Source organism: Barbus barbus (assembly GCF_936440315.1).
Source record: "Barbus barbus genome assembly, chromosome: 9".
Lineage (NCBI taxonomy): Eukaryota > Metazoa > Chordata > Actinopteri > Cypriniformes > Cyprinidae > Barbus > Barbus barbus.
In genome coordinates this window covers 5,333,263-5,404,113 of record NC_136737.1, presented here as the reverse complement: position 1 = coordinate 5,404,113, position 70,851 = coordinate 5,333,263, and the positions used below count along the sequence as shown (strand labels likewise).

General features: G+C 36.3%; 8 protein-coding genes across 8 annotated transcripts; 4 read left to right on the top strand and 4 right to left on the bottom strand.

Annotated features, from left to right (window-relative positions):
- Positions 1–2,203: 2,203 nt before the first annotated feature.
- On the bottom strand, positions 2,204–4,632 carry LOC306874942 (SLAM family member 9-like). Its single transcript, XM_079425279.1, has 4 exons — positions 4,566–4,632; positions 3,872–4,183; positions 3,476–3,790; positions 2,204–3,309 (listed from the first exon to the last, which is right to left on the bottom strand). Exons 1-4 carry the CDS (start codon positions 4,606–4,608, stop codon positions 3,167–3,169), a joined length of 813 nt encoding a protein of 270 aa, XP_079281405.1. The 5' UTR covers positions 4,609–4,632; the 3' UTR covers positions 2,204–3,166.
- A 7,863-nt stretch (positions 4,633–12,495) lies between these two features.
- On the top strand, positions 12,496–17,523 carry LOC306874924 (uncharacterized protein). The gene is made up of 6 exons (XM_079425256.1): positions 12,496–12,650; positions 13,631–13,963; positions 14,530–14,859; positions 15,068–15,178; positions 15,333–16,007; positions 16,082–17,523. The coding sequence occupies exons 1-5, from the start codon at positions 12,575–12,577 to the stop codon at positions 15,410–15,412; spliced, it is 930 nt and encodes a 309-aa protein (XP_079281382.1). The 5' UTR covers positions 12,496–12,574; the 3' UTR covers positions 15,413–16,007; positions 16,082–17,523.
- A 1,834-nt stretch (positions 17,524–19,357) lies between these two features.
- LOC306874949 (uncharacterized protein) lies at positions 19,358–20,542 on the bottom strand. Its single transcript, XM_079425287.1, has 3 exons — positions 20,214–20,542; positions 19,818–20,111; positions 19,358–19,601 (listed from the first exon to the last, which is right to left on the bottom strand). Exons 1-3 carry the CDS (start codon positions 20,500–20,502, stop codon positions 19,477–19,479), a joined length of 708 nt encoding a protein of 235 aa, XP_079281413.1. The 5' UTR covers positions 20,503–20,542; the 3' UTR covers positions 19,358–19,476.
- Positions 20,543–27,089: 6,547 nt separating this feature from the next.
- Positions 27,090–32,834, top strand: LOC306874936 (uncharacterized protein). The gene is made up of 5 exons (XM_079425272.1): positions 27,090–27,596; positions 27,909–28,682; positions 30,393–30,713; positions 31,879–32,235; positions 32,656–32,834. The coding sequence occupies exons 2-5, from the start codon at positions 28,601–28,603 to the stop codon at positions 32,745–32,747; spliced, it is 852 nt and encodes a 283-aa protein (XP_079281398.1). The 5' UTR covers positions 27,090–27,596; positions 27,909–28,600; the 3' UTR covers positions 32,748–32,834.
- A 3,861-nt stretch (positions 32,835–36,695) lies between these two features.
- Positions 36,696–59,574, top strand: cers5 (ceramide synthase 5). The gene is made up of 10 exons (XM_079425234.1): positions 36,696–37,101; positions 49,276–49,381; positions 50,780–50,910; positions 51,600–51,657; positions 51,769–51,819; positions 53,166–53,258; positions 54,586–54,714; positions 55,613–55,719; positions 57,170–57,326; positions 58,532–59,574. Exons 1-10 carry the CDS (start codon positions 36,929–36,931, stop codon positions 58,688–58,690), a joined length of 1,164 nt encoding a protein of 387 aa, XP_079281360.1. The 5' UTR covers positions 36,696–36,928; the 3' UTR covers positions 58,691–59,574.
- Positions 59,307–61,624, bottom strand: cox14 (cytochrome c oxidase assembly factor COX14). Its single transcript, XM_079425313.1, has 2 exons — positions 61,152–61,624; positions 59,307–60,291 (listed from the first exon to the last, which is right to left on the bottom strand). The coding sequence occupies exons 1-2, from the start codon at positions 61,325–61,327 to the stop codon at positions 60,102–60,104; spliced, it is 366 nt and encodes a 121-aa protein (XP_079281439.1). The 5' UTR covers positions 61,328–61,624; the 3' UTR covers positions 59,307–60,101.
- Positions 61,229–63,338, top strand: LOC306874948 (pre-miRNA 5'-monophosphate methyltransferase-like). Its single transcript, XM_079425286.1, has 2 exons — positions 61,229–61,675; positions 61,995–63,338. Exons 1-2 carry the CDS (start codon positions 61,481–61,483, stop codon positions 62,553–62,555), a joined length of 756 nt encoding a protein of 251 aa, XP_079281412.1. The 5' UTR covers positions 61,229–61,480; the 3' UTR covers positions 62,556–63,338.
- Positions 63,339–65,248: 1,910 nt separating this feature from the next.
- Positions 65,249–70,194, bottom strand: LOC306874972 (keratin, type II cytoskeletal 8; the record flags this gene model as incomplete). The annotated part of the gene is made up of 9 exons (XM_079425315.1): positions 65,249–65,763; positions 66,233–66,279; positions 66,390–66,610; positions 66,690–66,815; positions 67,190–67,354; positions 67,566–67,661; positions 68,173–68,233; positions 68,472–68,680; positions 69,907–70,194. 9 exons carry the CDS (start codon positions 70,192–70,194, stop codon positions 65,660–65,662), a joined length of 1,317 nt encoding a protein of 438 aa, XP_079281441.1. The 3' UTR covers positions 65,249–65,659.
- Between the last annotated feature and the right edge of the window lie 657 nt (positions 70,195–70,851).

Sequence of the window (70,851 nt, the reverse complement as noted above, 5' to 3'; positions counted from 1 at the left end):
TGGTGGAGGAGGCAGGAGAGGGTGGGAGGGTGGGCATTTTCGAGGAGCGGGCACTAGAGGGCATTTTCGAGGAGCAGGCACTGGAGGATCGGACGCCCCCTCTCTGTCCAGCAGTCCCAGATTTATCTTCAGCTCACCCTCAGCTGCGGTGCAGGGGGCGGAGCTCCACTCCGCGCTCACACCGTCCACGGCTTGTTGCCACGTGATGGGCACTGTTGCCGGCTCTCGCACCTGGTCTGACGGGTTGGGCTCAACTTCCGAGGCGATCATCCGCTCAGTCACTCGGCGAGGCGCTGCCTCGCAGATCGCAACAGGAAATGGCTCTCCATCATTGGTGGGCTCGGGCTGGTGCTCCGCACCGCGGGGAGATGGTGGGCTGGGCTCTGGGTCTGGAGTGGATCTGGCGAGATCAACCTCTTGGGAGACTGTGAGGGGCGATCCGTTTCTCGCCAGAGTCCACTCCACGAAGGCGGCGAATTCTGCTCAAGGACCGTCTTCGGACGACAGCGCTCTGCACGCGGTGTTGAGGCTTGCATTATAGAATGAGCAGAGCGCGTCGTCCGGGTAGCTGGGGAGTTCCGCGAGGTCCAAAAACAGTCTGGTATGGTCCTCGAGCGAACACTCCCCCTGCTCCAGCAGGAGGAGGAAGAATTCGGGGCGTAGGAAGGGATCCATCAGGGAAACACAACGGAAAGAAAAAAAAAACGAACACAAAACGGAGGGTAGACGCAGGGGTAACTGTTTGTTGGTCGGTTCTTCTGTCACGCTTGACCAGGAGGCTAGGAACGAAGGAGCGAGGAGTAGTACAAAACACAATCTTTAATAGTCCACACACACACAGGCACACAAGGAATGATGTTTAGAACCGACAAACACTAACTGAAATGACATTATTTCCACAAACTATTTCCCCGTCTAAATACTGTAAAGCTGATATAAAGCCACCCAGCTTTAAATCAAGCCGATGTAAAACTGCTTTGACACAATTTGCATTTTTAAAAGCGCTATACAAATAATATTGACTTGACTTCAATATTGACTTGACAGCACTATAGTTTAAATCCTATTTAACAGAGATATTTTTCAGTCAGGATTGGCAACTTTACCTTCTCTGCTGCTTATCTTGAATCTGGGCTTCCCCAGGGCTCTATTCTAACACCTTTACTTTTTTCTCTCTGCATGCTTCCTTTAGGTTCGATTCTGAGAAGGCATGGAGTATCTTTCCACGTAATACAGATAATATCTAGATCTATCTGTCTATTAAAAGACATGACCCTTCTGCTATACAATCTTTATTTGCATGTCTTGATGAGGTGAAGCTTTGGTTGGCAAGTAACTTTTTGACTTTAAATAACTCAAAGGCTGAGGTTATAATATTTGGCCCATCTGACAATTTTCAGTCATGTTTCTGCTGTTGTTGCTTCTAGCTTATAACCTCTCAATTGGACTATTGTAATTCTTTGTATTGTGGCTTCTCTAAGTCCCAGGTTGCTCACTTACAATTGGTCCAAAATGCTGCAGCTAAATTTCTTAAGAAAGGTTGCAATGATCCCTCCACCCCTTTTTTGCAAGCTCTTCATTGCATCTAAAACAAAACCACTTGTTTTCTACAGCTTTTAAAATTTGAGGATGTTTTGTGTGTGTTTTTACAGTTTTTTTACTATGTGACTTTGTACAGCACTTTGGTTAGTCCTGCGACTGTTTTTAAATGTGCTTTATAAATAAAAGAACCAGAACTAGACTATGCTAGAGATAGCATGTCCTGATCCAGCAGTTCACTTGAGATGAAGGGTTCTTCTCAAACAGAAGGCTGCATCCTACCGAGGTTGCGTCCTTCCTAGTTCAGTCCTTCGGAGGCTTGTAGGCTTGAGTCCTCCTCAGCAGAATGAGATGGTCTAGTAAGTACGTGTGGCTATGTCACATATGTTTCCCACCCTCACCGTCACGGTACAAAATTACTAATAAAACGTAATTTTGGAAAAATACTTTTGTATTACAAATCTTTGTTATTTGGCTTTCTATTAATGTAATACAATGAATCACAGTCGTATACAGTCTCCCAGTGGCTTACATTATTGGCAGTTTAGTGTTAAGTGAGTAATTTACATCAAAACAAAAGATAACATCTATGCTTTCATGTAACATTATTTTTGTCTTGCATTTCATAATAAATTCAGACAAGCTCAGTACTGACTAATTTTTTGTCAGTTTATTTTCGTGAATTGCAAAGTGTACAAAGGATTGTGGGTCATTGACGGTCACGAAGGATACATCGTGTGCCAGCGATAACCTTTAAGACAATCTTACCATGAGTTCTCGGGATAGTCCACTATTTATTTAGATGTCAATAGTTTTATTAATTTTATTTCAGTTTTAGTACTTCTACATACATTCTACCTTGGCAACTAACTGATAAAAATAAGTTTATTATTATTTTATTTCTGTAAACACCTTCAACACATCCACACTGAACTGCACACACTATCCATACAGTACTATTTACTTGAAGTTGCTCTGAGATTTTAAGTTAGTTACTCTAATTAAACCACGTATTCACATGATTACGGGTCTCTGATGTCCTGAATGGTCATGTGACATGCAAAACATCAACTAGGCCTATTTAGTTTCTGCATTAAATGATTGCACACACAAAAAAACAATTATATTGGATATTTTTAGTTAATTAAATGTTGAATTAAATTAGAAATTGTAAAGGAATTCTACTTACCTGATGAGATTTCTAAAAATCTTAACATACTGTGTTCATTATATCACTGTCCGTCTGTAGTTTGATCTTAGATGTTTGAAATACATTATTATTTCTCGTTGTCACATTAGACTTTCTTTTTGGGTCACATATAGCCTGCAGTACCTTAAACGTCCCGCTAGAGGTCATCAAACCATCACAGATTGCTCTATAATATTTAATATACTCAGATCAAACCTCTAAATACAACTATAAATTATAAACAAGATTCTATGACGACATTACTACGATTAATCAAAGTACAGTAAAATTTAAAATGCAGTAAATAAAATTTACATTTTATATGAATTGAATGAAATGTAACTTATTGGCACCTATCCTCTTGTTGATTTTATTGATAGCTGTATTTGAAATTAAATCCTTGTATATATTTCAATCTTTACAGAACTTGAAGATATGTCATAATATGTATGATATCTGCTTCTTGTCTCCTCCTCTTGTGGATCTGATGTCATAAACCAGAACAGCCACGGTAGCCACGCCCACCAGAGCAGAGACGACCAATCGGATCACAGCTTCAGTAGAACCACAGCAATAGACTTCTGGGGAAAAACAGAACTGTAGTTTCCAGCAAAGTCCCTGTGAGGTACTCAAAACTTAAAACATACTGTAATGTTATAAAAATGATCCCTATTTTGTGAAACAAAAAAATATGGCTGATTTAATTGGGCGTGTTTGAAAAAAATAACCGTATCAGCGCTGCTGTACCTGAACATGTGTGACAGAGTTGACTGATGTCCAGATGTTGAGTCTGGTTGCTGATGGGATTGTTGAGCACACAGCTGTAGGTGTTTTTATCCTGATATTCCACCTCCAGAGGTAGAGAGAGACTGATGCTGAGATCAGACACACTGATGCTGGACAATAAACTGTTTCCTTTGTACCAGGAGAGAGTCACATGACCCACATTCACCACTGAACACAACAATGAACAATATGATGATGATGATGATGATGATGATGATGATGATGATGAAGAACAGTGTGAAGAGTTACTGCTGATGACAGGAACAGGCAGACGAGCTGAAAACCACAAGAGAATATGGATAATAACAATGTCATTTGATTAATAATTTTTGTAATGTAATTAAAATATGATCTCACCACAGACAGAAACATTGAATTTCTTTGATGACAGTTTCAGTCCACTAATCTCTAGTTTATAGAGTCCTGCATGTTGAGTTGTGATGTTTGTGATGGTCAGAGATCCAGTTTGATTGTCCAGCTTCAGTCTGTCTCTGAATCTCCCATCGGGACCATTATATGTGGAGATTCCAGCTCGACTGATTTCAGCTATGAGAGAGTTTTCAGCTCCAAATTCCCACTGTATGTCATCGTTTTCATGTATTTCAGTAACATCAGTGTGTAGAAGAACAGAATCTCCCTCCATCACTGACACTGACTCACCAAACACACCTGTAGCATGAATAGGGCCAGATTTGACACAGATCAAGATTACTGTTGCTTTACAAAGCCTTCCATGACTTTTGTAGTTGTTCATTTTTACTGCAATTTTCTGCAGAGGATTTCCATTTGCATGTCATGTAACATCTGTTAAATTAATACATGCATTTGCATTGTAATATTTAACATTAAGATATTCATAACAGCAAAGAGAAAAAAGTGAGAAACTGAAAATCACTATATAGTCATTTAGAATATGTTCCATGTCTAGAAACATTTGAAACATAATCGAAACTGAAGTAGATTTCACAATAATGTCTGATTTATCTGTAAAAAACAGCCAATGAAAATGATCCTAGCTTATGACATTAAGCCATAAAAATATATGACTTACCAATCAGATGCCACAAACAGAACAAAACAATCATGTGAAACATTTTCTTCAGTCGTTGACGGAAGTCTGTTCTAATAAGAAAAAAAAAAACTCCCCTCGACAAAGTTAGACCCTCCTAGTTCACACACACACACACACACACACACACACGCGCGCTTTTTGAATATATTATAGTTATATACAATTTCTCATCTGGCTCTTGTGGAATCTTTAATCTTAATGTTGGAAAAATTCTCTGTTTTTATCATTTAACACTGAAAATGTTTGAAAGAAATTACTGGATATGCTAATATATGGAATATTATAGTGTAAATCTTCCTAGATTTTTAATCATTTGAAATGGCTGAAATATTTAAATCCTCTAAAATGTCGAGAATTGAAAAACAAACCAAAAAAAAGTAAAAACAGTCTATCACAATCACCAGTTTTACTTAAGTACCACTAGCAGCTCATCTGAGTCAAAGTGAAACCTGCCCGCGGTCTGTTTCCTTAGAAATGTGTTTGATTTGCTGGATGAACAGCTTGAAGGTGTGAGTGACCATGTGAGTTTAGTTCGTCGGTGAAGAGCTTCCTGTTGTTGTTGTGAATCTCACAGTCTGAAAGCATTGCTTAACAATGACATACAGTACTGAATCAGTCCATCAAAGCTGATGTTTGAAAAACAGCCAAATTAGACCCACAGGTCAGAGGTTAAACAAGATTATCACCCATTATGTATTACTGAAGACACAGATTGGCAGCTGGCACCAGCAAGGAGACTAGAATATGATATGAAGCCAAAATGGTGGACTAGAATTTTTACAGAAATGCAGCTTTGATGTGGGGGAACCTACAAATGGACATATGGTTATAAGTAAGATTGTTCATTTTAATACAAGAACATACGTATGATTTTGGCATTGGTGGGGACATAACAGCAGACAACAGACATTTAATTGTTTGATCAAAATTATTGCCAAGGACAATTTCCAAGTATGGAAACTATCCAAAGCTTTGTTAAAAGCAGTGAAAATCGTATCTCTGTATTCATTCATGTGTCCGCTTAAGGTGTAAATTTATGAGAGGGTTAACTTGACGGCATCTCTTACAAAAATGAACAATGGTTTTATTACAAAAGGTTACTATGGTTGAACGAGACGTGCAGATCCATTTGCAAGCTTTATTTCCAGACGTGGTCAAAACATCGGCAAACAGGTGTAACACAGACAAGACCAAGAGTAATGCTAGGGCAAGCGTGGGTCTTTGATTAGCAAACAATATCCAGAAGGTTTGAGAAGAGGGGTAATCCAATAACATGAGGTACAAACAGAGTCCGAACGGGGAGACAAGGGTTAATTCAAGATAAAGTTGTATCTTAACATTAGTTTATGTGCTGTGAATTAACATAAAAATGAAACAAATTAATGTTAGTATTAACTAACATTAAATAAGATTAATAAATGATTTTAAAATATATTGTTTCTTTTTAGTTCATGTTAGTTAATGCATTAACTAATGTTAACCAAAGAGAACTTAATGTAAATTGTTACCAATACTTTTTATGATATAGATAGATAGATATAGATATAGATATATTAGGGATGCACCGAAATGAAAATTCTTGGCCGAAGCTGAACAAAATGAAACACTGGGCCGAAGGCCGACTACTGAAGACGGTTTTTCGCATTTTTTTCCCCCATGTAGGCCTATTTTGCCATTTTCTTTACACCATTGCATAAATTAAATAGCCAAAATGTGCTTTTTACTGTTTTGCCCTGCATTTCAAATAAAAAAATCAATTACAAAACAACAATTTAAAAATATTTACTTAACACTGAACAGTGTATCAGTCTAACACTTACTCTATCAGACATACTAACAAAGCACAATTTAACTTGAAATTAATAAGTTACTAAAATAATATTTTTGGGCCATTTTTGAGACCCTCTTCTTGAATCCGGCATGTATTTCTTATTCTGTCAGTGAGAGATTAAGATACATAAAAGGTGTAATGATTTTCCTTTAAAGATTTTTAAAAATGATTTTAATGCTCTATAGGCATTTCTACAATAATTATGTAAAGGTCTACTGACAGTAAAGAACATTTCAGCTGATTTTATGCATTATTTTTCATTCTGATACACAGAGAGGCAGGTCAGGTACCTCATGTGGATTAAGGTTATGGCTTCATCTAGTGGTCATCATTGGTATTGCAGTCTTCAACTTAAAGAAAAAAATTAGTGATAGATTTAATTTTTTGTGGCCCCTGAGCATGATACATTTTTGAAACTAAGCATGTTTCCTCAAAATGACGTTTTCCCTGTATGCGACAAGTTTTTAAGTGTTTGGAAACTGCATTTTAAAGATATAAGAAAATTACTGCTCACTTTAATCACAATTTCAACACCGTTCAAGCTATCCAGAAGCCATTCGCAATTTAAGTGTTGGCATCATGTAGACAAAGTTTGTTGTGTATAGTTTAATTCTCATCTGAGGAGTATGCATTAATTCAGAGCCATAATTTGGCAAAATTCCACATGTATATTAAATTAGCCGACTATCTGTTGGTCGTAGCTAATGATTGTAAATTAGAAAGTTGTCCGGCTTGATGAGAACAATATATGTACCGAGTTTGGTGTCTGTAGCTAAAACTATTCTATTTTCAACAAGATGACAAACATGCCAGTCTTGTTTTTATGGTAAATTTTGAAGTATTTTTTAATTATTTTGATATTAATTTTTTTTATTTACTTATTTAATTTTATGCATTGGAATTTCGCAACCTTTTATATAGTTACTGTTGAGTTTCGATACTGTCCCAGACAGCACCATAGTGCTGGCCCGGATCCGGTGTTCTGTCGATTTTTCCTACCTTATCAGATTTTCCTACCGTAGCGTAAAATTACAGCTATATCTATCGATCCATCCTACCTCATCAAAAAATCCTACTGCGGGTTTCTGCTTCGCGCCTGTGACTACGTGAAATAATTAAGTGTAACTTTGCTGTAGATACTTATTAGGCAATGATGTATTTACACTGCCAAGAACATAATCAGATTGTGCTACCGCTATAGAATAAACAGGTAGGATGTTTTTACAGCTCAAAATACCTCGTCAGATTGTGCTACCACTATAGAATAAACAGGTAGGATGTTTTTACAGCATAAAATACCTCGTCAGATTGTGCTACCACTATAGAATAAACAGGTAGGATGATTTTACAGCTCAAAATACCTCGTCAGATTGTGCTACCACTATAGAATACACAGGTAGGATGTTTTTACAGCTCAAAATACCTCGTCAGATTGTGCTACCACTGTAGAATAAACAGGTAGGATGTTTTTACAGCTCAAAATACCTCGTCAGATTGTGCTACCACTGTAGAATAAACAGGTAGGATGTTTTTACAGCATAAAATACCTCGTCAGATTGTGCTACCACTGTAGAATAAACAGGTAGGATGTTTTTACAGCATAAAATACCTCGTCAGATTGTGCTACCACTATAGAATAAACAGGTAGGATGATTTTACAGCTCAAAATACCTCGTCAGATTGTGCTACCACTATATAATAAACAGGTAGGATGATTTTACAGCTCAAAATACCTCGTCAGATTGTGCTACCACTGTAGAATAAACAGGTAGGATGTTTTTACAGCTCAAAATACCTCGTCAGATTGTGCTACCACTGTAGAATAAACAGGTAGGATGATTTTACAGCTCAAAATACCTCGTCAGATTGTGCTACCACTGTAGAATAAACAGGTAGGATGATTTTACAGCTCAAAATACCTCGTCAGATTGTGCTACCACTATAGAATAAACAGGTAGGATGTTTTTACAGCTCAAAATACCTCGTCAGATTGTGCTACCACTATAGAATAAACAGGTAGGATGATTTTACAGCTCAAAATACCTCGTCAGATTGTGCTACCACTATAGAATAAACAGGTAGGATGATTTTACAGCTCAAAATACCTCGTCAGATTGTGCTACCACTATAGAATAAACAGGTAGGATGTTTTTACAGCATAAAATACCTCGTCAGATTGTGCTACCACTATAGAATAAACAGGTAGGATGATTTTACAGCTCAAAATACCTCGTCAGATTGTGCTACCACTATAGAATAAACAGGTAGGATGTTTTTACAGCATAAAATACCTCGTCAGATTGTGCTACCACTATAGAATACACAGGTAGGATGTTTTTACAGCTCAAAATACCTCGTCAGATTGTGCTACCACTGTAGAATAAACAGGTAGGATGTTTTTACAGCTCAAAATACCTCGTCAGATTGTGCTACCACTATAGAATAAACAGGTAGGATGTTTTTACAGCTCAAAATACCTCGTCAGATTGTGCTACCACTGTAGAATAAACAGGTAGGATGTTTTTACAGCATAAAATACCTCGTCAGATTGTGCTACCACTGTAGAATAAACAGGTAGGATGTTTTTACAGCTCAAAATACCTCGTCAGATTGTGCTACCACTATAGAATAAACAGGTAGGATGTTTTTACAGCATAAAATACCTCGTCAGATTGTGCTACCACTGTAGAATAAACAGGTAGGATGTTTTTACAGCTCAAAATACCTCGTCAGATTGTGCTACCACTATAGAATAAACAGGTAGGATGTTTTTACAGCTCAAAATACCTCGTCAGATTGTGCTACCACTGTAGAATAAACAGGTAGGATGATTTTTGTTTTTAAATCTATAGTTCCTGGACAGATGTTACAAACTCTAAAATCAGATGATAATATAAATTTGAATTTTATTGAATATAAATTTGAAAGATTAGTTATTGAGATTATGTATAATAACGCAGAACAATATGAAAAAGTGAAATAAATTCATTAAGTCATGAATTCATTTTAAAAGTTTAATATCATACACCACAGAGGCACATAATAAAAAATATGAAAAACAACAGCTATTATTAATAGGAATATGAACTAAATTAGACCACATAGTGCTGCAGAATGATTCGATTCAAGTCATACAGGGAAATACTCTCATAAAATAATTAATTTGTTCTCCACACATTTTTTACACAAACACATTTAGGCTATTCTTTTTGAATTTGCAACATTCAAAATGTGCCCATCTATTGCAGCTCTCACACTGTACCTGAAAATAAAATTGATGAATATGAGTAAATTTGTATATCTAAAATATAAAAATATATAAAACGTATATTAAATATTAATATATAAAAGTATAAATATTTCAAACTTTGCAATTAATATGATTTGTTTTTCATTTAAAGAGCAAAAAAAATTTTTAAAAGACAATTAATTACACACACTGAAAACAACAACAACAACAAAAAAAAACAGTAGTTTCATGTTTGTATACCATTTCCATTATGCTTTTGTTAGGATCGTTTTCCAGCATGCTGCAAACCACACAGTACTCCTCCGCATTACCTATAAACAAATTTGTTAACATTAAATTGTTACATATGAATTAATTGGGCGATCATGTCATAATGCACTACGTCAGTATACACACCATGAAAAATACAATCTCAGATGTGTTCTGAAATGAAAATAAATCACTCTTGCATTACTTTCTGCCACTTTCAACTTATTTTCTACAGTTTTTTCCCCTCTATCCCCTAGATAGCATCTACAGAGCTATACTACATGACATACATTACAATGGTATTACAGAATTACAACAGCACGCACCTCGACATCTAAGAAGTGTGCAGGCTATTTTCATGCGTGCTGAGCTAACTTCTTCAGATGTAGTCTGAACATGGCTGTCAGCAAGTATTGTTCAGCAAACTGAAACATTAATTGACAGACGATATTAATCCAATTCATTATAACATTTTCATACCTGAAGCCACTTTTGTAAATTCATACCAATTCATACAACACATTCAATACCAAAACTCCACAACTGCTGGAATCCATCTGCAGGTTGTGTTTTAGGGTCTGTAAATTTGTGTTTGCTCATCACACCTTCTCAGTTTTAAAAAATTCCTAGATTTGGTTGAGACGTTTAGAAATGAATAAACGTAAATATTTTAAACAAAGATGAAACAGTTCTAACAGTGTTACCTCCAATTCCGCAGAATTCTATGTTCATAAGAACCTTCATTTCCCATTGGGTCGATCAGTAGGAGTGTTTTTTCAGGCATGTTGATAATCTAGAATGTAATGTCATGTAATCATAAATAAGTATGTAATATTTTTTTAGATGCCCAATGGAATAAATAAACCTTTAAATTTTATATATATATATATATATATATATATATATATATATATATAAACAATTTATTTTGATGGCCCCCTTAGTCTATTGACTATAATCAATTTTGTAACTACTAATCAGCTAACTCTCATTAGAGTATTAGTAGACTTAGGTTAAGGTTACAGTTGGAAGAGTAAATTGACGTACTTGCAAAGCTGCTTATAGTCAGTGTGTCTGTTGGGGAACCATCAAAATAAAGTGTTAACAGCTCTTTAGCAGATATTCTACTCCAATGACTGCTATTTTACTTAACAGTTACTTAACAACAGCTGTCTAAAGGGTACCATCAAAATAGTCAAACTGATATTAAAATAAAAAAAGGTCAAAGCAAATGTGTCATATTACACATTCACCTGATCAGATATCTGATCTTATGGCTGTTTGAGACAATTATTATTATTATTATTATTTATAAGTGGTCTTTGTCGGCTTTAAGTAAAGTAACATAAGTAACATGGCAAGATATGGGACTTATAATACATTGACTATGAGAAATATAATCCATTGTAACTTGGATGCATACTGTTAAGAGCTTCATAGAAAGTGTTACCAAGTTATATTATAATTTCACCTGCAAGGTACTAAAAAATGCACACGCACCACAAGAATCCAGTGTGCTCCAACATTCACAGGGCACAGCCAAATGTCCTCAACGGGGAACTTCATCTGTGAAAAGTGTTTAATAACAAGTCTGTGATGGTTCCAAAACATGTAAATAATATCTACTTTACTTTTTGGAAAGCTAAATTACCTTCTTTAGGTATCTGAAATGTCCAGAAAACAACGAAGATGCAACAACTGCACAAAGCTGATGTACATGGTTCTAAAAAAAAAACTATATATATCTGAAAGTATGTAAAAAGAAATTAGTATTCCTAATTGAGTAGACATTCTATACATGCCTGTTGTTTTTCAATGAGGTATGCATCAATTACCTATATTAAGAAAGAGATGCATGAATATAAATAAACTTTTTTTGTGAAAAAACAACAACAACAACAACATCTTTATCAGTTGGTTGACTGTTAAAATTCCTTTGTGTTCAGCAGAACAAAGACATTCATACAGGTTTGGAACTACTTGATTGTAAGTAAATGATGACAGAATTGTTTCATTTTTGGGTGAACTATCCCTTTAACTTAACAAGTTGAGTGCGATAGGTTGCCTTATTTTTTATTTTTATTTTTTTTTGTTAGGTCAACTTTTTGCGTTTGTTTGTTTGTTTTTTATTATTTTTTATTTTTTGTACAGTGTAACTATAACGGAGTAGGTCTATTTTACATCAAATAATTTTGAAATGGTTCACTAATCAGATTATCATAGCCTGACTAATCATATAGCCTTACTTTTCAATGAAAAATGATAACAAAGATGATCCCTCGTGCTAGCTGGCAACTTAATGTGACATTAAACAGTTCTCATTACTGCTAGCTGTCTTGGTATAATAAAACTAACAGAAATAGTCAAAAACTTACCTTACATTAAGAAATCCACGCGCGAGTAGTAAAAAAATATGGGCGTGTTGTTCAGCGTGACAAAAATGACGCAATAGCGATGTGCGCATGCGCTGTAAGCCCTGGTAGGACAATCTGACGGGTAGGATAGAATGTCAGCACACATCTGTCCCGTGTGATGCGTGCCGGATGCGGGCTGTCTGAGGTTTGCATGAATGAACCTGAGAGAAAACCAAAAGTTCTTGCATGTGCAAGGAAATGACGACTTCCACTTCTTAAGATCACGGAACTGTGAAAAGGATCAATGGCGGATTTGATTAGAGAGATGAAAACTAAATTTACCGTAACTTTATTTGCAGTGTTTGCATTACTTCTGCACGGTAAGACATTTACTTTTTACAGTTCGTCTTTGTCAACGATGAAAAAACAATGACTGAATAGTTTTAGACGTATTTTACTTAACTTCGAAATATCCATTCACAGATTTGCGTCACGCCGCTTCCCCAAACTTACTAGAGAAGTGTGGTAAAGGCTAATACGTCTGTAAATAAATACCATTTTAAATCACGTCTCGCACACTTTATGGGACACGATCGTTTACAAATATGGGCAACCCCGAATTGGTATATGAAAGCAATATTTTGAATAAAAACATGAAATTGCATTATTCGAGTCGTAATTTTGTAGGAAATTACAAGAAGGTATTTTTGCATCCCTTTGAAGCATTGGTCTCAAACTCAATTCAGAGCCACAGCTCTGAGGAGTTTAGCTCAGCTAGAAGTTTTCAGTTTTATAGATATACTCATGTTCTGTTTAATTGCATGTGTTACATTGTGAATTCAGAAAGATTTGTCTATGATCTGTAGAAGAAAAAATATATATATTTGTGCCCTTGGACCACAAAACCAGTCATAAGGGTCCATAGTTGAGATTATATATCTTCTGAAAGCTGAATAAATAATCTTTCCATTGATGTATGGTTTGTTAGGAATCAGACAATATTTGGCTGAGATGCAACTATTTGAAAATCTGGAATCTGAGGGTTAATATATTAAAATATTGAGAAAATCGCCTTTAAAGTTGTCCAAATTAAGTCCTTATCCATGCATATTAATAAACAAAAATATTATTTTTATATATTTACAGTAGGAAATTTACTAAATGTCTTCATGGAACATGATTTTTAATATCCTAATGGTTTTTGGCATAAAAGAAAAATTAATAATTTTGACCCATATGTATTTTTGGGTATTTCTACAAATATACCCATGCTACTTATGACTGCTTTTTTGGTTCAGGGTCACATATGTCTTTCTATTTTCTTAAGAGATTTACAATTAGCTGTTTATTTCTTCTCCAGGTGCGTCTGATGTTGCCACGGACACCGTGTCGGTGTTTGCGATGAAGGGAGAATCAGTCACTCTTCACACTAACATTACAATAAACCAACGAGAAAGATTTAAATGGTATTTTATTGATGGCCTCATCGCTCAAATCAATGGAGATCTCCGTTATATCTGCACAGATGTTCAGTGTAATAAAGAAGATGAGAGATTCAGAGACAGACTGAAGCTGGATCACCAGACCGGGGATCTTACGATCACAAACATCAGCACCTCAGATAATGGGGTTTATCATCTACAGATCTTCAGGAGCAGCCACGTTGGAAACGCTTTCAAAGTTGTTGTTAACGGTGAGTCATTAATGGATGTTTAAATAATTTTTTTAATCGATTGACAGCACTAAATATGATTAAATATTGCAGCCAGTACTGTAAACTGTGCTGAATTACAGTCAGGCAACACAAACCTGCTTTATGATTTAAAGCAATATCACTCACTAGAACATACAGAAAGAAATACATTTTTCTATGAACATATTTAATTTGTTGTCATGTTCTGAGTAGTTTAAAAGCACAATTACCTTTGTGGTTTGTACAACTTTCACTTAGGAACAAAAATCTGCCTTTAAACTTTATTGTGATAATTACCAATATCGACCGATATGAAAAAAATGTCTTTTGCCACATCGCCCAGCTCTATACGTCTTGAATTGAAATTTCTACGTCTGTAAGAATAAAGATAGACGCACACAGATCTTTTAAGCATAAATCATTTTGTATTTTTTCCATTTTTGCAGTTAATGTTGCTTCTAATCATTTTCTCAAGATCCAGGAAATTAATATGCTAAATAATCTTTCATGGTTTGTTCTTGTTATAGGGTTTCTGGTTGTCTAACAGCTCCTGGTTTGTGTTTCAGATGCTCCTGCTGATATGAAGAGAAAGTCACTGATGGAGGGAGAATCTGTCACTTTAGACACTCCTGAAGCGAAAACCCCAAATTATGTGATGACATGGTATTTTAATGACACTCGCATCGCTGAAATCACTGGAGATCGGAGTAAAATCTGTGAAGATGTTCAGTGTGATGAGAGATTCAGAGACAGATTGAAGCTGGATCATCAGACTGGATCTCTGACCATCACAGACACCAGAACCACAGACTCTGGACTTTATCAACAACAGATCAAATCCAGCAGAAAGCGCTACAGTACCACCAGCATTAAGAGCTTCAGTGTTTCTGTGACTGGTGAGTATAATTACGGCTATATGGATGAAAAGCATCTCTTACAGGGGAATGTGAAGATAAATATCATTACTTTTTATTGTATACTTGATTGCATTGGTGCTTTTGACATCACTGTATGAAACCGACTCCCTCAGACCTGCTGATATCGTATACTGTTTGTTTGTTATAGATATGACATATTCACTAATGACCGTCTCTTCTGTTCCAGATTCAGGCCTGTCTTCAGCTGTTAAGGCAGGAATATATTTAGCTGTTCTTCTGATGACGGCTGCAGCTGCTGTCGGTGTGATTTTCTATCACCTCAGGAGCTCCAAAAAGGGCAAGTATTACCTGCAGATAATATAGTGAGAGGAAAACACCTTTATTTGCAAAATTAGCATTTAACTGTGTACGATTTCATTCATTTCTGTAGCTGTGAATAACAGTATTCGTTTGTCGTTCTTTAACTTCTGTGATTTGTTGTTTTCGTACAGATGAAGAAATCCCTCAAGATCGGAGAGGATCCCAACAGGATCAGAGTGAAGATACTGATGCATTATTCCCAGTTATGTGAAGTGGTTGATCCCAGCGGCTTGTGATCTTAAGCTGCAACTTAGGCCCCGTTTACACTGTCAGTTAAATGTGACCCAATTCCGATTTGTTTTACTCATATGTGACACAGATCGGATCTGTTCTGTGACAGTGTAAACAGAAACAGCCCATGCTTTCGGATATTTCGAGATCGGTTTCATGCCTCTTCCATATGTGGATATAAATCGGGATGTGTCAATGCGACTGTCATGTAAACAAGCAGATAGGATTTTCTGAGGCATCGCGTTCTGTAAGTCATTAAAACTTGACAATTTTGTACTTCTCCGCGGTTTAATGACGTTATATGTGACCCATGCTGGCAAAATGAGTGTAAATGCACGGGCTATTTTGACCTACAGGCAAAAAAAAAAAATTTGAGGTTTTCACAAAAATTAGTTCATTAAGCCCTCGTTTAGTGATCCCAAAAATATATACCGTTATTGGAAGCATAGGTCATTTTAGTGATGTGAACATCTGTATGTCTTAAATTATGTATTCTAACGATTTGAAAGTTGCAGCTTATAAAACTGGAGTTTATTTATTTGGCATATATCTTCATAAAAAGTGACAAACTCCACGTTTGTCACTTTTTATGAAGATATATGCCAAATAAATAAACTCCAGTTTTATAAGCTGCAACTTTCACCATAAGAAAAACACCATAAGAAGTTTTTCCGATATTTCTGATATACCAAATTGTCTGATATTTCCTGGCAGTCATATTATTTTAATTTACCCCTATCATAAACACACAATAGCTTTACGGTTTACTGAACAGTGATTAGAAAATGATATCTTATTAGTTAGCCGGCTATTAAACAATGATGAAGTTTTATTAACATATAGAGAATTTTTAAACAAATTTAAAATGCCTAAGAAATTTGCGGTTATAATGGATATACAAACGTGCTGGAATGGTTTGAAATAGATATTTATTACTCCTGCAATTTCTGTAAAGCTTCTATATGCTTGCTATATATGCTATTTTTCATTGCACATATTTAATGAACATTTAATTAAGAAAAATTGGACATTGCTGTAAAACTAAATGGATTTGACATATTAATACACTTTAATGATCATGGTATCGATAAAGCTTATCTGGTACAATTATTAATATACATAGGAACGTTTCATATTTTAAAATGATTTCAAGTTTTATTTAAACGCTTTACAAAAAACTGTAAAAAGGCAATAATGTGTGTATGTATTTGTTATGGTTTATTGTAATTTTTATTGTATTTTTTTTATTTAGTTTCTTTTGTCTGCTTAGGGATGGATATTTCTCATTGTAGGCCTTTGTTCTTGGTCGTGGCAGTAATTTTAATAATAGGGGAAGGTATGGTTAGCGAGTCGGACTCGTAAGGTTGCGGGTTCGAGTCTCGGGCCGGCAGGGATTGTAGGTGGGGGGAGTGAATGTCCAGCGCTCTCTCCACCCTCAATACCACGACTGAGGTGCCCTTGAGCAAGGCACCGAACCCCCAACTGCTCCCCGGGCGCCCCAGCATTGGCACTGGGTGTGTGTTCACTGCTGTGTGTGTGTGTTCACTGCTGTGGGTGTGTGTTCACGGTGTGTGTGTTCACTGCTGTGTGTGTGCACGGTGTGTGTGTGTTCACGGTGTGTGTGTGTTCACTGCTTTGTGTGTGCACTTTGGATGGGATAAATGCTGAGCACAAATTCCAAGTATGGGTCATCATATACTTGTCCACATGTCACGTCACTTTCCCTTTCACTAATAATAAGCTTTACGGTTTACTGCACTTTGCTATTGTAGTTATAGCTGAAAATTTCTCTTTTTTTCACTTTTATTTTAGAAGTTATTTTCTATTGATATTGTTTTTGATAAAACTGTGAATAAATTATGTGCTGAAATTGAATAAACTGTTTAAATGTTAGAAGTGTTGTTTATTTAAACAAGTTATATTTTCAGTGAAAAGATCTTGGTTGGTAAGCATGTACCAGTGTTATTTTAGTATCTTTAATATACTATTAGTTGTCTGTAATATTTTAAATTTGATTTTCCGTTGTAATTTTGTCTCTTTTGTTTGTTTGTTGTTTTTTAAATGTCCATAGAAATAAAAAAATTTAATATCAGTTTCACTTTATTTTCAGTATATATATATATTATATTTTTTGAAAAGGCAAAAATATGTTTTTAATAGCTTTTTTAATAGGACCCTGGATATATGGAAATTTCCCAGGATGATTTTGTGTTTTGAACCACTTCAGGTGAATTTGTATAAACCTCCAGAAAATGTAATTAATCAATTCATTTGCTGAAGTTCCACTATAGACATTAAAATATAGGCTACTGCATGTGTTGGATAGCCTATCTATTTTAAATTGATATTTAAACTAAGACCCGGGCCAGCATCCACAAAACATCTTAAAGCTAAAAGTAGCTCCCAACTTGCCGATTTAGGAGAAAATCTTAAAAATAGTGGGCATGTCAGTCCTAAATTTAGGACTCCTAAATTTGCTCTAAGAGTAAATCACAAAGCGTTTTAGCGCTAATCTAGCTCCTAAATCTGAGAAATTTTAAAATTTATTTTCATTAACCAGTTGGGCAAAAAATAACAGCTGTTCTTGCATCCAGTTTTTATTATTATTATTATTTATTTATTACATTTGCATGTATTATCAGCCATTATTATTCTACTCTGTTAATTAAAAGGCTGTTTATATGCATATACTAATTGTTTTTGAGAAGCACACATGTAAGAGGCTGACAATTAGCTGGCCATATAGGCTGCTTGTTAAATTAGTGACACCTATCCTGCGTTTAAATTTTTTTATTTGAATGTTGCAATTGACATTTTATTTTGAAACCTTTATTTGAATACAGCAGCATATTGCACTCTACAATATTTCTATGAATAAATCTTTGACAGAGACTATCAGGGTTTTGTTAGGATCGGACAATATTTTGCCGAGATACGACGATTTGAAAATCTGCAATCTGAGGGTGCAAAAAAATCTAAATATTGAAAAAAATCGCTTTTGAAGTTGTGCAAATGACGTTCTTAGCAATGCATATTACTAATCAAAAATTACGTTTTGATATACGGTATAGGAAATGTATCTAAAATATCTGCAAAATATCCAAACGGAACATATGTTTACTTAATATCCCAATGATTTTTGGCATAAAATCAATCATTTTGACCCAATCAATGTATTGTTGGCGATTGTATACCCGTGCAACTTATGACTGGTTTTGTGCTCCAGGGTGAAATATGGGTAGCAAAATTTATTTTTAAATATAATATGCAAAATTGCAATGCAATATAGAAAAATGGCAATGTGTTTCTGCATTTAAATTGACATTTTCCCATGCATATGTCAATGTACTGTATTTACTACGATGTGCAAAGTGTTTAATAATTCATACACATTGTTTTGCTTCAAAGTGAGCTTTGTATTACTGTGATTCAGCACAGAGCTGGTTTGTTTGGTTCATTAGAACTCATTAGAATTTGAAATCCTTGTAGAGAAAATTTATTGGAAAAATACTCCCATAGTTTATGAATCTGGTTGTCAGTTTTGCACTTTATTTACAAGTTTGTATTGCATTGTAATTATATAATTCTACTGTTGGTTTTAATAACAGAATGTGGTTAATCTTAGATTTTTGACATCGCCTATATTGTTATTTCTCTTTGTCACTTTATCAGACTCGCTTTTTGGTTCACATATTATCTTAAATATGTGCAGTCCTCATTAAGCTCAAACTGCATCATACAGACATAAAATGTATCTGCAGTTCTTCAAACTGTCCGCTAGAGGTCCCTAAAACATCACAGATAGCTCTATAATATTTAATCTACTAAAATCAGGTATCTAAATACAATTTATATACAATTGTAATCCATAAACGAGTTTATGATGAGAATAATACGATTAAACAAAGTACAACATGCAACAAATGATACTGGAATGGCACATTGATTTTATTGATAATTGTATTTCAACTGGAGTTTAAATTTAGATTGTAGGTCTATATATATTTTATATTTACAGACTAAAGCTCCAAGATCTCACAATTTTTAGTCTCCTCCGCTTGTAGATCTGACATCATAAACCAGAAAAGCCAAAGTAGCCACACCTACCAAAGCAGAGAGGACCAATCGGATCACAGCTTCAGAAGCATTACAACAATGACTATGGCCTTCTGAGAGAGAGAGAGAGAGAGAGAGAGAGAGAGAGAGAGAGAGAGAGAGAGAGAGAGAGAGAGCAAATAACCAATAATGAAACGGATTTGTGATATTCAACCAGCTGACTTTAGTCTCATTATGACAATTTAGCAAAATCCCACTTCTGCTATACAGAAAAGTTTTCCTAGTTCTCTATGAAAAAAAACAACCTATTAATATCAGCGCTGCCGTACCTGAACATGTGTGACAGAGTTGACTGATGTCCAGATGTTGAGTCTGGTTGCTGATGGGATTGTTGAGCACACAGCTGTAGGTGTTTTTATCCTGATATTCCACCTCCAGAGGTAGAGAGAGACTGATGCTGAGATCAGACACACTGATGCTGGACAATAAACTGTTTCCTTTGTACCAGGAGAGAGTCACATGACTCACATTCACCACCGAACACAACAATGAACAATATGATGATGATGATGATGAAGAACATTGTGAAGAGTTAGTGCTGATGACAGGAACAGGCAGGCGAGCTGAAAACATGAGAGAAATATGGATAATAACAATTAAGTCTTTCATCTTTTTAAACATTCTACATATAACGTAGCCTATGCTGTAAATAACGTCTTATTCACCATAGACAGAAACACTGAATGTCTTTAGTGATAGCTTTGCTCCTCTCATCTCTAGTTTATAACGTCCAGCGTGTTGAGTTGTGGTGTTTGTGATGGTCAGAGATCCAGTTTGCTTGTTCAGTTTCAGTCTGTCTCTGAATCTCCCATCAAGAACACCATCATATGTGATGAAGATTCCAGTAGCTCTGTTGATTTCAGCAATCTTTTCGGCTCCAAAATTCCACATTATGTCATCATCTTCATGTATTTCAGTAACGTCAGTGTTTAAAGTGACAGAATCTCCTTCCATTTTTGAAACCGACTGTATTTCATTTGTCTCAGCACCAAACACACCTGATGAATATGAACAGGTTTCGTCAGAAATTAGACTCTTGTAGGTTTACAAAGGCTAAAGTCAAGTTGTAAATTGTAATGTTTACATGTAAATCGAAAATTTCCTTGACTTCTGTAGTAGTATTTTTTTTTTTCCATTTTTATCTCATGCAACAACCCCCCCCCCCCCCCACACACACACACACACACACACAAATACATTTATAACTTACCAATCAGATGACCCCAATACAAACAGAACAAAACTAACATGTGAGACATTTTCATTGAATGTTCAGTCAGAAGTTTGAGCTAATAAGACTGTCTGCTAAAAATAATCAAACTGATGTCACCAACCACAGCAGTACTATTAAACTGGTGTGTGAATCCTCCCACAATATTTGATCCTCCTAGTACACACACACACACACACACACACACAAACACACACACACACACACACAGAGAATAGTTATATAATTGTTCTTCTAGTTCTTACTGGATCTTTAACTGTTCTTAATGGGTGAAAACATTATTTTAATCATCTAAAATTGATCATGTTTGAAAGGAACTACTAGCTACGTTAAATATATAAAGTATAAGAATGAAATAATGTGAAATCGTCCTGAAATTTCATTGTAAAATAGAGATTTCTGAATTTAAAATTGTTGTAATCAACTCAATTTACAAAAAAACAAAAGTAAAAATTTTTTTGACTCTAGCAGCTCAACAGAGTCAAATTGAAACCTGCCATGGTTGGTTTTCTTCACATGTGTGATCTGGATCTGCTTTCAGGGCAAACAGCTTTGGCAGGAAAGTGGCCATTTCTTTGATGTGCGTTTGGTTTGTAGGTGAAGAGCATCTTCCTGTCCTGCTTTTATGAACCAGTCTGACTTTAGACAGAATTGCTGACAGCTGATTATCGCTCAACATTTAACCTACAATACTCTGAACTGAAAAGCGACCATTTATTCTTTAATCTGCAGGCACATTAGACCACAATAAGAAACTGTGTTTGACACAGAGGAAGAAAACACATTAACCATGTAGCCAGACCATTATTCATTGGTTAATATTTCTGTTTAACTTGATTAACACGCCTGATGATGATTCAATTAAAAAGTAGAACTGAGCCTATTTACTGATGGCTTATGAGACCTTTCGAGTGTGGGCCCGATTCCCCTTGACACCAGAAGGTCTCTATATGACATGCTGGTGGTGGTAATGTTAGCAGTCTCAAACAGGGGAGGGTGAGAAGTAGTATCTGTAGGAGATGATGAGTTGCACACAGATTATACTCTGCAGCATTGTGGCGCTTCCATAAATGGCTTTGCCCTTCGGCCAGAACGTCAATTCCTCATCACATAGTGTAATGCTCCATCTACAGGAAACTCAGAGCACATTTTTAAAGATTCTCTTAAAGAATAAAACTGGCTTTGAAACATACACAAATTTAAGTTAAAGTGAAAAACCAAAAAGCCCAAAATCTCAAATTTAACAGGTGCATGAAAAAACTGTGTTTTTGCCTGCAGTGTCTCCCCTTAAGGAAAATAAATGTCATTTAGTCACAAGTTTTAAGAATAAGTTCATAACATTCATAACATCCTCTATTCCAGCATTACAGATGAAGAAATCGCAGAAATGCCTCTGGAAGTTAAGAGGTTAAAAATGCCATACTGGAGCGCACTTATGTGACACACAGTAGATCACCCAGTAAAAAAGGTCCTAGAGAAAAGCTGGGAAAATGAAGAAAAAATTTAAATAAATAAATCACACACACACACACACATATACACACCGAGAATCAAGGCCGTAGCTGGGGTTTGCATAGCCCAGATTGTACAAGTGGGCCCTGTTTGAAATTGTTTAAATTGTATGTATGTTCGTAAGGCAGCATTTTTCAGTTTTCGGATGCAGCTGTGTGCAGAAGTCCTTCGCTACTCGAACCAGCCAGCTATGAGGCCACTGAGGTCCGGACCTCGGTAAATGTTTCATGTTCAAAAATAAAATTAGTTCTCTGAATGACTAATTTGCTGAACATGAATGTCTGCATGACATGTATAATTCAGTTTAGACAATTGTAGCGTCCGTGGTATAAAAATGATCATTGCGAGATGCTGACGAAGTAAACAAGTCTCTTTGAGAGAGTTGTGAGTGAGGACGCGGGCGCAGCCTCCGTGTTGCCAGATCCAGCTATTATAAGCATTTTAGCACTTTAAGTTAATAAAGTAGGAACTTGTAGTTTAGGGTCAGCAATATCTTTATCTTATCTTATTTGCAAAAGATTTGAAATAATTTCAGTTTATTTTTATTTTTTCATTTTTAGTAGCAATATCTAGCAACACTGCATCACTCAAACTGACAGTAATCAAAAAGCCCATGGACAGGTTATTGCTGACAGGATACGACATTCGGGAAGGGAAATGCAAAACTATCATTGACACTGTCACAAATAAGACACTGTGTCGAAACGTCAGTTTCGCATCAGCCATCCCTACCCATATTAGGGATAAGGGGAGTTCTCTGCTTTCGGGGCATATTCCGGGCTCGGAGCCCTCCCCCAGGACAGCACGCCAAAATATGCTTACTATTTGCTATCAGATTAGATGTAAGGGTGAACTCGTGAGTAGAGTATATAATTAGTTGTATTTGTATTTGTCTGTTATCCCCCGACCTCGCTCATTTTCAAAGCCTGGCTATGGCTGTAATGGTAACAGTAATGCCACCCGGTATGGTTTGAGCAATATATGTCTGTGCATGTACGGTATGGACAGATGCCCTTGGAGTGTGCATGGTGGCAGCACGCCACAGTTGTAGCTGCTAATAAAGTACCAACGTTGCCTTTCAATTGTGAAGCTGTTTTATTTAATGGACTCACAAGATCAGAACAACGGCCATGACCCACCCGAACCTCTACAATCCGTCGATAAACAATATAAAGAAAGCCAGATGTGCAATAACTATTGGGAATTGCTTGTTCACATGTGTGTTTACTGTTCAAGCCGATCTACTGCGCATGTGTGGAACACGTCCGCCGAGCGGACCACCAGCGTACACTTTTAGGTAGTATTAGGGACGCAGATGGTTTAAGAGTCTGGTTTTGACGCATGCTTTTGGCTTGAATAAAAATTTATACATTGTCCATACCTTCAGGATAAATTCGGATATGCCAATCCATTTATTGTCTATTTGGTATATTGCAAACAACACAAAATTATCATAAACAAACTTAGTGTTCATACAAACAAAATGTGTTTTTTTAGTCCATGTTGCTTTAAATGCTAATGAGCTCTGCTGACCCTCACTTCCATGGGGTGACGAGCAGACTTTAAACTTCAGCTGCGAAACTGGCTATCTAGCACATTATTAGGAAAGGCGATTTGCAAAGATTCATAAAAAAAAAAAACCTTATACTCACTTCTTCTGTAGATAAAGCTGGATCACGAATGATTCGCGCGAACATATATGCATTTAGACAGATCGGAGATTGGCGCATTCCCTTCAAAGCGAAAGTAACTCCGTCTGGTGTCGGAAGTAACTGACGACTGCTATATTCATTATTACATCTAACAACAAAACGCCTCAATCGCTTAATCGGAGACATCTTGTCCTCCCCTGCACCCGAGTCGACACAATGGTGGACTGACTGGACTCTCAGGGCATGTCTAAGACTTAGTACACACTGCAGGCTAAAGTGGCCCAAATCCGACTTTTTTGCCCAAATGTGACCCATATCTGATTTTCTTATGACAGTCTGAACAGCACAAATAGCCCTGCGAATTGCAAAGGGCGATTCCAAATCATCAGTCCTCATTCTGCTGGATCTTTCTGCTGCTTTTGACACTGCCAATCATCAGATCCTCCTGTCTACCCTCTCATCGCTGGGCATCACTCGGATTCCATTTCGCTGGTTTGAATCCTATCTCACCGGTAAATCCTTCAGGGTGGCCTTGGGAGGAGAGGTATCCAAACCACATCAACTGGTCACTGGAGTTCCTCAGGGATCGGTTCTTGGACCCCTCCTCTTCTCCACATACACTACATCACTGGGTCCCATCATACATGCACATGGCTTCTCCTATCACTGCTACGCCGATGACACACAGCTCTATCTCTCTTTTCAACCAGATGACCCAACGGTAGCTGCACGGATCTCAGGCTGCCTGGCGGACATCTCGGCATGGATGAAAGAACATCACCTACAGCTCAACCTGGCAAAGACAGAGCTTCTTGTCATCCCTGCCACTCCGACTCTACAGCATGACTTCACGATTCAGTTAGGCTCATCAATGATTACCCCATCAATTTTGGTCAGAAATCTTGGTGTTATCTTTGATGGCCAGCTGACCTTCAAAGAGCACATTGCAAAAACTGCTCGATCCTGCAGGTTTGCACTACACAACATCAGAAAGATCAGGCCCTTTCTGACAGAGCATGCTGCACAACTTCTTGTCCAGGCCCTTGTCATTTATAGGCTGGACTACTGCAATGCTCTTCTGGTTGGTCTGCCATCAAACACAATCAAACCTCTACAAATGATTCAGAATGCAGCGGCACGACTGATCTTCAACGAACCCAAAAGAGCGCATGTTACACCTCTCTTCATCTCCTTGCACTGGCTACCAGTGGCAGCTCGCATCCAGTTCAAGACATTGATGCTTGCATACAGAACTACCACAGGCTCAGCACCCTCCTACTTCCACTCACTATTACGAACCTACATCCCCTCCAGAAGTTTGAGATCTGCTAGTGAGTGACGCCTTGTGGTACCATCACAGAGAGGCTCAAAATCACTCTCCAGAACATTCTCGTTCACCATTCCTGGCTGGTGGAATAATCTTCCCACCCCTATCCGGAACGCCGGATCCCTGGCAACCTTCAAGCAACAACTAAAAACTAATCTCTTTCGGCACTACTAAACTAAAAAAAGAAGAAAAACATTAATCTTTCCCTCTATCTTTCTCTTAGTGATGTGATGTTCTGTGCCGAGGCTTCGAAGCTTGTATCAAAAATACGAAACATCTCACAGTGAAACAGTGTACCAGAGCTTGATTCGTTTTGCCATAACCACGTGATCAGTGACGTCTGAAGCTTCACTTTCGTGTACAACCGCGTGACTGCTTCGTAATCTGATTCAAAAATAGCTCAAACCCCTTGCGCAGGTTTCGCATGCCAAGCACCTTGGAACAGAGACTGAGCTCTTTTGAATTATCAGCATGGAACCAGCCAAGAAAAAAGACCGTTCGGAAGTCTGACAGCATTTTCAACTTGTATCAACAAATAAAATAAGCTAATAATAATAACAATAATTATTATTATTATTAGTAGTAGTAGTAGTAAGATTGGTATTTTAAAATAATAAATAATTATAATGAACTATAATATGAATAAATATTTACATGTGTATTTTATGCTTATTCAATGTATAACAAAATATGTTAAATAATAGGCCTACATAATGTAGGAAAATCATTTAAATATATTAATACATGTGACCTCTGTAAGAATCTATAGTCTGCCTCGACCCAACTTCCACTACACAATATATTTGATCATGCTCATTTCCCAAAATGGCTTAATTATTATAGAGAACAAGAAAGTCAACAGTTGTTTGTAGACCATTTGGTATGATCACGTCCTGAGCAAAAGGTGACCAATGGTAGCAGGTGTGGGACACTGAGAACCACCTCAGACAAAGGGGTGTCAGAACTTAATTAACATACAGACTACAGCTGTTACAAAAGGAGCAACTTCATTTACATGTAGGGTTGTAAACTGGAAATGTATAAAAGGCTTGAACTTATGATGTTCTGGGCTCATTCCGACTCCGTTGAATCCAAGGAACTACATGTACTTTGTCACTGCTATGCTGCAATAAACTTCTTCGTCAAGATCTTCAAAGTCCTCTTCACTTTTTCTTACACCTCCTTCTGTAGGTTGAGTGCCTAATTTGTTCTCAACAGCTTCCTTATAATAACAACACATCCTCCATGTTGAGACATTTTAGAGCTAAACATGCACGTTCACTAACCAGTTCACAAGCATTTCACAATAATGTCCTTTTCTTTTGATTACATATGCCTACATGAACCTTGCTTATGAATCCATGGGTTTATGAATAAAGATATAGCTAATGTGAATAATGCTGCATGTGTTGATCAAAGCACATTCATAAAAAAAAATGTTTCTGTACAAGTTACTTTATCCCATTTATGAATTATTTAATGAATTCATAAGCTATTGTGTACTGCATCCACGCAGAACAACTTTATTTCAGAATTTTTATTGTATTGCTTTTGGGGTTTTCAGAGCAGAAATATTGTTTCAGAGCAACAATATACAGAAAATAATGATTATTATTATAATAATGGGCCATCTGGGACATGTATCACCTTCTGACCACAAGATGTCGTAGTGTGCGCAGTGTTGGAAAACTTCAAGTAATTAATCTTTTTAGGATGCACTTGAGGGGAAAGCCTTGGTGCTTTGAAGCGTCTGCCAAATGACTAAATGTAAATGTAATGTAATATAACTGTATCTTTCATCATGTCCAATACTAATATGCTTTTTAAAACGTGTTTTTATTGTTTTTAGCCATATTTAATTAACAACCGCTAAAATATAGTTCTTCGTCAGCTTTTTGGCCTTTCCAGTATCCGTAGTACTTCCCCAAATCCGTGCAGCAAAAGCCATGTGGATATACAGCAATATATGTGGAAATCCAGAAACAGTCGAGCATGTTCTTCTCTACTGTTATGGTTATAATGAAGAAAGATCTCATCTAGGAAATTAAGAAAGCAGGAATCATGGGTGCTGAAGTTGACCTTTAAAAGTCTGTTATGTAGCACCCCTGTGTTAAAAGCTCCGAACTTTTCATTTCCTTTCAAAATTGAGGTGGATGCTAGTGCAAATGGAGCTGGAAATCTGCAAATCTTGCAAGAAGACGATCACGGGATGGATCATCCCGTGTGTTACTTCTCGAAGAAGTTTTTGAAACATCAACTGCATTATAGCACTATCGAAAAAGAACCTTTAGCGCTATTACTGTCTCTTCAGCACTTCGAAGTATATGTGGGTTCGAGTTCATTGCCAGTTAAAGTTTTTACTGATCATAATCCACTAACCTTCCTTGCAAAAATGCAGAACTCTAATCAGCGCATTATGCGGTGGGCATTGATTGTACAAGAGTTTAATATTGACATCTGTTATAAGAAAGGAAAAGAGAATGTGTTAGCAGATGCGTTGTCACGCTCTGTATAGGAATAATGTTAACTCTTAGTGGAGGGGGTGTTACGGAATTATGTAATTTCGTATAATGTTTTGAGTTTGTATATTGTTTGCATTTTGATTTTCTTTGTGTGTTTATTTTGTTGTTTGTTTCAGGATTACGATGATTAGCTGTGAGCTGGCTCCACTCCTTTGTGTGGGTTTAAAACAGTGCTTCCGTTTCCAGAAGACGAGTTGTTGCGATTCCGGGCCGGTCGCACTTCTCCTGTCTCCTCTCCAGCCGTCAGACCATTGTTGTAGCAGCTTATATGTTAGATACTTTTTGTCTTCATTTTCAGTGGCGTTCTTTGTAGGGTTGACCTGCCCTTTTCTTTTGAAATTCCGTTCGTTCTGTTTTGTTAGAGTATGGAGTTGTTGTATTTTGATTTTGGATATTTTGAGGGAAGTTATAGTTTGTCTAATTTATTTATTATCTGTTTTTGGTTGTTATTTTGGGCCTTGGGTTTTCCTGAAGATTATAACACCTATTGGTTTATTTTTTGTAACTTTGTTTGACCACACTCAACTTTCATATTGTTCAATTTCTTTTATCTTGATTTTTGTTGTTATTTGAATCGTTCGGGTCTGACGACTGGGCGTGGGAGTCATATGTATTTATTTTTTTTTTTTTTCTTTTGTTACGATTAAACCTAGACGAATCGTAATAGCGTGGTTTATTTATTTCCTTCTATATCACTGCCTCACACTCCACCCTAGTAGGTGGCGGAAATGCACCAAATCTGGTTTGCCAACCGCCATTAAGTTCAAAGAAGAAGAAAAGCCATGTGTCGGCTGGCTTGATCGCAGTAATGGCAGCACCGGTTGTTGTAGGCTGCACGTGGATAAAGAAGATTTTTGTTAGTGTGGGGGTGTTTGCATGGCTCGTGCACGGTAAGACGCTTATTTGCTACAATTCATCTTTCTGTCAACGATAAAAAAAAACAATGACATTTGTCATTCTAGACACCTTTTCTAGAGAGCAGTGAGCTGCTTAGTCTAACTTGCCTATCTTCTGCTCAGTGTCTCCGTTAACGACCGTATTACTTAATATTTCCACGCAAATGACATTTTGGGAAATGATCGCAATGCAGTTTGTGCTAAAATCTAAGATTGTAACTTAAAGATGATGACGCCTAGTTCTGCGACTATATATCACGTTGTAGGTGACGCACTGTTCCTCGACTAAAAGCCAATAGGATTTTTCCATAGGCTTTTGGATTATTGCAAAAAATAAGCTTTGTGTTCAATCATATGTTCATGAAACTTACACGTTTTGTCCATCATCGAGATAATCTTCACACAATAATGAAACTTTTATGAATTTTGACACCTAAATACAAGCCCCAGGCCTTAAAAGCTAAACTACAAGCAACATGTTCAGTAAAAAGGATTCGCTCTGTTGACATAATGTATATTCATGATACTTTGTGTATTGTGTTCAATCATTATTTGAATGTCAACTCTTTGTTTTTGTGTTGCATTAATAAATAATTTAAAAAAGTATTTACTCTGGATGAATTTTTTCATATAAACTGTAATAAATACAAAACTTGAGCCAAACTGAAATGAGACGTTAATAATAAATAGTAAGTAGTAAATAAATTAAATAATCATTAAAGCACGTTCTGTAAGATTTCTGTAAAAATCCTTGGCTAATATGAATGTTTTAATTAAAAACGTGTCTTCGTGTAGTACTCAATAAAGTTCTAGTGCATTCACAGCAGCATGGTATATTTATTTTAGTGAATAAAGTACCTCATTTCAGCTATCATTTTGTTAGGGTGGGTACACAATGTTATTTTTCCATTGCTTCTAGAAAATCCCCAATCTTTCTGCTTTCTAACAGCTTCATGTGTAAGCTTAATTTTAATGTGGCTTTAAGCAATATGCGTCATTAAAGTTTTACTTTCACCGTTACAAAGGCGCTACCAAGAGTCTCCGCTGGGATACATCAGCAGCAGTGTTGGGCAGTAACTAGTTACTGTAATACATGAACTACAGTGTAGCTAGTAAAAAGTAATAATTACTAATGAGATTTCAGTAATATTACAGTTACTATCCGTAAAACAGCTTTAGTTACTTTTAATGCCTCAGCCCCTACTGATTTGAAACCCAACTATCCAATAATTCCTAGATTTATTTTCATGATTGTCATGATACATGAAGTCAGCAGTGCAGCCAGCGAGCTTGAAATATGGAAAAGCTTATATTCAGCGGATGGAAATATTACCAATAGGCCTACTTGAATTTGTCAGAAGACAAGATGATCTGGACACCGACGTGTAAGCTGCGGCATTACTTTACTCTGGCGTTACACCCTCTGATCCCAATATAAACTGTATAAAATCTTTTTAGAGAATGAAACAATTTCTTATGAACTATTGAGTGTTTGTAATCACTTCTGACTGTGATCCAATGTGGATTTTGGTCAAATGATGAGGCTGAAATATATTGTTAGTAACATTTTAGAAGAATTTTATGGGAAAGATATGCAATTACAACTTATGTGGGGCGTGAAGACAACGTATTGTAACTAGTAGTGTAACTTTTTTTGTACTCTCCAAGAAGTGATTTATAATTGTCTGTTCATTTCATCTTCAGGTGTCCTCAGAGTGGATGCAGATAACGTCTCGGTGTCGGTGATGGAGGGAGATTCAGTCACTCTACTCACTGATGTGAAAATAATCCAACAAGAGAGAATGAAGTGGTATTTTAATGACATTCGCATAGCTCAAATCATTGACAATCAGAGTAAGATCTGTACAGATGATCAGTGTAAAGAGAGATTCAGAGACAGACTGAAGCTGGATCATCAGACTGGATCTCTGACCATCACAAACACCAGAACCACAGACTCTGGACTTTATAAACTGCTGATCAGCAGCAGCAGCATTGAAGAGATATTCAAAGTGTCTGTCCATGGTGAGTCATTAATGAATGTTTAAAGCAGGTTATTTGTGTTTAAATCGCACCTTCAATGTGTTATTTTTGACATTCAGAGCTGCTTTTTTATTTAATCATTAGAATGATTTATACAACAGAATAATTTGAGACTAATTTGTCTGTCCTTTAGCGAGCCATTAGATTTAGTTTCCTTTTAGTCAAACTTTCATCATCGCATTTCCAACCACCTTTTCTTATGTTTAAAATACTCTGGTATTTCATACTCATTGTTTTTAGTTCACTGGGTTCTAAAGTGTATTCAAAGGGTTTGATGTTAAAGGGATAGTTCACCCAAATTAACTAAAATCATGAAAATTGTGTCATTCATTACTCACCCTCATGCCGTTCCAAACCTGTAAGACCTGTAAGATCTTCTGAACACAAATTAAGATATTTTTAATGAAATCCGAGCGCTTTCCGACTCTCCATAGACAGCAAGGGTACTACCACGATCGAGGCACAGAAATGCAGTAAGGACATCGGTAAAACAGTCCATGTGACATCAGTGGTTCAACCATGATTTTACAAATACTTTTTCTGTGCAAAGAAAACAAAAATAACAACTTTATTCAACTATTCGTCTCCTCTGCATCACCCTAGAGCGCCAATTTAGGGAGTATCACGACGCACGCGTGCGCTTTGGGTTGGACGTTAACATGTTCTGATCAAAGCGTACACATGCGTGTTCTGTGTCCGCAGCAATGCATGCTTACGTTGTTTGTTAAGATCAAAGTACGCACATGCGTCGTTTTTATTTTTGGGTGAACTATCCCTTTAAATAAGTACCTACATTGTCTTTGTGAGCGCGAAATGTGGACAAATGTTGCTTTCGAGAATGAGAGTTAAGAGAATGTCAAATAATTACAAAATTTATGTCATAAATCAAATGTTATTGTGATTATTCAAGAAGCTTATTGAATATGTAATGCAGTAATTTATATTCTAGTGTAGTAATGCTTTAAAATGTGTATTTTATATATCCATATGTGTAATAGTCAATAGTAATCACTATTAACTTTTATTTTATTGTTTTTAGCTTGTCTAGGGACATTAATGTGCGCAATAATTTTCATAGTTTTTTTTTCCTGTTATAGAGTTTCCTCTCCAAAAAAGATTCTCCAGCAGTTGTTGGTTTGTGTTTCAGGTGTTTCTGCTGATGAGCGAAATGAAATGAAGAGAAAGTCAGCGAAGGAGGGAGAATATGTCACTTTAGATCCTGGAGTGCCAGAAAATCCAAATGATGTGATGACATGGTATTTTAATGACACTATCATCGCTGAAATCACTGGAGATCGGAGTAAGATCTGTACAGATGATCAGTGTGACGAGAGATTCAGAGACAGACTGAAGCTGGATCATCAGACTGGATCTCTGACCATCACCAACATCAGAACCACAGACTCTGGACTTTATGAACTAGAAATCACCAGCCACAAGCATCATCATTGTCATGGTCGCTGTACTGTCACCAGCATAAAGGACTTCTATCTTGATGTCATTGGTGAGAAGTTATGGCATTTGGATGGAAGAACTCTCTTAAGACCAGTTCACACTGCACCGACAGACGGCAACACACACTTCATCAGGTTTTTTCTGATGCCAGCGTCTGTTGGCTTCTGTCGGATCTCATTTTTGCTGATTGATCGTGCTGAATCGGCTCTTGTAAGGTTGTGGAACGTCTGAGTGACGTACTGTAATCTGGTGATTGTCCATGTTGATCAGGGTCTGTCGGTATATGGTGGGAATTGGGTTTTACTTGGTACTGAATCATCAGTGCTTTTGGCATCACAGTACCAAGCTGTGTTCTACTTTAAACTGAATCAGATTTAGATTTACTCTCTTAGACCTTCTGATATCTCAGTGTTCGTTGTAGATTAGTCTGACACTCTAACTAATGACTGTCTGTCTTTATCTGTTCCAGGTTCTGCCAGTTCTGCCCGGTCTTCAGCTGCTAGAGGAGGAATAATTGGTGGTGTTCTGATGGCGGCTCTAGCTGCTGTTGGTTTGATTTAATATCGCTGTAGTATCTACAGAAATGCCAAGTATCACCTACAGATACTATGGTGAGCTCAAGACATTGTCTGCATCGTGCAAAAATAGTGTTGAATGAGTTTGTGATTATTATTCAATGCAGACACGGAGAGAAACATGAAAAGGATGAAGACCGTGTATTAATGTAGTAAGTCTGTGTAGAAATCTGTTTTATCCCAATGAGCATATCAATGGGAAATAAACATTTCAAACAATCTCCTTCTCTAACTGATGAGCAATTTCCTGAGTACTTTTAAATGACGCTGTTGATTTCTCTCTTAATCTTCTGTGATGTATTGTTTTCTTACAGGACAAGAAATATGGAGGTCACATGATCTGAGAGGATCGCAACAACAGGGATTATTTTGTGCCAACCCCCCCCCCCCCCCCCTCCCCCCCATGCAATTAAATTGCCAAAAATGTATTTATAAGGCAGAATGTTAAAATAAGACTGTTTTTAAGATGTAGAATTTAAGAAATTATTGGGAAATGTATTTATTTTTAACTCTATTGCATCTATTCTGGCGTTAACGTGGGGCATCCAGGGAATGAATATGCACTTTTTTGTTATAATGGTGGGTTTGTTTTTGGATTATATGTATGTTATCATTCCAAAGGAATGTCTCCAGGAGAATCAGCAGTCGCTCACCTGTTACTCTTATGATAGTTGCATATGAATGAAAACCAAACACTGATGTTGCTAGACAATTATGTACTGTTACACAGAAACTTTAAGATTGAAAATTAATTTTATTCTCTAAGATGAACAACACTATCCATATTGATGATCATGATAATGTATGGGCATCATCATAAAAGACATCAAGTACCTAGTCTTATATCTTTATTTTTCCCTATTGTCACGCACCTTTTTTGTTTCTTCAAAACAATGTTAAGAAAATGTGAAATCTTCATTGAGAAAATAAGTTGGAAAATGCTTCCAGAGCCCATAAACTACTGAATAAATGGTTGTCACCTTTGTACTGAAATTGTATTTTGGCTCTGAGTATGTCATTTTTACTAATATATCAGTTTCTTTTGATGGCAGAATGTGAATAAATGTAACACAGTCTGTGTTGTTCTTAAATAAACCGCAAATTATCAAACGCAAATCATACCTCTCGAAGACGATCCGCACCGCGAAGATACGGAGAGCAAGTGGCCGGCTTCAGGGTGCTCCACCCCGGGCGCTGGGTCGGGGTGGAGCACCCTATCTAATAAACAAATTATTAGAGCTGGGTAGATTACATACAAATTGCAAGTAATCTGTTACTGATTCCAAATTACATGACAAAAATCTAAATCCGTAACGTAGTCCATTGCATTACACATTTTAGGTCATATAATCAGATTACTTTTGATATAATTTATCACATTGATTTAAACAGGATAATCTTGTAACACGATGTAAAAATACAAAGAGTGAGAAAATATATTCCTTTCATTGTAATTAACATGAAGTGCATTAAAGATTATATTACATCAAGGTTTCCCAAACGGGTTTGCAAAGGAACTGCAGGGGTTTGTGAGTTTAATGAAAGGCAAACATGTAATTAAATCATAAAAACGTTCAATCAAAATAATTCACTTTCTAAAGAAGAAATATTTAGTTTACCTGCATGCCATACGACCATTAACCAGTTTTAGAGAACCGTGAACATGCAAATGTGATATTTAATTATTAAAATACTTATTTTAAAACCTCAAGGGGTCATTGATTATGATTTCACTTTTTTTTAACTTCAGTGTGTAATGTTGCTGTGTGCGCATAAAAAAAAAAAACATTGCAAAGTTGCGATGTTCAAAATTCAATGCAAATGTAGATATTTTCTTGATTGACAATCCCTTTAAAGTAAATATATTCAGACGACAAAAAGTTTGAGAATGTCGGCAAATTAGAAATAGCTAAGTATTTGTGCATTTTAATGAGTTAGAAAGACAAAAGCCTTGCGATAATACATGGTTATATAACCTACTGGGTGATAATTCAAATAAAAATGAATGTGTTCATCAGTAGTTGATGCAATGTTGAAACACTTCTTATACCTGAAATGATTTTTGTAAATGCATTGGTCAAATGACTAGTCTATGTGTGAATGTCCACAAAACTGGACTTTCTGAGTGTATATAGGCTATTTTAGAAAGGAAAATTTAAAAGAGGAATTAGAGAGAATCAATAAATGATTAATAATGTATTTCTATTGTGTGAATAATATGTAATCATGTAATCAATAAAAAAAGTAACTAGTCTGATTCCGAGTATTTTAAAATGTAATTTACTCTAATTATAAGTAGGCTACTTAATTTTTGCAATCTGATTACGTAATCCAGATTACATGTAATCAGTTACTACCCAGCTCTGCATATACATTATCATATTTGTAAATATTATCAGTGTAAAAAACAAACAAAAAAACTACTTGGTAGCATGTTAAAATATAATTTATATTATACTATTTTTTTCTTCATCTTTTGAATATTTTCCATTTTAATTGTTTTTATAGTGTTTTTTTTTTCACTGTCTATATAAATTCATTATGATTTTTAAGTTTTAGTCTGAGTAATTTTAGTTCTTCGTTGTAAACTAAAGAAACGTAATGTTGCCTTGGCAACTGGAAAAAAAACTGGTTTATGGTTTCAAATCATGTAAATGTTTTAGTTGACAATAATATATAATTTTGTGAAAACGTGAATGAAAAAGACTGCCCTACTTTTTGAAAACACAAAGCTTTTCAAATTAATTGAGTGAATTAATTACATTTTCATTTATAGTGTTGCTATGACATATCTTAAATTAAAATATTGGCAAATAAATATGTAAATTATTCATATGCCTGTATATAATAACTTTATCTTTCAGATGAATCTCTTTTATTGGGATTGTGTTTTGTCATTGGTTATTCGACCTTCACCTTCATCCCCTAGATGTACATTTTTCTGGACCTTTTTTTGATAGTGTTAATTGGAAGAAAGCATGGTTACTTCCTGAAAAATTTAGCATTTCTAATAAAATAAGAGAGGGACATTTTAAGAATTTGCGTAATGTCTATCCAACAAACTCCCAAATTGCTTCTTTTTTTTTTTTTTTTTTTATCTGTCTAACTTATGTGTATTCTGCAAAGTTAAGGAATAAACTTTACTTCATTTATTCTAATATTGCAATCAGGTTAAATCATTTTGTGAGAACTTAAGATGTTATTTATCCTCTTTTGTAAAATATTATTAAATTTTTTTGCTGAAAGATATATTTCTGTATTTTTATGGCAGTGACCATTCTATTAATCTTGTTGTTAATTACTCCGTGTTGTGTTGTAAATGTTTTTATTAAATAAAAAAAATAAAAAAGTAGCCTATAAACTTCAAGAAAATTTAATTCTTAGACACACAAAAAAAAAGTATATTGTATGTGCTGGATGTTTATTTTAAATTAATAAATTCCAGGTGGCAAATGTCGACATATTTAAGCTTTTGACTGATGTCAGTCAATAAATTTATGTTTACTGTTGTTCATAGTTTATCCACAAAAGGGCGCAATATAACAAGTGGCGAGCGATGACAGGAATGATTCATTCTAGCGAATCACTTCGTTCGTGCGGCTCGCTAAAAGAATCAATTTAATGAACCGATTCATTCGAGTGAACTATTTCTTTAAAAACTGTTGCTTATAACTACGTTTTCGCTCAAAATAGTTCGTCAATCATACGAGAAGCTTAACAGTTTCTGGTGTTTCAGAATCATTTCGCCCAAATCATGAAAAATAATCAATTAGAAAGATCTGATTCGGAACATCAGTTACCTTTTACTAGTTTCTGTCAAAAATACATGAACAACAGTATCCTGAAACTCTACACCAGAGCAATAAATATCTCTACCATATGTAATATGTATTATTAACGAGCATTTTGTGTCGTAACATGTTTTGAGGTCTACGTAGTGCACACACTTCCTCAGCCTCATCCAGGGTGTGGAAACACCTTCAACACGTCCCTACACACACACGCACGCACGCACGCACGCACACACACACACACACACTCACACACACACACACTAGAGGGAGAGAGAGGGAGAGAGGGAATAAGGGGGCGGTGAATCGTTTGCCACCCGCATATTTTCTTTCTTTAGTCCTCTTCTCTCTCTGAATCTCCCGTTTTCCTCCAAACATGGCTGCGCTCTCAGCCTGGTTCTGGAACGAGCGCTTCTGGCTTCCGCACAATGTCACTTGGGCGGATCTGGCCGACCCAGCGCCCGGGGTGGAGCACCCTAAAGCCGGCCACTTGCTCTCCGCGCTGCCGCTGGCCTTGGGGATCTTCGCGGTGCGGATCGTCTTCGAGAGGTATGATTTGCGTTTGATTGGACGCCTTTTGGCGTGTCTGGCATTCATTTGGCCATCCACAACTGTGTGTAGACTCAACTTATGTATAAATATCAATCTTTTAAACTCACATCACATACTTTCCTGGGTCTTAATATTCGAGGATATGCATGCACGTGTCTGAAATTTTAAAAGAAGCTGTTTTGAAGTCCATTTGGGCTGGATGAACTTGAGAGGAATTTCTAGTCTTCAAGTTATGAACTTTCAGCCTGATGCATCTGTCAGCTGACCAGCTTAAGGCCTAGACTCAGAAAAGAGGATTGCATTTATTCTTCTTAGCTTAAAGTCTTTTTTATGTGTATTTTTATCACCCTTATCTTTACAACCGCACTCTCACTTTAAAGAAAGCATGCTTTTCAGTCAAACGTCCTTGTTGAGTACAAGTACAAGGAACACGTGTGATGATATAGTTACCAAATGTTGATTTTTACACTATAATATAAGCTTACTTTGACTTGTTATAGCACTTGCATATCAATGCTCTTTTGTTGATTTTGATTGCTTCCATTGTCCTCAAGTTGCATTGGATCTACTAAATGTAAATAATATCTGGAAATTGTGTCAGAAATGAACACCACACCTTTAGAAAAGCCTGTGATGCATTTACTGTATAAACATGTGCAGTGTCATGTCTCAACTATGCTTTGAATTCAAGGGAGCTTGAGTGGTAACTTGTGTGTCAGTGTGGGGAAAGCTTGGTTTTAAAGGCACAGCGCACTCAAAAATGAATGACTGTTTTCTGTCATCGTTTACTCGCCCTTACCTTTTGATAATTTTTGAGAGCTTTTTTTATGTGGAACACGACAGGAGCTGTTTGGTACAATGTTCACGCTGCTCTTTTCCATACAATGAAAGTGAATGGGGACCTGGGGCCTGTTTCATAAAACAAGTTTACCAAATAAGCCAGGTTTGTTTCAGTTAGTCTGACTTATTGGCAGCTGATTTAGTTCAAAATAAATAAGTCTAACTGAAATAAGCCTGGCTTGTTTGGTAAACCTGTTTTATGAAACAGCCCTCAGTTTTGTCAGGGTTTGAAATAAATACTAAAGCGACTTTAAAGTTATGTATGTTCTTGACATTACATGTTTTTTAAATTATTATTTGAATGTGTTCCTTGAGGTTTACTTAAAATGTTAATAACTTATTTTTCGCACACACACACACACACACACACACAAAAAAAGACAATATTAAAAATAATAATAATAATTTCTCTCTAAAACGACCTGTTTTAAGGGGCGGGTCCTTTCAGGCTTCACAGTAATTGGCCACTGTTATGATTGGCTAATGTCATTGCATAGGAAACGCTATCAACGCCCCCTCACTATTGCATGTCCCCTCACTGCATGAGTGTTAGTTGACAACATAATCAAAATAAACATTTCCAGACAAAGCATTATTAAATCATTTACTCACGGTTTGTGATACAGCTGCAGTCAGATCTAGTACCGCTTCATCATTCAACAAATGTTTCTTTGTGAACTCTCCATGACACTGTGCCTCGTTTACAAAACAAAATGCTCCGCTCAATCCTCTGACACGGTCAGGTATGCCATTAAAAATAAACTATCCATTTGTTCCTTCCGCTGGGATCCTTCTGATATCTGTACGAAGATGCCAACAAGCTGTTTAAACCAAACGCGCCAAAGCAAAAGTTCTTCTTTCACTCCATTAGTCTAATTGACGACAGACTCGAGCGCGTGGACTTTGTCGGGAAGCGAACGCGCATCTCTATACTGTATCCAGTGTAGGCAAGATAGCAGCAGTGATTGTAATTTCTATTTTCTTTTAACGCAACGTGACACTCACTTTTAGCATGATCAAGTTTTAGCCGTTAGTGACTGAACGCCAGTGGGCGGGGCCTATGGTGAGAAGATGAGTATTCGTCGATGTTTTGCTTTGGAGGCAGTGTTTATGCAAACGACTGTGCCTAGGCGACGTCACCTTGCCCATCGGTTCCAGCTTGATTAAATAAATGCTTAGTTTATAATGAGGAAGACGTTTTAAGCTATATATGAAACTTGCAGGATAGTTTAATGATACGAAGACCAAATTTGATTTCTTCTGCTTTAAACTCTAATATTATATTAGAATAAAATGCACTACATTTACATTTATGCAGTTAGCAGACGCTTTTATCCAAAGCGACTTACATTGCATTCAAGTTACAGGTTTTTGGGGGTTTTTTTACATTTTATCAGCTCTTGCTTTCCCTGGAAATCTTGGCGTTGCTAGCGCCATGCTCTATTATTTGAGCTACAGGAAAGCCGCACTATTTGCTTTATGGCTTTATGCATGCCTTTTACCAGTTTGAGTGTAAGTAAATGATGCTAAAATCGTAATTTTAGGGCAAATTATTCCGTTAATATGCACGCTTCAAATTTTCACACTAGCGAAACATTTAAAAAAGGCAAATTACTATGCTAGTTACACCAAACCCCAGGCTGTCTGTCATAACCCGATTCTGTTACGTAAGAGCCAGCGTCGCTCTATCTGCTGTTGGCTTTCTGCAGGAAAGCATTCAACGTCTTGAACTAATATTTTAGATTTAGGACTAATAATAGACTGCAGAAACATTCCAGAGTGTTCTCAGCTGAACTTTTGGCGGGTGGGATCTCGTTTGACATCTAAAACCCAGTGTTCATGAGAAAAAGTGGGTCCTTTATGGTTACAAGCCGAACTGTGGTGCTACTGAATAATGACTAAATTCATATGTAATGGTGTTTGAATGAAACTCCCCCGAAACAACCTTTATTTTTTTAGGTTGGCTGCTTCAGGGTTCATTGATGTGGAGTATGATAAGTATCTTGATGAACCTGTTAGGAGAAACTTCTTCTTACTGATCCAGTTGAGGTAAAGGTGCTTGTGGTTTTGAGTCTGGTTGCACCAGTTCTGTTGAAACTATGTAAAATTTGTACTTGCGTGGTTTGCGGCACATCGCTAAAAATAGCAAGTGAAACCAGTCTTAGCTCAGACACATGGCATCACCAAATGTGTTGGGTTTCTTCTTAAAAGTGTGAAACTTTGAAATATTTGTGTACTTAAAATTAATGTTTAATAACGTCAGTGGAAGAGATTGAGGTGTATAAAGTTTATTTACCTGACGCATTTGTGTCCATTTGTTTTTTTTTTCAGATTGCATACTAGAATACACACTAAACAGTATTAAGAGAGATACTATTTAAATTAAGTTTAGATTTAATTTGTGTTTTTGCCATGTTTTTAACATGTCTAGTGTTTATTTATTTTATTTCAGCTTTATTGTTTTAGCATTGTTAAACTAATTGGAAACAACAGATGTTTCCTTGGCAAGTAGATGAAAAATCAGTTTTTCTAACTGTTTACCTTGAGGGAAACCTAAAGCTTCGTTTTGTGGATAAGCAAGTCTTGGGAATCCCGCCAGACCTCATTCTTGCAGAAGAACTTGTAAATGTTCAGTGTATCTCTTGAGGAACATTCAGTTTATGGGGCGGTTCATGGTTTATGAAGCAGATAGCAGGCGTTTAGTGTAATGCATGAACATATTGCATTGACTCTGGGTGAATTGGGCCTCTTTTGTTGTGCCGGCCTACTTGGTTTCACAGAAGAGCGTTGTCAGGCGCACACCCCTGTCATGTTTCACTATGTCCTCATGTCTTGGGTCTGACCGAGCCTCTGAGGAGGCCAATTAGCCTAGTTGGTCCAGAGGGGGTTGGTCTGGTTTCAGGGGGACATCTGCATGCGGTTGGTCAGGATGACTTCAGCTGTCTTTCTCTTAATTTATTCATCAGTGGTGACTGCGGACCACAGATAGTGTTGATGTGCTTTAGCAATGACGAGTTACATACTTGCAGGGGTTTTAAACCTCTATACAGAGTTGTTTTTATTGAACTATGGGGGTGTCCTTGCAGTTAATTTTATGTTATTTTAGGGTCAAAGTTCTTGTTTCATTTTGTTGTCATTAGAGTTAAAGGATTTTACAAGAGGGGATTTTGAATATCTCCTTTTATCACTACAAAAATCAGAAAATGCTCTCAAAAGCCCAAAAAAATAAATGTTTTTACGAATAAAATGTATAAAATCAGGTAAATTATATAGGTTATAGTGTTGGGTAAGTTACTCTAAAAAAGTAATTCATTACTACTTACTAATCACATCTTCAGCAGCGTAATTAGATTGCTGTACTAATTAATCTCTCTAAAAAGTATTACGTTACTTTATAAATCCAATCCCATCTCAACCTCGACCAGCTGAACAATACCAGAATGAACATGAAACGGCTCCTTTCAAATAAATAATATAAAGCTGCATAAATTATTCTTGAACTGACCAAAGTATTTAAAGGGAGAAGGTTAACTTAAAAACATACATTTTAACATTAGATGTTGCATGTTGATGTTAAATCCACTGTTGTTTTGTATAGGCTAGAATTGTTTTACAGCCTATACAGTAGCCTATTTACATCAGAAGTAACTGTAATTAAATTACAAAGAAATTAAAAGCAGTATCTTTACTTTTTCAAGGGAAATGTAATACGGTTATTAATTACTTAGTAATGCATTACACACGAATCTGATTATTTATTAACAAACCCCTCAGTAAAAACCTTCAGAATATAATTAGGAATAAAACTGTAAATTATGGTGTATGTAAGTGCTACTGAAGTGGAGGAAAAAACTCATTTTGAGAAAACGGCCTTTATATATTGTAATTGTAATTTTAAATCTGCAGGCACAAATACATAAAGTGCGATTTAAATAAACACTTAAGTGTATTTTAAGTGTGTGTGGGGGGTCTGGCAAACTTTGTGTTTCTTGGTTCCTCAACATTTACTCAACCTTCATTCACACCAGAATAATTACACGCACAAGGTCTTATCCATGTAGCACTTGTTTAGGCTCATTTTCTCAAAGGAATGTGTTCAACTGTCGTGCCGATAACATCGGATCATAAGGACTCTGCAGGAGTGACGCTGGCATTCACAGGGCTGTTGCTCAAGAGGTTTACGTTCTGGAAATGTGTCATCACCCGTTTCCAAGATCCTTCCCTCTAGAGCTCAGTCTGTCACTGAATAGTTAATGCTCTAGACAGCTCTTGTACTGTGGGTCTACTGGGTTTTCCTGAGTCAAACATTGCCTTTTGGTTTTAGCTTACATGCATTGTCATAAATATATGTCAAGTTGTTTGATTACATCTTTGCATTTAATTAACAATTAATATATTTCATTGCATTTTATGTTTACATAGGATACACGAGTTGAACATCTAAGCATCTGCAACCTCTTTTGAGTTTAACTAAGTTTTTGTTTTAAAGTTTTTATCTTAAGTTCAATTCAGAACTACCATCACTTTACAAACTTGAGTTTAAAAGCATTTTTCATCCCTAGCTAAACCAATGTAGTTCCCGCACTGAAAAAGTTTTTTTTGACAGTCACTTAAGTTAACTTTTTTTTTTTTTAGTGGGCTGAAATTTAAATGTAGGAAAAAACATAATCGTTTCAGACAATTTCAAAACCGTCAGAAATTCAGATCTTAAATCTTGGTCGTACTTGGTTTTAATGATTTTTGGATGGAGCGTAAATGTAAAACTTGGTTATTTGGTGTTGTAAGTATTCCACAATGATGTAAATGATCTTTAATTTATGAATTGTACTAAAATAATCAAATCTAAATGTGACCATTTAGTACAAAATTGCAGTTCAATCCAATCGTGACAATTTTTTTGATGCATTGCATTATTTAGAAATGAATTGCAATTTAATCGTAATTATCACTTCATGTTGCACTTCATATTTTTATAAAAGTATCTCCCAAATCTTGATTCTTGAACTGAATCATACTTAAAAGTCAGATTCCATGATGCATCACATAATTTAGTGAAAAAAAAAAAACTATAATCAAATTGACTTAATTTGAAATTTTGTAAAGAATCTCAATTGAATTGGATTTTCTGATGTATTATATTTAGTAAAGAATTGTAGGTGTTGTCAGTCCTGTGTCTTGTTTGTACCAGTTTTTCTCCGTGGCATCGACGCCGCCTCCCGCTTCGCCGACCTAATCCGTCGGGATTGCCCATTCTACGAGTTTGCAGACGGTTTCCGCAAGATTGCCGCGGCGACGGCGTGGGATGATGAAACGCTTAATAAGCTGTTCTGGCTCGGGGCCAATTACCACCGTCCCGTGGACCTCCCAGACACTACCGGCCTGAGTTGGAGAGAGGGAATCTACCGGTGTCTGGGAAACGTCCGGGCCCGAGCCAGCCTGCCGCCGTTCGCGGCTTCCCCGAGCCCTCTGCAATTCGCGCTTCCAGAGTGCCCCCGCAAACCCGCGCTTCCGCGCTTCAAGAGGGCCCTCCAGTGCCGGCTCCTCGCACGTGCCCTCCTGCGTCTCCGCTGGTTCCATCCAGCTCCACGCTGCCAGAGCGCCCCACAGAGTCCGCGCTGGCAGAGCGCTCCTCAGTGGCTCCCAGGGGGGAACTTCCCCAAGAAAATTTGGGGGGGGGGGGTAATAGGGTCACGGCCTATTACCCCTCTTGCGGCCCGAAAAAATAAGGCCGTGGCCTCTCGAGTCTCCTGACCCGCCATGGCCTCCCGAGTCAATCATTGACTTAATTTTAAATTTTGTAAAGAATCTCAATTGAATTGGATTTTCTGATGGATTACATTTAGTAAAGAATTGTAGTTGTTGTCAGTCCTGTGTCTTGTTTCCGCCCCCTCTCATGTCTCTATTTGGCCCTCCTCGTTCCTGTCATCATTAGTTAATTAGTCCCGAGCCCTGTGTGATTAGTCCTCACCTGTTTCTGTTGATTTCCTAGTGTTTATAAGCCCTGTGTTTCCCAGCCCCTGTGTCCGGTCTGAACGTCGTCAATGTTCGTCTCTCCCCAAGCTCCTCGTTTATCTGTGGATTCAAATAAAGAACTATTTGGAATCTCCTTGTCTCCGCGCTCCTTGTGTCCCGAGAGGGTTCTGACAGTTGTATTAATTGTAATTAAATGTAGTCATTGTCAGTATATATTTACACCCATATTTTTGGCTTATTCTAAGAATTTAGCATTGGAAACTTATTATGCATGTGATTATCAAAATTTGGTTGATTGTCTTTAGTTTTATTTGAACTTAACAGAAAAGTTTGCCCAAAAATTAAAATTGTCATTTACTCACCCTCAGTTGATGGTAACCATTAACTTTCCAAGTATAGAAAAAATGCCATTGAAGTCAATGGCTGCCTACCGTCAACTGTTTGGGTACCCACATTCTTCAAAATATCTTTAGCGTTCAATTGAAGAAAAAAAAAACTCAAACAGGTTTGGAACAACTTGAGGGTGGGTAAATGATGACAGAGTTGTCATTTCTGGGTGAACAATCCCTTTAACCTTGAGCTGTCAAATTGTTTTTTAGTCATTATCAGTATCATTATCTGTAGTCTTTTGTTGGGGTCATGTTGACCTGACTTTTTTCCTGGGGTCACTTATCATGCTCTAAATTTACATCCTGTAAAGACATAGAAACACACAGAACGAGTCTCCACCCAAATAGGACAAGCTCAGGTCATGTTTCACTTATCAGAGCCTCAAATCAAATTAGTGAGAAAATGGCAAATGCTGTTAGCCGGCTGTCCTGGCGACGTTTGCATGCAGCACTGAATGCGAGCCTGATACACAAACGCCCACACAACAGCCAATACATGAACAATTCAGAATCCCTGCTTTGAAAACATCAGCAAATTCTGTGCCAGAAATGATGTGTGACGGCAGTGATGTAATCCGCATGAATCAAGCATTCAGCTTTTGACCCTGAGCTGTTGCCACACTTCATCCTGTTTAACATTGAATCAAAGGTCCAGTGCTGTTGCCTGTTACCGGTCAGTTTTGTGTCGTCATTGTTTCAAAAGGTCTTCAAAACCTTGTGATTTCATTCAAGCCAGCATGGAAATACTCTACTTCCCTTTCATAGCTCATATAAAGAAGTGACGTTCTTCCTCAGTATTGCTTTGTTTTCCAGTACAAATATATAAATGAAATCAAGGTACATTTAATTGAGACACAAAATGATCTAAGAATGTCTTTTATTAAAAAAATAAATAAAATTAATGAAAATTAGGTGAGATTGCTTAAAACAAAAAATATCTTTCAGTGCGTGCAGAACTTAATATGAAGGTAAAACAAAATAATTTTCTAACATTACTGACAGACATTTGCTTACAGCAAATATTTTACTAAAACTTAAAAACAACTTTAGTTTTGCTGTTGAAGCAATTTTTGCGCCACCAATTTTGCCAAATATTTTTTTGCAATTTTTCTTGCTTTAAATTTAAAGACAATCGGCAGATTATTGCACAAGTGAAAGTGAATTTTTAAAGAATGAAAGCATAAAAAAAAGTTTGTTTAGTGTAAAGAAAATGTGCTGTGCTAAATATTTTTGTTTTATATAAAATAATGATTTTACTAAATATTTTAGAGTCTAAAAATTGCTGTAAAATCAAAGCTATAGGTCTAAACTTATGTTCCAAATTTGAAGTTGATGTTTAAAAAATAATGACGTTGCTGTGAGATTTTATTTTGGTACTATACCAAAAATAGCCATTGTCTATCACAAAATAGCCACCTAATATGGAATATTGAGACTCATCAAAAAAATATTTTTTTGCCCATAAAAAGTTTTGCTGATGATCATTTAAAAATATTTTAAAGTACGCTTTGTCTGATTTCAAAATAGTTTTTATGTTTGCAAATTACTATTTTACGATGACTAGTAAAATGTGTGATGAGGAAAAACTTGTCATAGAAGTAATCTCCCTTCTCAAATAAACCCATTTTGATATTTGTAGTGCAAAACGAGACACGGAGGAACATCATTTTGTGCACATAGATCCGGTTTTATACCCAACAAAAGATCCACACGTGACAAAGCCTTCTATTGTCTCAGAGTAGGAAAAGACCTCGTGCCACGTGGAGTCTTCTTTCTTGGAGCCACCGATTTGTGTCTCCAGACGTCCCTCCAGAGCAGCCCACCGGCCTGAAACGGAACATGTGACGAAACGGGCCAAGTCCGGCCGGGGCAGCTTTAATGCATCACTGTAAAAAATGATCGTGATTTTAACGGTAAAAAACTGTGAAAATGCTACGGTAAAAACCTGTTACATGGTTAACGGAAAGTTCCTGTAAAATTTACAGGGAAAAACCGTAAACTGACGTTCCCAGAATTCCCTGCGTTCCATTTCAAATTCTGTTTGAATTTGACGTTTTTTCTTTGAAATAACTGTTTCTTCTTAGTTTTCTATTATCAGTTATGTTTATTAGGGTTGTATGTTACATCTAATGTTGTTAAATTAATGTTTATAGCATATTTCAGTTTAAGGAGTCTCACCATGATGGTGTATAGTGCTTGTGTGAATGACACTGTGCACCTTCTATATATGCTATTGTTTAAAAGTTGCTTGTGATGGGCTTTGGCTCATCATGTGACTTTCTCATCATCATCATCTGCATTTGGTGGTTATCAGTGTATTTCAAAGGAACAAAACAGATTTCAGTACTTTAATAGGTTGGTATATTAAGATTATATCAGTTAAAGAAATTACGGTATTTAACTGTAAATTTAAGTTAAAACCTAAAATGTTGCTACTGTATATTTACGGTAGAATTCTGGCAACCACAGCTGCCAGTATTTTACCGTAAATTTGACGGATCTGTTTTTACAGTGAGTATTTTGCTGAGACTGGCATTTGCAGATTAACCAAGATTTGATTGTTCAAAACGTCTGTTTACTGTTGAACTAGCTGAGATTTTGGTGTTGTCTCTAATCAGCGGGCTAATGTTTAGTTCGGACACAACCATCACTTTGACCCTGTCGTCGTAAACTGAATATTGTAAATGTGTCAATCAGGGAACGTCACTGTTTACACAACTCCGTTTGTGTCTTAGCCTGAGACACTCAAAATGTCTTTCCACCCTGTTTTAATTCAAATATATTTTTATGTCGAGTGTCAGATTCCACAGTGCAGCATGTAGTATTTGTGGACAGTTTAACGGGCCTAGAGACATAGTTCACCCACGTGTGCCAATTCTGGCTTAATGAACTGCTCAAAACGACCATTGTCAACACATTGCTCCAACGGCCAGTGAGCAAGTAAGGTCATTACGGAGCGGTGTGTTTATTAAACTGCTCGCTGGTCCAGTTTTATTGTTTGAGAGACGTGGAGTGAGTTTTATATTAAGAACTTTGATCACGATTAACTGGTGTTTTTGTTCTTATGAAGACTTTGTGTAAATGTATTGCATGGGGATTGATTTGTGTGTTTGAAAATGCATTTTGTCTTTAGCCTGTGTTTTTGTATTTAGTTTTAGGAAGTGTGCCACTAGTTTTTCCTAGTTTGCCCAAAATGAACAGATTTTCCCACCCAAAACACACATCATTGATTGAATCGGTGTTAAAATGGTGTTTTCAATTCAGAGTTTTCAAAGAAATCAATCTATAAATGGCTAAAAGACACATGATCTTAGTTACTTCACAGACACGAAACATCTTTATTTTTAGCTAGGTTTCTTAGAAAACCAAGTCCTGGCCGTGTTGTATAATGAAGCCAAGGCCCTAGATTTCCATTTATTGACGTCTGTGATCAGACGAGGATGTATTTGATTCTTATTTGATTTCTTTATGGTGCGAGATAAACCTGACCTGACGATGTGAGATGTTTGGGATCAGGACATGCAAATAGATTTCCATCACCCACCACCAGTGCTCATTTGTAAAAAAAAATTTAGATGTAATGCAACTAAAGTGTCCCACTCATAAATGTTCCCGTCCTTAAGATTCGCCTCTGGCGTTCATTAATCATGGAGTCAGACTGATTTGTTTTGCATTCGTTGGAGTTTTAGGAATGTAGCTGGGTTTTGCATGAGTCAAATCATTGGCTTATTGTAATGCGTCTGAAATGCTGCTATTTAAGAACTAACTAGATAAACTAGCTCCTAAACGACCACCTTAAGTTTTGGGATGTTGTTGTTGTCCGTTATTAGTATGTCCTTGCTATTATACAGTATATCTATCACTGTACGCCTACTACTAGAACTGGATTTCAAAATGTACATAGTGAAATCTTGTTTGATCATGTTAATTTTCATTAAATCAAGATTTGTGTTTGAGTTGTAGAGCAGTAGGTTAAATCTAGATGAGTAAAGTCTGTAAACAAACATTGATGTTATTTCAAACCTTCACACAAGGCTTTGTCAAGATTTTTTTAAAAGCTTGGAAGTTTAAAGATTTGACTTGAAATCAATAAAATATTATGAACATGTTCTAGCACATTGTTTAAATGTTTAAGCAAGTTGCTACCATGATGCTGCTAACATGTTTTAGCACATTACCAGCATGGTTTAGCATGTTGATAACATTTTAACATGTTGTTAAATTGAATTATCATGTTTTAGCATGTTTTAACACATTGTTTTCATGAATTAGCACGTTGATACCATGTCTTAACACTCTTTGGCCTGCTTTACCTTGCCACTTTGCTAACATGATTTAACACATTATTAACATGTTCCTAGCATGATTTGAAACGCATTGTTAGCATGAATTAGCATGTGGTTACCATTTTGCTAGAATGTTTTAGCACATTGCTAGTATGTTTTAGCATGATGCTAAGATGTTTTAGCATTTACTCCGTGCTTCACTGACAGGATGCGCATGACTATCGCAGCTTTTGCCTAATCGCGATTGCAATTTCATTTCGATTTATTGTGCAGCCCTAAGCGAGAGTAGATTACATACAAAGTCAGACACAAACAGACATAAATTCATGCCGGGAAATGCGAATGATGTGAATTGGGCAAGTGTTTGCTGCATATGCGTGACATTCGCCTCAATCTTTTCCGTGCAATTCGAAAAATTTCAACTTGAGCGGAAAATTTGCATGATGTGATGTTGCACAAGCCAATCAGAGAACGGCTTATTGACACGTCCGATTGCATCTGGAAAAAAAACAAAATGATTAATGCTTGTATCTTAAAATTTAGTCTCAGAAGCCAACATCATTAAATCAGTTTAATGTAAAACACTTCAGATCTGGATTAGTGCATCTGGCATGTAAATCGCTTGTATTCGGTCTTGATGGCGCAGGATGAGATTGTGATTTATCTCTGTGTTCCTCCTGCAGGTATATCGCAGGTCCATGTGCCTCCATCCTTCAGATCCATACGGAGTTGAGTCGGAGAGCTCAGCCCAACACCGTCCTGGAGAAAGTGTTTACATCCATCACAAAGGTATGCTGAAGCAACGTAATGGAAAATAATGCCATGCCGTGAGAGAGAGAGAGTCATTGACCAAAACTGATTCTCAACATGAAGTAGACATTTTTTTCAGTCCTTGTTTTTCTCTTTTAAGAACCTGTTGCCTCTCTGCTTTCACTGTGTGTTTTATGAGGCCAGCAGAGTGATATCTTCAACTTTAGTCTAGAAACTGACAATAAATACACCTGAGGCAGGTTTAACATTAGCAGACAGAAGAATAGAGTTGAAACTTTGTCTTTACAATCACCAATGACTTCAAAGAGCCGTTTTGACAAGCTGCTGTAAAATGTTTTTATCAGCTCTGAAGCCGAAGCTGGTGTTGTAGGTGGAGATCTGAACCGATAACTTTCGGATGAAAGCTGTCAATTTGTGGTGTCGTTTTTCATTTGTCATTTTGCTGGTTATTCTGTAGGTCTTTCTTGAACTTCAGGCAATTTTGTGCATTTTATGTTCCGGGTTTTTTCTATTTTATGGAAAGTAGAATTTATATATCTTTGTTCCATTTATGCTCCAAGGCTTGATTTTTATTTATTTATTAATTGTTTTAATGAAAACGAAAATGAATTTCTTCTGACCCAGACTTTAAAGCTTACGGTGTAAAAATTCATAATAAATATTATATATTTCAGTTTAAAACTAACATCATGAAAAAGTCAAATAAATGCAACTAATTAATTATTTATTGTGTGATCTTTGTACAGTTTTACATTAACTTTAAGCAATTTATGTTTTTATTATTTTTCTGAAAACTTCTTAGAATTTATTTCTTTTTGTCTTCTACCAAGACTTTAAAGCTTACAATGTAAAAATCTCTAAGAAATATATCATTTCGATTTAAAGCTATCATAAATAAAAAGAAAAAGTGAAATAAATGTAGCTTATTTCAGTGATTTAGATACATTTTTATGCGAATTATGCCTGTAACAAATTTTGCATCAAATTATTTACCTTATAACATTTAGTTAATTTATTAATTTGTTAGTATACAAAAGTGTCAGTGAAGGTCGTGAGATACAAGACATGTGAAGCAAACAAAGTTAAATTAAGATGTAAATTTTTAGTTATTGTCGGCGCCGATAGCCTTGTGTCTAGCATGACGACATAAGCGTTGTTGCGCTACGGGCGTCCCAAGTTCGAATCCGGACTAGAGGACCTTTCCTGATACCGCCCCTTTTTCTTAAAGAAAAAAGTTATAATTTAATGAATTTTTTTTTTTTTTTTGTCATTTCCAGTTTAGCTTAAAGTGTCAAATTATGTAAAATATGTGAAAATATGAATTACTTGGTTTGTGTATAGGACAAATAAATAAAATGCTAGAAAGAATTCCACAGTACAATGAAGGTAACTCACAGTGTTTGTTGTTTATTCCAGTCCCCAGACTCTAGGCACTTAGAGGGTCTGTCTAAGCAGCTGGACTGGGATGTGCGGAAGGTCCAGCGATGGTTTCGACACCGGCGGAACCAGGACAAACCCAGCACAAGAACCAAGTTTTGCGAGAGCATGTACGTTTTAATGCTTTTCTGCTAGCGCACATGCATGCTATCGCATTAGCATATAGAAATTAATTCAAATATGCCACCCAGAATCTCATATTTTCATTTTATACCATTTATAGGAAAAATTATGAGGAAATTATAATCGATATTATTTGTCAAGTCTCTAGTGTAAGCTACTCAAGTATTAGTACACAAGCTAATAATAATTCATATTAGAGATAGTTGGTTTGGGTCATTAGAATTCTTTGAGGAATGTTTTGAGATTCCAATGGAAAAATACTTGTGGTTCCATTGCCAGTGAAACAGTGGGTGGTGGGCGGAGTCTCTTCCTCCATTGGTCGGTTTTCCTGTCAATCACAGTTTCACACTGGAACCGCTCTAGATTGGCCGTGAAAATATGCATGTTGATGTTGTCGTGCTTTACATGGGAAACTATTACACATCTACCGTCATATATTTTGGAAACAGAGCCCTGTGGGGTCTTTCCTGATTTAGTAATATCAGATATATCTGTTGGCCGGCCTCATTCTCTGTGACTCAGCAGTGAATTCAGGCCTCTGGCTGCCATTGTTTCCCAACACATGTGATTGGATTGATGGGATCATGTTAAACATTTCCTTTCTGATTTCTATACACTGTGGTTTGTCTCATATGCAGCCGTGTGTTTGAGTTTCTGTCATTTGTTTTCTCTGCAGGTGGAGGTTTACATTCTATCTATGTATATTTATGTATGGTATCCGTTTCTTGTGGCAGGTGAGTTACAACTGAAAGATGTAGAATTAGACAGATATCACTGTTTGGGCCATTTATGTAATTTTTTAATGCGTGTGTGTGTGTGTGTGTGTGTGTGTGTTTGTTTTCTAGTCTCCCTGGATGTGGGATACGAGACACTGCTGGTACAATTACCCTTATCAGGTAACGCTTAAAATGTTGCCATTTTATGTGGGTTTAAATGAACCTTAAGGGTGAACTTTGACATTTTCAGGAATATTTTGGCTGTTATGTTTAATTTGTGTGAACAGTCCACAATATAAGAGCGTACAAAAGAAATCTGCAAAGAACATGTGCTTTTCTGAAATCAAAAATGGAAATATATTTAGCAAGAAAAGGCTTTGTGACATTATTTCCATGACAATTACCTACATTTTCAACCCAATGTAATGTATAAAAAAAAATTATAACAATATTATAAAGATATATATATATATATATATATATATATATATATATATATATATATATATATATATATATACACCTATACCTATAATTTGATGTTATATTAATATAATAATTGAAGTGTTTCTATATCATGGTAGTATTTGTCATTGTTGAATATATGCTAATTTAAATTGTCGTCTTAAGCATAATTAAATAGCTAAGTATATAAATGATTGCAAATGAAGAATGCAAGAATTTCTTTGTGTGTATAATGCTTTGGGTATCAGAAAAGCGCATTATAAATAATTTATTATTTAAATGTATTAATAATAATAATAATAATGATTATTCATGTGCTTAGTTGTCATGAAAATCTTAAAGATCTTAATGTCTGTCACTTCATGCATAAAATAAAATGAAATTATTTTATTTTATATTTACGGACTAAATGCACTGTCATAAATAAAATGCAATAAATAAAAAATAAAAAAAAATACAATTGATTTGATTTCACTTTTTATTTTATTTAGATATGACAAATTATTTTAGCATTTAGATGCATTTAAATGACAGTTGATGGTGTTATTGTAGAATAATTAATATACTAGTATTTAGTATTTATTGTATTAATATTTATTAATATTTGGGTTTTCATATTTTCTGTTGTCATTTTTAATTTTATAGTAGTTTGTTGTGTGTTTTGTCATTTTTATTAGTTCTTGTTTGTCCATTTCATTGTGTTATTTTTAAATTAATTTTAGTTTGAGTTTTTGTTTGTCAATTTAATACTTCAGCTTGAACTAAACAAAAATTACGTTCCCTGGGCAACTTGCCTAAATAAACAAAATCTCAATGATCCTACAATTGATTTCACATTTTTAATTTTATGCACATTTTTAAACGCGTTTATTTATTATGATAAAAATGAAAACCTCTCAACTGTTCACAATTGTTTTACTTTTCCATTTTATGCTACTTATTTTATTAAAATTTTTATTTTGTTTCATTTCATTATTTCATTTATCACCTAGTGTTTTACCAGCTTCCTCGGATGTTTTTTTTTTCTCCTCCTCAATTTGTGTGTGTGTGTGTGTGTGTAGGTGCTGAGCTCAGGCCTGTATTATTATTATATATCAGAACTGTCCTTCTACTGGTCGCTCATGTTCTCACAGTTCACAGACATCAAAAGAAAGGTGAGCATTTCTGAATCAAACGCCATCTATTCATTTCTATTGTGTTTAATCCATTATTAAATTCACTTCTCTCCTCTCACAACTTCCCACCGCACCAGACATGCATATTCAAAGCAGTTGTATACAGTGCTATGCATAAGTTTAGACACCCATGCTAAAGTTGACTATAAAGAGAAATAAAAAATAATCTTTTGGAAATCGAACTTAATGCTTTAATTTAAAAAATTAGGAAAAATCCAACCTTTAAGGACACCAATTTTCTTTGTGAATGAATAATGTATCGTAAATAAATAAATGTTCTTCCTTAAAATACAGGGTGCATAAGTCTGGACACCCCTATGTTAAATTCCCATAGAGGCAGGCAGATTTTTATTTTTAAAGGCCAGTTACTTCATGGATCCAGGATACTATGCATCCTGATAAAGTTCCCTTGGCTTTTGGATTTAAAATAGCCCCACATCATCACATAGCCTTCACCATACCTAGAGATTGGCATGGAGTATTTTCCATAAGATCATCTCTCAATGCAAATCAAACCAGCTATTAGGCTAACTGAAATAAAACCATGCCAATGTTTTTGGTCCATGAAGTAACTGGCCTTTAAAAATAAAAATCTGCCTGCCTCTATGGGAATTTAACATAGGGGTGCCCAGACTTATGCACCCTGTATTTTAAGGAAGAACATTTATTTATTTACGATACATTATTCATTCACAAAGAAAATTGGTGTCCTTAAAGGTTGGATTTTTCCCATTTTTTTTTATTAAGGCATTAAGTTCAATTTCCAATTTCTCTTTTTAGTCAACTTTAGCATGGGTGTCTAAACTTATGCATAGCACTGTATTTATATATATATATCGACTCTAAGGTCAAAATACTGCTGTTTTACATACTTGTTCTCTACAGCTCTGTCATGTGATACAGATTAAAACTACTCCAGATCGGTGTGTTATAGAGAAGGAAAAGGCCTTAAACTACACAAGAATGAACTCAGCAGCTGTCAGACACACATGGCTTTTGTTTCTCGCTCGTAAAGACACACAACCCCAGTGTTTGACTCTGGCGAGCGTCTTCAGGGTGCGGCCCGTGTATTTGTTTAAGATACGGCCTGCAGCCGTAGCCATTATGAGCCCAGAGTTTTGTATAATAAGTTACAGTGACTCAATCGTAACCGAGATTGTTCCTCTTTATTTGACCCGGCGGAAATACTCTGGAGGATAGGGAAAAGTTACAAACCTGAATTGTTTTTGTGCGCTCGTGTTTAATTTGCATCACATTTCCATGTCCTGTCGGTAGTTTTTAACATATTTCTCATGTATTCCTGCAGGATTTCCTCATCATGTTCATTCATCATCTGGCGACCATCAGCCTGATCAGTTTCTCGTATGTAAATAACATGTTGCGTGTGGGGAGTCTGGTCATGTGTGTTCACGACACATCGGACTTCCTGCTGGAGGTAAGAACAACTGCGGGGCGACGTAACAATGGCTTTACTGTCATGTTATTCTGAACAATATTCATAAACCAGCATCGAGCTGAGAAGCAGTGTGAAATTTTATACGAAATTACCTGCGTAACTTTTTTTTTTTCTCTGATACATGAATAATTGATTTATAAATCAATATTTAACTAGATTTTGAAGTAGAATTGCACCTAAAATTACTAGTATTTTGATATTCAGTGCTACATGAGCAGCGTTTACAAAACCGATATATTCAAAATCATCGGTATTATTTTCTAATAATATTATTGTAATATATTGTGCATGTATATATTATACATTTTATAATATATATGCAGTATATTACGATAAAATTAAATAAAAACAAAGTGATAAATCAACAAATATTTTATCATTTTATTTTTATTATAGATAGAGATACCAAATATTATTATTTTATCATTATATTACCATTTAGAAATGAGCATTTAAATGACAGTTGATGCATTTTTAGGATTCACTTTCCATTGTCATTTCGATTTTAGTTGTAGTCATTTTTTTTGTATTTGTTATTTTTTGTCTATTTAGTATTTTTTTTTTAATTATTATTATTATTATTAATTAATTTTAATTTTTAAATGTCGCCTTAACAGCTTAACTTAAAAAAATTAAATGCAAGAAATAAGTTTAAGGTTTTTTTATATATTTGTTTTATTTAATTGAACATTTTTTAATTCTAAATATAGTTTTTGTTTTAGTTGGCAAGAGTGAATGTTTTATTAAAAAAAATAATAATAATATATAACTGTATTTAAATAAGTATTGATGTATACAATTCTATCCCACTGTATTTTTTTCCAAATGCAACATTTTTAGTTTTTATTTATTCATTTTCTTTTTTTTTGTCTTATAGGCCGCAAAGTTAGCAAACTATGCCAAATACCAGCGTTTATGTGACTTCTTGTTTGTGGTGTTCAGTATGATCTTCTTCGGGACGAGATTGATCATTTTCCCATTCTGGTCAGTATCACATCCGTGTGTGTGTGTGTGTGTGTGTGTGTGCGCAGGCAATCATTTAATAGTCCAATTAACTGTATTTGAGAGCCGCTGATGGTCTCCTGCAGAGAGAAACCCGAGCAGCTGGATTCGGTGTCTGGGTTTTGGTATCACGATGACAGAACCCACACGCAGTCCAGATCCACTGACCTCCACCACACTCAATCACATAGAGAAATCACTAGTATATGCCTTAAAGATTCTATACTATTTTAGAAATCGGTTAGTTCCAGTCCTTGATTCTGATTGGTCAGCAGCTGTGTTTTATTCACGATAAAGAGCAGCTATGACCGTTTCATCCAGTTCTGTGCATCACACCCTTAGCTACATAAACAATCGATAATATAGTGTCAAAACTGTTCCGTGTGTTATGTATTCAGCAAAATGAAGTGTTTATTATTTATGTAATGAATAATGAGTGAAGGGGTTGCAGTGACTCGTGTCTAACAACGCCCTTCAGCTGTGACTTATGCACAATACAGCACAGCCTCTTATTACTTAGCACTTTCTATTATACTAAATATTGCATACTAAATGCATATCAATAGCATTAATTCAGTATTCATATTATTAATGCTAAAATAAGTATTAAACATGTTGAAAGTTTCAAGCATTATATAAATGTAAATGAAAATCATATGAAATGAAATAAAAAAAATAGTTAATGTATTAGGTAGCAAATTATTGCATTGCATTGCTGGGTAATAGTAATTAAATAAATGCCTTTATAACTTTAATATGAATCGCAGTGAAGAATGCTTAGTTGGCATGATATAAATTTCACAAAAAAACAAGATCTTAAATGGAGGATTTTTTTATAGGATTTATCAAGAATTAATGTAATAGAAATGTTAAAAGTCAAATATCAAAACATGAATGGCAGTGTATATTTTATTATTACCTAGTTTTAACGTCAACAGATCATGAAAACCATATGTCTGCAGCCATAGTCATAGAGTATATTAATTTATTTTCTATCAAAACAACAACTTAATGTTTATGTAAGTGATGATTATTTGAATGCTTATGTTATAAAATGAGGTCAATTATTTTATTAATTATATATCCAGTATTTTTATTATTGATATTTTGTGCCAGTTTCCCAGGCTATTTCGTTATCTTGAATGCATGGGATAGAAATGGGTGCCGTCAGAATGAGAGTCCAAACTGCTGATAAAACATCACAATAATCAACACCACTCCAGTCCATCAATTAACATCTTGTGAAGCCAAAAGATGTGTGTTTGTAAGATACAAATCCATCATTGAGATGTTTTAACTTAAAACCGTTGCTTCTGGTCAAAATATGACTCCATAATAATGCTTCATCCAGTTTACTGGTAAAATTGACAAATAATGGTAAAATGAATTCTCCCCACATTTTTAGGTAAGATGCAGTGTTTTGTTGTTACAGGATTCTGAACACGACGCTCTTTGAGAGCTGGGACATCATCGGGCCGTACCCATCCTGGTGGCTCTTCAACTCTCTGCTGCTGGTGCTGCAGGTGCTGCACATCATCTGGTCCTACCTCATCGCCCGCATAGCCTTCAAAGCCATCATGAGAGGAAAGGTGAGCACAAACCTGATGTTATTCGCTCGCTCTGAGCCACATGTTCAGGAGGTTCAAGTTGTGTAGTTACACGCATTTCCTCTCTTTTTTTATCTTTCTCTCCTGCAGAACTGGTTTGTCTTTCCCCTCTCTAGCTGCTGGAAGGCTGTTCCCGTCTTTCAGCTTCTGTCCTGATAGAAATCTTTCGCTCTTTCTGCTAAACTCGCTCGCTTTAGGGTCTTTCCCTCTCTCTCAGTCTCTTCGGCTGTAAGTCTACTTTCTTTACTTGATTTCCTGATTGATTTTGTAGCAACCATAAATGTGAATTAAACTGAATGTGTTTCAAAGGACTAGTTTACTCCAAAAATGCAATTTTGCTGAACATTTAATCCATTCAAGATGTAGATGAGTTTGTTTCTTTATCAGATTTGGAGAAATTTAGCATTACGTCACTTGCTCACCAGTGGATGTGAATGGGTGCCGTCAGAATGAGAGTCCAAACGGCTCATAAAAACATCACAATAATCCAGTGAAGTGAAAAGCTTCATGTTTGTAAGAAACAAATCCATCATTAAGACGTTTTTAACTTCAAACTGTCTCTTCTGGCTAAAATATGACTCCATAATAATGCTTCCTGCAGTGAAAAAGTGAGCTCTACTGAATCGGGAGCAAAAAGCATTATTTACAGTCTCAACTGTTGGAGGATTTTGATGTGAGGGGACAGCAGGAGATAGACTTTTTCAATGGAGGAAGTGTTATTATGGAGTCATATTGTAGCCAAAAGCAACAATTTGAAGTTAAAACCTCTTAATGATGGATTTGCTTCTTACATACACACAGCTTTTGTCTTCTAAAGATGTTAATTGATGGACTGGAGTAGTGTGGATTATTGTGATGTTTTTATCAGCTGTTTGGACTCTCATTCTGACGGCACCCATTCACATCCATTGGTGAGCAAGTGATGTAATGCTACATTTCTCCAAATCTGATGAAGAAACAAACTCATCTTGAATGGAGGATTTGGCTTTTAAAGCACCCAAGCGCCCTCTAGAGGAAGGCTGCCAACATTTTCCAGCCAGAGTATTGAACCAAAATGGTCCTTTAATTAAAAACCGACCATTGGATTGGTCTACTTTAAAAACCGTTAAACAAATTAAAGTTGATCAAATAAGTAAACAATTAGAGCATTAAAAGTACTCCAACTAATACCCCAAATGTCGTTCCAGGTGTCCAAAGATGACCGCAGCGACATCGAAAGCAGCTCGGAGGAAGAAACCGAAACGACACCCAAAGAGCGACTCAAGACGGCTTCGTGCCGAGGAGAAAACGGCACCAACGGCCATTTTGGCTCCAAACCCTGGAGCCAGAATCACAACAACTGGTGACGCTCCCTCCACGTGGCCTTACGCACAAAGAACTCATGTCTCAGAAATATCGTGACGGGACTATTCCTCATCCCTGTACCTCACGCCAACACCAAAACTAACAAAATCACCCTGTTGTGGGATTTTTGAGACTCGATGACAGAGATTGGGGCATCATTCCGGTGATGGTGGGACAGTAATGACATTATGGCCACTACAAGAAGCTTGTGATAGAGAAAAACGATTGAATTAGTGATATTTGCATTCCCTCGTTTCCTTTTCTTGGGAGCTGAGAAGACGTTTCTTTTTCACGCTTCGTTTTACTGAATTCATGGAAGAAGATTCTCTTCAGATTTTAATGGTCAGATGTACTTGAGTTTCCAGTTGCTTTTCTTTTCGTGTTCATTGTTTGTTTTGGTAACTGATGTGTTTATAATTTGTTTTCTGTGCTGTTTTTCATTTTGCTTTTTTTATGTTTGGAAACCAAATAAGGTTATTAAAAATGAAAGGCCTTTTTCCTGTAATGAGATGCTTTTTGATTTATTAGGTGAGTGTTTTACCTTCCACTGGAAATCAGGGTGGATTCAATTAAATGTGCGAAATAAAATATTAAATGTATATGAAATAAAATATGAAAATTGAAATAAGTTTAGGGTTCCCATGGTCATCCTAGAAATGTCTGAATTTTAAAAGTGTAGTTTCCTGTCTTGTAGTCGATTTTGAAATCTTTAAAAATGTCTATTTCTATACTGCAGAAAAGTGGGAATTTTCCGATCATAATGAGCATTGTAAATGCAAATAATAATTAAATTAATGTTAAATAATATCTAGATCCTGAAGCAGAACCAGTTGAGATCTACTGGTGTGTTGAATAAAACAGTTATTTTAATTATATTTACACACTTTTTATAGTGTTTATGAATATTTTTTATATTTTCGGTGATTTAAGTTGTAGTAATTGTATGTGCTTTTGTCATTTCTATTTAGTTTTAATTTATATTTAAGATTTAGTATTATTTTAGTACTTCAGTCTAAACTTATTTTCAGTTTGCTGATTGATTTAAGTTTTTTTTTTATCTAATATTTGTTTTATTTCAATGAACTAAAGCAATTGTAATAATTTTAGTTGTAGTAAAAACACTGAAATGCCATGTGTAATCTTTAAAAACATTTGTACACCTGGAAAAACATGGTAAAATAATTTTTTAACAGGTGTGGGAATGCTACTGATCTATAGGACATGCACGAACACTCATGATAATAGATTTAACTAGGAGCATTTAATATATTACAACTCATTGATCTCATTGAACTCCACAAAAACGCAAATGAATGCAGGTGGGTGTCTGCTGACAATCTCCTGGGCCATATACTGTCCCACCCGTGTGACATGATCAGTGTCCGGTTAAGTGATTATTTACAGCCTGTGTCTTCAGTCTTTAATGGTCTCTGAAGCCGCGCTCTCATTCGCCGCCACCAGGTCCAGCTGTTTCTTTTTCAGCCAGTATCGCTGAGCCCGCAGGACGCACAGGTATCCGCCGTACACCGTCAACAGCATCATGGAGCCCGAGAAGAGCTTATAACCCACATCAGCGATGCGCTTCCCACTGAGCATGACGGATCTGTGAAGATAGCACATATACATTACAGAGATGACTATTTGATGTCTGCATTTACATCTGCAAGACGTATTTTTAGGAGTGTTTGCTCACCTGCAACACACCTATAGAACATTTCATATCAGATGTCAAATAGACGTCTTTAAGATGTAAAACTGACATCTTAAAGAAATCTCTCAGATGTTTGTACACAGCAGATGCTTTCCAGATCAAGTGATCTTTAACAGACATCTTGCAGACGTATGCGTACTAACTGGGTAGCATCTCAGAAAACAGAACGGTTGCCATTTGGTTATTTTTTGGAGAACCAATTAAGAAGGTTCTGGGAATGTTCTGCAAACCTAAAAAGACTGTGTTTTGTCTGCAAAGGCTGGCTAATCCAAAAACAAACCTTAAAAACTCATGAGAACCCAAAACACGTTCCCAGAACATACCAAAAATCTGCTGCATGGATGCAAAATATGTCAAAGCTTTAAAATATGAAAGGATAATATCTGAAATATCATGAATAATATAAAAAAAAAAGTGTCACATTTTACAAAAAGTCTGAAAACTGTAATTGTGTAGTGGCTCTAAAATTAAATTCAAGATCTTGAAAGTTCTTCCAATACGTCAAGGAATATCACCATAGTCAATAACGAGTATAGCTTTTATTCGTGCATACTCATTTTATTTCTCTTCGGTTTTACAACACATCAGCATGAGTTTGCATCTCAGCTCTATAAGCTAAACCACAATTCGATTGTTTTCCACCAAAAAAGTCAGAAAACAATCTTTAGTCAGCTTTCTTCTATATAAATACGGTTTTAGAGTCGCTTATTGTCACTGCGCTTACATAAAATATGCCAAATGTGACGACTTACCTGTTAAAATTACAAATCAAAGCACGAGGAAATGCAGTTCTGTTCTCAATGTCAGGCAAATGGCTTGGCTTGTGCGCATGCGCGATTCCTTTCGTAACTCTATGGCGAAGCAGAGGGGCCAAATGTAGTAAATATGTTTTTCTCTCGTAATTTCCCTGAGACTTTATAAACTCCATGATCTTAAGGGTAATATTTTACAGCACTGAACCAAATATCTGGGTTTAATGGCTGACTTTTTAAATGTATAAATGTGTACAACCGATCCGAAATGGGAACTAGTTTTTTACAGCAACGCGCGCCTTCAGGAATGATTTAGTTGTTGGACAGACATGGAGAGTCACGTTCCCCATGTGAATGAAGAGGAAAACGAAGATCCAGGAGCTGCTCCTTATGGAAACTTCATCAATTATTACACCTTCAACCCGCCGGAGAATCGCTTGAGTCTGATACCAGAGACTCTGCTGGAAAACATCGGACTCGGCTCTGAACGCGTTTCAATGCTGGACGTGGGATGCAATTCAGGGGTAAAAACGACAGATTCCTCTCATTTAGTATTGAAATCATCATGTTATACTCTCTATTATTAGATATTATGCTTGCAAAATTATTATTATTATTATTTTTGTATGTTGTGATTTTTTTTCTAATTAATTTATACTCAGCAGTAAATTATTTAGTCTAGAAATTGCTCTTTATGAGACATATCATTTTGGCGTGTGTGTATATATATATATATTATACTGTCACTTTATTGGTTTCAATAAGGGAAATGTATCATATTCAACTTATAAAAATGTGTTTTTAATCACCAAAATGTTGTTTATCATTCCCCTTGTTTGTCAGGACTTATCTGTTGCTCTCTACAAGCATTTATTGCATGAGGAGGCCCCTGGAAGTGACTTTTCTAAAAGAGAAGTGTGTCTGCTTGGATTTGACGTGGACCAGGATTTAATCCTAAGGGCGCAAAACTCCAATCCCTTTCCTCAGAATATCCAGTTTATCCCCCTGGATATCACAGATGATGCAAAGAGCCGGGCAGTGCTAGAGCCCTACTTGGGAAGGTTTGGCTGCCCCCGTTTCCACCTGTGCACCTGTTTTGCGGTGACTATGTGGGTGCATCTGAATCACGGAGACGCAGCGTTTCTGTCTCTCCTCTCCAGACTGGCGTCTCTCTGTGAGTTTCTGCTGCTGGAGGCGCAGCCGTGGAAGTGTTACCGCTCTGCTGCACGCCGGTTACGCAAACTGGGGCGCAGTGACTTTGACCACTTCAAGACCCTTGAGATTCGAGGGGACATGGCGGCGCATGCTAGAGAGCACCTGGAAAAGCAGTGCAGCATGGACTTGGTGCAGAGTTTTGGGAATACAACATGGGACAGAAGTCTTCTGCTCTTCAAAAGACGATGATTAGGAGCAAAACAGTCGGACAGAACTTTAATCATCAGATTTAATCTTAGTCAAGATCAGTCTACAGCTGCCTGACTATGAACTGACACTAGACTGTAACCCTAATCTGGTAGACTGTAATTCTATTCACCAACCACAAGAGGGTACTAGTGATATATGCTTTGCAAGTTTTATTTTACATGTTTTTTAGTAACAGTATATCTAATTGACAGATACAAGACATTTTTAGTTTATCGTTATTTTTATTAAAAAGAAGAATATGTTTGTCCTCTGGATGATCTTTTATATTACATTAACTATTGCAGACAGATGGATATAGTCTTTTGGGGGGGGGGTTTAGCACATGCTCTAATTTTTTCAAATTTAATAAATGCACTCCTCTATAATGTTTCTTATGTCTAAATTAGTATTTACTGTTTCCTTAGAGTGCTGCATGTAAATAGAATTTAAGTTTCTTTATACAATATTTTAACTGCTCATTTTACAAATGAGCAAAAAGTAAAAATATGTACAGTGCCAGTCAAATGTTTTTGAATAGTAAGATTTTTAATGTTTGTAAAGAAGTCTCTTCTGCTCACCAAGCCTGCATTTATTTGATCCAAAGCACAGCAAAAAAAACAGTAAAATTCTGAAATATTTGTAACTTTTCTATTTGAATGCGTTTTGAAATGTAATTTATTCCTGTGATTTTAAAGCTGAAATGTTAGCATCATTACTGTAGTAGTCACATGAACCTTCAGGAAATATATATATATATATATATATATATGTTGTACAGCTGAGTATAATTTTTCAGGTTTCTTTGATGAATAGAAAGCTCAGAAGAACCGCATTCATCTGAACCATTAGAAATGTCTTTATCGTCACTTCTGATCAATTTAAAGCATCCTGGCTAAATAAAAGTATGAATTTTTATAATAGCCTATATAGGCCTACACTAAAATCTCGCGCGTTTCCAGAATGAACGTCACAGTACTCTTCCCGCGCTCTTTCAAATTCAAATATTAACAGACGAATAACTTAACGGTCTAACTCTAACGGTCTCGCTTTCTTATGTGTAATTACTTTCATATAACGTTTTATTGGACGCTTTAATTTGAACAAATCGAGTGAAAGTACCAGAAATACAGGAAACGACGATGTTTTAGACGAGGAGAGCTGCTTCTGCGAAATTGTGAAGCTTTGTGGTAAGAAAGCAAATAGGCTCATTTCCTATACTTAAGCTAATTATCATACTTAAGCTTAATCGAGTTCGTGAAATGTTTGGAGCAATTTAGGTCATGAAAGTGTGTTCTGGCTCCACTATGATGCTTTTCATCGCCTAAAGCGCTTCAGGATGTAATTTTGATTAAATTTGGGGTTTGTCTGATTCAAGGTAATGCTAAACCCTCACTAACCATGATGCACTGAATAAAACCCCTTCAGACATAGCGAACCGCTCCTTTCTTCCTCAAAAATTACTCTAATTCTCATAATTGGGAATGCAGTAGAACTGTTGAAATATTGCTCAAACATAAATTATTCCCAAGGCTGTTTTTGTGAGTTTATGAAGCTTCAAGCTATTGAGAAGAGGGAGCATCAAGGACAATATGAAGATATCATCGTATCATGTTTTACTGTCACAGAGTGCACATTGACTGTCTTCTGTGCATTTGCCTGTAGTCAGATAACAAATTATTTTGTTACATTTGAACAGGTTTTACAGGAAGAAATACTCGAATTGCAATGTTTAGAATATGTTCACTTTGGTGTTATTTTTCAGGCCTTCTCATTTCTTTATTGTTGAAGAAGGTACGTGTTTATTTCTTCTGTATGGTTTGTGTCCTTACAGACATTGACTAATCCTTTAGGTCTTTGTTCACACCACACACAATTATGAGTTGTTTTTCATCTTAAGTCTTCAGGACTGTCTGCACTGTCATTTTTTCAAGTGGTGAAATCAGATCTGTTTGTTGAGATGGTGTATCAGGTTGCAGGTATACAAGATATACTGATGTTGCATACACATTGTGTCCAAAATAGTGCTGTCAAACGATTAATCGCATCCAAACGAAAAATAGTTTGTTTTGTTTTTTTACATAAAATTTGTGTGTGCTGTGTATATTTATTATGTATATATAAATACACGCACATACAGTATATATGTGACCCTGGACCACAAAACCTATATTGGTAGCAATAGCCAAAAATACATTGTGTGGGTCAAAATTATCGATTTTTCTTTTATGACAAAAATCATCAGGATATTAAGTAGATATTTAGTAAATTCCCTACCGTAAATATATCAAAACATCATTTTTGATTAGTAATATGCATAGCTAAGAAATTCATTTGGACAACTTTAAAGGTGATTTTCTCAATATTTAGATTTGTTTTTGCACCCTCAGATTCCAGATTTTCAAATAGTTGTATCTTGGCCAAATATTGTCTGATCCTAAACCATACATCAATGGAAAGCTTATTTATTCAGCTTACAGATGATGTATAAATCTCAATTTCGAAAAATTGACACTTAAGACTGGTTTTGTGATCCAGGGTCACATATATATTGAAAATATTTATTACATGTATTTATATGTGCATATATTTATATTCATATAATTTACATTAGATACAAATATTTTTAATATATAAACACCATATTTTTTTCTTAAATATATACATAATAAATATACACAGTACACACAAATTTTATGTAAACAAAAACTTTTTATTTTGGATGCGATTAATCGTTAGACAGCACTAGCCCAAAATAAGTAAATAATCAAATGCAATCATTTAGACTGAAGGGGGAAAAAGGAAATACATTTTTAAAAGTATTAGTTGTATTGCAATCATGTGCAGGTTTTATCTTTTTCAAAAAAAATAAAAATTGGAATTCTGTAGAATAAATCTTTCCATAATTTCATTTTATATAGTTATTTAATTTGTGAGTATTTATAGTGAATATATATAGTATTTCAATGAAACACAAGGGCTTTGTTCTTTCAGAAGATTCACTTCAGATTCTTCCCATTGATCCATAGAAAGTCAAAAGAAAACTACTTCTATTTATTGTTAACTGTCATAGGTATAGTATAGCATTTTTAATAATGGTTAACACTTCAGTGAGTGCTGAATCTGGTGTTGTTTCTGGTTTCAGTAGTCTTGATCAGAATTTTAGGTGATGGAGAGCTGTTCTGCTGAAAACTGTTCACCCCTTTGGAACCTGTGAGGAAAAACAATAATTCAATTAAACAATAAAAACAATGCGTTTTCAGATTGTGTATGATGGTCACATTGTTTGCGGTTTAAAATGCTGGCAATGAACTCAACATGAAATGGGTTTTGTGTGTGATCTTGAATGTCTTCTTTCACTTTCAGACAAACCATGAGACAGGCTTGAGTTTCTACATGGACAATTGACTGGAAGTGGCTGGTTAATAAAGGAATGGACCAGCAGCAAATACTTTTGAGAAGCCTTTTGACCAAGACGTGTTAAAAATTCAAGAGCATCTCCACATATCCCCATGGTAAAAATGCTTTTTTCAAATTACAAACAAAACCAGAACCCTCTCTAGAGGGAAAGACAGTACATTACAAGCTGTACAATGCCATGGGCAATGTCATGTAGAAGTGTGTGTATAATGTGGCCATTGTTGTAATGAATAATGTCCCATTAGTCCATTTACACTTACTGTAGTTGGGAACAGCCTGGATGTTTACAATGGGCTGCTGTCCTATTCTGTAAGAGGTAAGAAAAAATGAGATGGTCAATATTTATTAATGCTAACATTTCAGTTCCACCCCTCTTAGGTAGAATACACTATGCTAAAACAGGACTCATTGCGTTACCTGTCCTCCTCGCCTTCCAGGAGCTTCCTGTAGGTGGCGATCTCGATGTCCAGCGCCAACTTGACATTCATGAGCTCCTGGTACTCGCGGAGCTGGCGGGCCATGTCTTGCTTGGCTCTCTGGAGCGCCTCCTCCAAGTCCTTAATACGACCTTTGGCCTCCTTCACATTCATCTCGCCACGATCCTCTGCCTCCGCTATCTGGTTCTCCAGGTTAGCGCGCTAAATCGATTGTAGGCTTGAGAGTTAGCGACCACCATGAGTTTTGGTTAAAACAAAGGTGATATAGCACATTTCTCACCTGTGATTTAATAGCCTCGATCTCGCTCTGCAGACGGCTGATCATGCGGTTGATATCCGCGATCTCTCCTTTAGTGTTTCGCAGTTCGTCGTTGTACTGAATGGCTTGAGAGGCCATCTGATCAAACTGAGCAGTACGAGATGGAAAAACCATCAGTACACTTGATTGCTTGATGTCCGTTGCAAAATGAAAGCTGTTTATGAAGTTGTAAAGAAAAATACCTCGTCAACATGAAAAGTTACCCTATTTGCTTTCTTAATCCATGTTCTGGGTCTTATTGTGAACGATTATTCATTCCAAAGGAAAAATGTCTTCATAATCTTTCATTAAAATGTTATGAAATGACTTTCCCTACCCTATAAATTCCCAATGTATTGGTCCCATCCTAGATTTATGTCACTGAATGTACTTTGTCAATCAGAAATACAGTTCAAAAATGGCATTTCATGTTGACTTGGCAACCAATTTATAAAAGGAAACAGTTTGTGTTTTGTATCTACCTTGGACTTGTACCAGGATTCAGCCTCTTCGCGGCTCTTGGCTGCGATCTCCTCGTATTGAGCCTTGACTTCAGCCACAATATGATCCATGTTGAGGTTTCGGGAGTTGTCCATTTGCACAATGACGGATGTGTCTTTAATGCTGGCCTGCAGCTCACGCAATTCCTGATCCATAGAGATGAAGCAAGTTTATGTGCAGTTTAACTGTGTGGAAACTACTGTAAACACTAGTTCTTGCAAGCCATGTTAGTTGAGATGTTTGTTTTGGTCCAACCAATGTTTCCTTAAATGGCAAATTGTAGTTAAATATTTAAAGAAAAACAGTATTCTTTGTTTGGTATGTAGTTTTTTGGCTGGTTTTGTGTATAAACATTACCTCATCGTAGATGGTCCTCAGGAAGTTGATCTCATCAGTCAGGGCACCAACTTTGTCCTCCAAATCAGCTTTCACCAGATACGCAGAGTCTACATCCTGCGGGACACAAAGTACTCCATTTTTCCTCTTTTCAATTATAACCTTGAATAACTTGTATGTCTTCCTTGGGCATTGAACACCAAAAAATCCCCCATGCACCAGAAAAGACTCATATTGATATATCAAAACCTACATCTTTAGTATGCAACTACGACTTCTTGCTTCTCTCGGTAGGTAGGCCATTGAAAACAGATCTCCTCTAGTGTATAAATAATGCCACGTCTCCACCCAGGCTTTTGTCAATGGTGATCTGATCCCTTCAGGCTTAACTCCCTTCAGACTCAGAGATCTTTACCCCTCCCAAACATTTCATTGTTCCCTCTCCTGGGCTGCTTTTATTCAACGTGAAAGTATAACTTAACTTTCCCTGGCCCTAAAAGTCCAACTTTTCACTCGATAACCTGCCCTAACCCCACATAACAGTGAGGTCATACCTATTGGTTTGTGTTTCATAATGTGTAAAAATACTATTTTTGATCTCTGACGTATAGTCTTCTAGGTGTCCCACCTTTTTCAGAATCACAAAGTCGTTCTCCAGGTTGTTCCTTTTGTTGATCTCATCTTCATATCTGAGTCAAAGAAAATACAAAGTGGATATTTGTGAATGTGGACAAAGTTTGAAAACACATTTATAGCAAATGTGATCCATTGTTTTTGATGATACCCAAACTCATTTAATGAGCTGTGTCAGTTCAAGGTTAGAATAAATTCATTAGCAGGTGTGGCTCCATTGGTTTCTCAAAGAAATACAGGCGAGCCTCTTAAGTTCAGTAAACAGTGGTGTCAGTGTAGATCTAAACACTTTACTTGTGTTTGAAGTCCTCCACCAGTCCCTGCATGTTCCTCAGCTCTCCATCCAGCTTGGTCCTATCATTGTTGACCACATCCATCTGTCTGCGCAAGTTGGCCATGTAAGCCTCAAACATGGGCTCAACGTTGGACCGGCCCGGGGTCTGGCCCTGCAGCAGCTCAAACTTGGTCTCCAGCATCTTATTCTGCTGCTCCAGGAAGCGCACCTGTAGAGGTAACAATATATATTTTTTAAGTATTCATTTTTTCAGTTTGCCTTTCATATGGAATAGATATAGACATAATGAGAAATTTGTGCCTTTGTTATCGGTCATCAAAAATGTATTTGACTTGAAAGTGTATATTTAGCACTGATATATTTGTATATTATTTAATTTAATACAGAAATTATCAAATTAATATATATATATAGAATATAATATTTTTTATATAATTTATATATTTAATTCAAATTTCCAGTGTCAGTATCAAAATTTTGAATTGAAATATAAGTTCAGTATGGGTTCAGTATGACTGATGAGTCTCTGTATTCAATGTTATAAGAAACGTTATGCGAGCTAAGTGAAGCAAAACGTAAATCCTCAGGTGGCTTCTATAACATCATCTAAAGAATTGTGTTCAAAGTAACCATATTTGTACCCAGTATACTGAAATATTGATGTAAAAGTTGTTCACCTTAATCGTAAATCTTCCTTGAGGAACATAAGGTCAGGTAATTAAAGGGTTTGACTAATGCTGTTACCAAAGTTATTCCTGTCATCTTTTTATTAGAACAAAAAAGAAAGAGTCCACTTCAGTGGAATTTCAGCAGTTTAAGAGCTCTTCTTTGAGACTTTTTCAGATCACTGCACATCCTGAAAGCCTGGCCGCTTTAATTGATGGCCACCTTGCCAGGATGGACTCATTAACAGAGCAATATGACTCCCCATTAGCTGAACGGTAACACTCCAGAGAGTAGCGGCTGACCTAGATGGGTTCTTCGTAAATCCTTAATTTTGAGCACTTTAAAAGCCGACCTGAGACCCGTGTTGGAGGACCCAACCCTGCCCCGACCCGCTACAGTGACTTGGTTGTACTTCAGTGCGATTGAAGTGTCAATTTCAGTCCAGCGGGCCCCTGGGATTCGGTTGCATTGTCCTCCAGCACACAAAAGCTTCCTTCATACTCGCTGGGATAGTGCTGTCTTCAGTGGCTTGGTCAGATCTGACCTGCTTTTATCAGGTTACAGGTTTCAGAGAAATGGGTCACGCTACAGAACTATCGGTTTCATGCGACTCTACCAAATCGCCTTTCCCTCAGAGGTTTGGGATGTTGATCGTATTAAGACTTTATCTTCGCCATCAACACTCTATTGGTTTCAACATTCAAAGACCTTTACTTGTTGGCTGAAATTTTACTAAATATTCTCTGTGAACAAAAGACCCAACTTTACCTTATCGATGAAGGTGGCAAAGCGGTTGTTCAGCGACTTGATCTGCTCCTTCTCCTGAGTGCGCACCATTTGGATGTTGGGGTCGATCTCCAAGTTGAGGGGCGCCAACAGGCTCTTGTTGACAGAGACGCTAGCGATGGTTGGCCCCAGATAGGCCGAGCTGGTGCTAAAGCTCGGGGCAGATGCTCCCAAGGAGATCCCACTTAAACTGCTGTAGCCATAACCTCCCATCTTCCCACTGCTCCTCACAGAGCTGCTGGAACTGATGCGCTTGCTTCTCAGACTCATAGTTGGATAAGAGAAACCGTGTAGAGCTGCAGCAGAAGATGAGAACAGGTGGACAGACCTGAGCAAAACGGGTGTCTCTCTGTAGAGAGGCTGGGCTTTTAAAGTCCAACCAGGATGGGGTGGAGAGTTCCTATTGTGGGAAAACCTGTTTCAGATTGGACACACGTACACACTGTCTGCTTTATCTGAGCTCCTGGATGGACAATGAACACACGCTTGCTCTCTCAGTCTCACTTTCTTACTGTTTCACCATGCTCATGTTGCATCTAAATGTTTAATGTGGCCCATGTCAACAACATTCTCATACTAACTGCATGCCTTGTGGTAAAGTAATTTACTTGCCTTTCATTTGTGCATTCTCTTAAAATTGTTTCATATTTTAGTCACATCATCCAGTACTTTGTATCAGTTTTGGCAAGATGACAATTAAGAAAAGCAATATGCTTTTATGCTTTGCATAACCAAATACATTTGTGACCGTGGACCACAAAACCAGTCATAAGGGTCAATTTTATGAAATTAAGATTTATCCATCATCTGAAAGCTGAATGTATGGTTTGCTAGGATAGGACAATATTTGGCAACTATTTGAAAATCAAAAATTAAGTTTTGATATATTTGCGGTGGGAAATTTACAAAATATTTTAATGGAACATG

Bases quoted from the DNA above. Each gene is read 5' to 3' on its own strand.
- LOC306874942 (XM_079425279.1), bottom strand. From the start codon at position 4,608: ATGTTTCACATGATTGTTTTGTTCTGTTTGTGGCATCTGATTG. The intron at 4,184-4,565 runs GTAAGTCATATA...TTCATGCTACAG, and splicing joins CTGTTTGTGGCATCTGATTG to GTGTGTTTGGTGAGTCAGTG. The intron at 3,310-3,475 runs GTACAGCAGCGC...GTTTTTCCCCAG, and splicing joins ACTCTGTCACACATGTTCAG to AAGTCTATTGCTGTGGTTCT.
- LOC306874924 (XM_079425256.1), top strand. From the start codon at position 12,575: ATGGCGGATTTGATTAGAGAGATGAAAACTAAATTTACCGTAACTTTA. The intron at 14,860-15,067 runs GTGAGTATAATT...CTTCTGTTCCAG, and splicing joins CTTCAGTGTTTCTGTGACTG to ATTCAGGCCTGTCTTCAGCT. The intron at 15,179-15,332 runs GCAAGTATTACC...GTTTTCGTACAG, and splicing joins CCTCAGGAGCTCCAAAAAGG to ATGAAGAAATCCCTCAAGAT.
- LOC306874949 (XM_079425287.1), bottom strand. From the start codon at position 20,502: ATGGAAGGAGATTCTGTCACTTTAAACACTGACGTTACTGAAATACAT. The intron at 20,112-20,213 runs GTGAATAAGACG...TCATGTTTTCAG, and splicing joins ATTCAGTGTTTCTGTCTATG to CTCGCCTGCCTGTTCCTGTC. The intron at 19,602-19,817 runs GTACGGCAGCGC...TCTCTCTCTCAG, and splicing joins ACTCTGTCACACATGTTCAG to AAGGCCATAGTCATTGTTGT.
- LOC306874936 (XM_079425272.1), top strand. From the start codon at position 28,601: ATGGCAGCACCGGTTGTTGTAGGCTGCACGTGGATAAAGAAGATTTTT. The intron at 28,683-30,392 runs GTAAGACGCTTA...TTTCATCTTCAG, and splicing joins GTTTGCATGGCTCGTGCACG to GTGTCCTCAGAGTGGATGCA. The intron at 32,236-32,655 runs GTGAGAAGTTAT...TATCTGTTCCAG, and splicing joins CTTCTATCTTGATGTCATTG to GTTCTGCCAGTTCTGCCCGG.
- cers5 (XM_079425234.1), top strand. From the start codon at position 36,929: ATGGCTGCGCTCTCAGCCTGGTTCTGGAACGAGCGCTTCTGGCTTCCG. The intron at 49,382-50,779 runs GTATGCTGAAGC...TGTTTATTCCAG, and splicing joins TGTTTACATCCATCACAAAG to TCCCCAGACTCTAGGCACTT. The intron at 51,658-51,768 runs GTGAGTTACAAC...TTTGTTTTCTAG, and splicing joins GTATCCGTTTCTTGTGGCAG to TCTCCCTGGATGTGGGATAC.
- cox14 (XM_079425313.1), bottom strand. From the start codon at position 61,327: ATGGAGTTTATAAAGTCTCAGGGAAATTACGAGAGAAAAACATATTTA. The intron at 60,292-61,151 runs GTAAGTCGTCAC...CTATCTTCACAG, and splicing joins TTGATTTGTAATTTTAACAG to ATCCGTCATGCTCAGTGGGA.
- LOC306874948 (XM_079425286.1), top strand. From the start codon at position 61,481: ATGGAGAGTCACGTTCCCCATGTGAATGAAGAGGAAAACGAAGATCCA. The intron at 61,676-61,994 runs GTAAAAACGACA...CTTGTTTGTCAG, and splicing joins ACGTGGGATGCAATTCAGGG to GACTTATCTGTTGCTCTCTA.